The 64610-nt window shown below is 51.8% G+C and overlaps 14 protein-coding genes and 1 non-coding gene across 15 annotated transcripts; 10 read left to right on the top strand and 5 right to left on the bottom strand.

Moving 5' to 3' along the window:
• The first annotated feature begins 6292 nt into the window (after positions 1-6292).
• Positions 6293-9203, top strand: LOC34618506 (cysteine desulfurase IscS). The gene is made up of 6 exons (XM_026336772.1): positions 6293-6381; positions 6682-7002; positions 7442-8085; positions 8308-8559; positions 8752-8850; positions 9052-9203. The coding sequence occupies exons 1-6, from the start codon at positions 6293-6295 to the stop codon at positions 9201-9203; spliced, it is 1557 nt and encodes a 518-aa protein (XP_026192557.1).
• Positions 9204-18523: 9320 nt separating this feature from the next.
• Positions 18524-21582, top strand: LOC34618505 (asparagine--tRNA ligase). The gene is made up of 5 exons (XM_026336763.1): positions 18524-19558; positions 19782-20021; positions 20231-20449; positions 20614-20963; positions 21396-21582. The coding sequence occupies exons 1-5, from the start codon at positions 18524-18526 to the stop codon at positions 21580-21582; spliced, it is 2031 nt and encodes a 676-aa protein (XP_026192548.1).
• A 1521-nt stretch (positions 21583-23103) lies between these two features.
• Positions 23104-24199, top strand: LOC34618504 (coiled-coil domain-containing protein 103). Its single transcript, XM_026336755.1, has 2 exons — positions 23104-23474; positions 23611-24199. The coding sequence occupies exons 1-2, from the start codon at positions 23104-23106 to the stop codon at positions 24197-24199; spliced, it is 960 nt and encodes a 319-aa protein (XP_026192540.1).
• A 928-nt stretch (positions 24200-25127) lies between these two features.
• On the bottom strand, positions 25128-27321 carry LOC34618503 (ribose-5-phosphate isomerase A). Its single transcript, XM_022731829.1, has 6 exons — positions 27289-27321; positions 26712-26873; positions 26438-26538; positions 26137-26215; positions 25552-25905; positions 25128-25223 (listed from the first exon to the last, which is right to left on the bottom strand). Exons 1-6 carry the CDS (start codon positions 27319-27321, stop codon positions 25128-25130), a joined length of 825 nt encoding a protein of 274 aa, XP_022591988.1.
• A 650-nt stretch (positions 27322-27971) lies between these two features.
• Positions 27972-31473, top strand: LOC34618502. The gene is made up of 10 exons (XM_026336745.1): positions 27972-28058; positions 28126-28425; positions 28615-29060; positions 29250-29575; positions 29794-29839; positions 29939-30005; positions 30509-30598; positions 30908-30973; positions 31215-31289; positions 31420-31473. Exons 1-10 carry the CDS (start codon positions 27972-27974, stop codon positions 31471-31473), a joined length of 1557 nt encoding a protein of 518 aa, XP_026192530.1.
• A 372-nt stretch (positions 31474-31845) lies between these two features.
• Positions 31846-33603, bottom strand: LOC34618501 (the record flags this gene model as incomplete). The annotated part of the gene is made up of 3 exons (XM_026336736.1): positions 31846-32049; positions 32790-33050; positions 33367-33603. Coding segments are annotated over 3 exons (702 nt in total), but the record flags the coding sequence as incomplete, so codon positions are not given.
• A 241-nt stretch (positions 33604-33844) lies between these two features.
• On the bottom strand, positions 33845-34506 carry LOC113147159. The gene is made up of 2 exons (XM_026336726.1): positions 34344-34506; positions 33845-34095 (listed from the first exon to the last, which is right to left on the bottom strand). The coding sequence occupies exons 1-2, from the start codon at positions 34504-34506 to the stop codon at positions 33845-33847; spliced, it is 414 nt and encodes a 137-aa protein (XP_026192511.1).
• Positions 34507-35773: 1267 nt separating this feature from the next.
• Positions 35774-36609, top strand: LOC34618499 (uncharacterized protein At4g14342). The gene is made up of 4 exons (XM_026333927.1): positions 35774-35865; positions 36027-36086; positions 36246-36309; positions 36406-36609. Exons 1-4 carry the CDS (start codon positions 35774-35776, stop codon positions 36607-36609), a joined length of 420 nt encoding a protein of 139 aa, XP_026189712.1.
• Positions 36610-36643: 34 nt separating this feature from the next.
• Positions 36644-39268, bottom strand: LOC113147157 (mediator of RNA polymerase II transcription subunit 15-like). The gene is made up of 3 exons (XM_026336715.1): positions 37967-39268; positions 37680-37848; positions 36644-36753 (listed from the first exon to the last, which is right to left on the bottom strand). Exons 1-3 carry the CDS (start codon positions 39266-39268, stop codon positions 36644-36646), a joined length of 1581 nt encoding a protein of 526 aa, XP_026192500.1.
• Positions 39269-40609: 1341 nt separating this feature from the next.
• LOC34618497 (40S ribosomal protein S7) lies at positions 40610-41974 on the top strand. Its single transcript, XM_026336312.1, has 3 exons — positions 40610-40699; positions 41441-41568; positions 41812-41974. The coding sequence occupies exons 1-3, from the start codon at positions 40610-40612 to the stop codon at positions 41972-41974; spliced, it is 381 nt and encodes a 126-aa protein (XP_026192097.1).
• A 729-nt stretch (positions 41975-42703) lies between these two features.
• Positions 42704-42776, top strand: Trnak-cuu. Its single transcript has one exon. It is a non-coding gene; the product is annotated as a tRNA-Lys (tRNA).
• A 570-nt stretch (positions 42777-43346) lies between these two features.
• On the top strand, positions 43347-44606 carry LOC34618496. The gene is made up of 3 exons (XM_026336707.1): positions 43347-43362; positions 43807-44342; positions 44520-44606. The coding sequence occupies exons 1-3, from the start codon at positions 43347-43349 to the stop codon at positions 44604-44606; spliced, it is 639 nt and encodes a 212-aa protein (XP_026192492.1).
• Positions 44607-50880: 6274 nt separating this feature from the next.
• On the top strand, positions 50881-55304 carry LOC34618494. The gene is made up of 8 exons (XM_026336697.1): positions 50881-51701; positions 51808-51962; positions 52157-52370; positions 52675-53019; positions 53631-53801; positions 53978-54283; positions 54781-54854; positions 55012-55304. The coding sequence occupies exons 1-8, from the start codon at positions 50881-50883 to the stop codon at positions 55302-55304; spliced, it is 2379 nt and encodes a 792-aa protein (XP_026192482.1).
• A 493-nt stretch (positions 55305-55797) lies between these two features.
• Positions 55798-59204, bottom strand: LOC34618493 (tRNA-dihydrouridine(20) synthase [NAD(P)+]-like). Its single transcript, XM_026336677.1, has 11 exons — positions 58463-59204; positions 58265-58345; positions 57963-58090; positions 57731-57777; positions 57411-57540; positions 57156-57218; positions 56993-57040; positions 56689-56766; positions 56297-56443; positions 56107-56169; positions 55798-55950 (listed from the first exon to the last, which is right to left on the bottom strand). The coding sequence occupies exons 1-11, from the start codon at positions 59202-59204 to the stop codon at positions 55798-55800; spliced, it is 1680 nt and encodes a 559-aa protein (XP_026192462.1).
• A 2484-nt stretch (positions 59205-61688) lies between these two features.
• Positions 61689-63180, top strand: LOC34618492. The gene is made up of 2 exons (XM_026336667.1): positions 61689-62975; positions 63118-63180. Exons 1-2 carry the CDS (start codon positions 61689-61691, stop codon positions 63178-63180), a joined length of 1350 nt encoding a protein of 449 aa, XP_026192452.1.
• The last annotated feature ends 1430 nt before the right edge of the window (positions 63181-64610 follow it).

Genomic DNA, 64610 nt, shown 5'->3' with positions numbered 1-64610 from the left:
TGTTTTATCATAAATCCTCAGCACGAGAAAGACATTCAAGCAGAGCGCGTGGACTAATGTGAAAATAGAGTCGCAAAGTAGTACCGAATAGTAGTGTAAGTGCGCTGCCTGTTCATTTGCATGAGGGTGATTCGCAGTGGTCATACTCAGGTCCGTGTCCTGGAGGGTCATAAAGGCACGCCAGAGCGCACAAACAAGCCCCGACCCTGTTCATAACGGTAGTCCTGGAGAATTTACATAGCTTCCAAATATGAGATTAGAAGAATTGAGCAACTTTTAAAGCCGTGCAGAAATAAAGCAAAGGATGAAATGGGCCTACTTGCTGAGTCAGCCAAAGACACAATTTGGATGTTATTTTCGTTCTCGGCCCCCACAATTCAGCAAAGACGCCCAGACTCAGATCAATCCAAATCCTGTCAGAAACCAAAAGGGTTTGCGGAAGGCCGGAATTAGGATAACTACGCGGCCTCGGCTGCTGGCAAGCTGGGCATGACAGACTGTTTATTGTTATCACGGGGCGGCTTACTAGACACCAGAAAGACCGTGAAATGTTTTCCCTCATAGCGTGAATCTCACTACACTGGTTCCCTGTGCTTTGCCAAAATAGTAGCCCCCAGTTTTTTGTAAATTACAGCAGGACATCCCTGATGTGATATGTCTCACCCCTTTTCCCTTTTGGATCAAGCAATCGTAGCGGATGTGTCAATGTCCATGGTGTCAGACGTGCATATTCGGTAGGGATCGTGAACCATTACAGAGAAGAGCGGACGCAGTACACAACATAAGGTTACTGGGGCAGTGCGAGAGCGAATCGGTTACCAGGTTGATGATGCCTTCAAGATACTGCACTGCAAAGTCGTAGTGCAGCCGGCATCCAAGCAAACCAGGGAACAAGTCTCAAAGTATCAAAACTAGGCGATTTCTTGTAAGGTGCGCTAAGCGCTACTGGTCAGTTTGAACTGCGAAGTGACGCTCGAATGATGGCGCCGACACTTTTCACTCCCACCACACCGCATAGGGTTACTGTTCCCGCATTGCATACTGCAGCTCGTCTTCGGTGAACCGATGAAAAAGAAAAAAAGAAGCAACAAAACAGTGCTTTGGAGAATCCAAAGCCTGGCTGCGGAATATATCAAGCACGGCTTAGTCATAGGCGTCGGCTGTTTGGAAAATATGGTACTTAAAATCGTGGTTGTAAAGTGTATGGCCGACAAGCTTCCTTGCTGCGGGAAACCCCCTCCTTTCCATGTCACGAGCTACGTTTCATTATGATCGATCAATCGAAGAAGCAGCGATTCAAACAAATTCACGACTGAGATTTCGATGATAAGATGGAAGCCCATGAAACCTCAGTGTCCATACTGCGGCACAGAGGTAAGCGTCACGGCTTTATCGCCTCAACTTTGCCAGATCGCTCTTTGCTCCTTTAGCCATAGCACAGAATACCAGAGGCACAGCTGCTCTAATCAATATTACAACTTGCGTGCCTTCGCATGCCCCTGCTTGTCCGTCAACAGCTATAGCGCTCACCGTAGGTGCTTTAGGTCATCTCGAACGTTCGGGTAAAATACTATGATTGCGTCTATAGAACGTGTCATACCCCTTTCCTTGAAAGGCTTACAAAAATTGAGGTCAACGTTGTTGCACATCAGGTGGGGCATTCACAAGTTCAAGCGGCATACAGGCGTACTCGAGTTTGGAGTGCTCCAGTGCAACGCCCTTGTGTGCCTCTCCCCAGAGGAACTGCAGATATTGACGAAAATGTGTGTGAAGTCAACTGTCGCGTAGGCTATTAATCCGTGGGAGGCGCCAAAACCAAAATGAGGGATCGCAATTCACTGCTCTCCGCAGTTCTTCTTCAGAGGCTGAAGGTGTGCGCGCTTGCGTTACTTTCCACCCTTCGTCAGAGAACATAGCATTAAATCCAACAGCAGTGATCGATTCGTACACTTTTCCTTTTTGGAAAATTATTGGCCTGCGGCTAGGCTCCTCTTCATGGTGTGGGAGTATCGATACCGCAGAAGACCTTGGTGTAGACCCGGGGGGTAAGCTCAATACAAGACGGTAGATGACCAAATGTCCAGCCTTCTAGCACATCATCATTATTCTGGACATCCACAAGCCCCTTGCTATTTGATCATTCCTGCTGTTCTTTGGTAAAATACCAAAAAACGATTTCCCAGATTCACATTAACTAGGCGGGCTGCACGCTAAGAACCATCTTCTTTTACCGGGCTGCTAGGCCGCGCCTATGAAGATGCTGCCTGGTAGCGCTGAGGCACGGATGTACGCCGCTCACCCTAAATGAGATGAGCATTGTTCAGGAGCTTAGAAGGCGCCCATGCCTAGCGCTTACTGGCGCACTCAATTCCACAGCACGCAGCTGTGGCCTCATGGGCGCCTTCCGTTGGCTCATGCATAGCATACTAGGATTACATCATGATCCATGGGTTCACCCTAGAGGTCATGGACCATGTTAACAAGAATCGATTTCGAGTTTAATTGCTGTATATGTGCCGAACCCTTGACAATCCTTGTGTCCTTCCTCCGGTCCGCAAACTTTAGGCATAGGGAATGAGCTTACGAGCGAACAGGCAGACTGCACTTCTACGCCGTTTCCTAGGATAGCAGCTTCACTTCATATTTGCATCAAGTAACGCTAGCAACCTTTGGCCTTTGAAATTGTATCGGTGCAGAATTGACTATGGTGAGCCTCCAGCTGCTTCTCTATCCTCGGAAAGCCCCTTGTGCAACATGCATCGGGGACTTCTGTTTCCCTTTGTTGCCTTCCTTGCGAGCTGGATACAGCTCCGATTCATCCTAACGCTTCTAGTACTGCCTCTGCAATTACCTAAATACTCTCTATGCTTGCTACGGTTTGGGCAGCCTCCTTTGGGAATATGGCATAATCTCTATTCTTATCCCCCAAGCAGCCTGCTTCCACTGGGCCGGCCCCGTCAGTTCAAGGTCGTGGGGCTTTAGCATATTCTTACAGTTCGAAGATGAAAGATCCATGTTTCCACAACAAGCAGCAGGTGAATTGAAAGGATTTTGCTTGCCGCTGCTAAGGAGCACGTGTTCCCACTGGCACATTTATCACCCTTAGACTGCAAGTTCACGCCATGTGGCTCAGCCCCGAGATGCATAGGTTTTGAATGCCGACATGATTCTTTTTTCATGCCAGAGACGCATTAGTCGCGCTCAGTCGCTCCGAATACAGCAAGTACCCCAAATTAGATGCCCTACCGGCCGGTTGTTTAATCGTCTGGTGTCTTCTCATCCAGTGATCACCTGGAGTGACACGCCAGGGAGACGTAAGATAAACAGCTGATACAGACAGCTGTTCAGCTAAGCTGGGGATTTTGCGAAGTTCAGCTTTCTGCTTCTCGATTTGCCAAGGTCTTGATAGTTTCTCCTGCTCGAACTTTTCCAGCTCTCAAGGCTTATTCTAAAATCGATTTCGGTATAAACCGAGTATACACGGTTGCGCAATAGAATGTAAGAAGGTGACAATCTCCACATTAAGGGAGCCACCGGTGGAGCGCTTCTCCTTCCAATAAACATGCTGCTCGGAAACGCTCGGTTCTTTCCTTTTGGGGAATACAAATTGAGGTAGATCGCTCTCCGGCTCATGAAATTATGCGACTACTTGCTTACGCTTATGGCCATCACACGTTTACACAAATCCTCATAATGTATCCATCAGCGATTTGTCGGCTGAGAAATCACGCCTTTTTTCTAACTGTGGAGCTCATGAGGTAAGATGGCCTTGCAAGCTTGCCTCTGCCGCCCCTAGTGGCATTGCGATGCCTGTAGCTTTCAATGCTAAAGCATATTTCTATTGAATAATTGCTCGAGAAAATTAAAGCTCTGAAGCACAAAACGACGAACGACACGAGTGTGCGAAAATCGTTTGTCCCATTGCATCCAGCGCCAGCGGTTTTACAGGGTCACAGTTGCACCGAACTGTGCGGTGCAGCAAATGGGACCTTCCACTTAAGGTCTAGATAAGAAGGCATTGAACCAAAAACCAAAAAAAAATTACAACTTACCCAGTATTTCTCCGAAGGCACTCCCTTTTCCCTGCCGTCGCCATTCGAGTTCTGATGTGAGTAGAGAGACAGCAAGGGGACACGTTGTCCACTACGCAGTCCGATAATTCAAAACTTTGTGCACATTACATTTGACTCGTACACATATAGCCTCCATCTTTATTTAGATGAGCTTACGCGCCTCTGCAATGAGTGAAGTGTACTGACCGGCACTCCAGGCACTCAATTCTGAAGTAGTTGTCAATATTTCTAGTGCTTCTAGAAAGTGCCTATGTGTAGCTGAACCCGCTACATCCAAATCAGGCAGAACTGCAAAGATATTTCTGTGTTGGCAGCTCTCAAGATTGGCCTTTTGAAGGTTGCAGCGTGCACGAGCAGCTGTTCAACAAGCGCGTTATCCAGGGACTGCTTGTAGAAGGCCAGTGGAGCATCCTGAAATGACAAATCGCTTAAAGGTTTGTGTACAACTAAACGCAAAGCCCACTGCTGTAGCTGGAGGGTATTGGCCAAATCAGAAACTATTAATATATGACTGTTAAGCAGTTTCCCATAGCCCTAGCATGCAGCCCCATGGGGAGCAACAGATGGAAGTTACGTGGTCCAAAGCTTTCATACAACGGCGAATAAGCTCACACCGCACATAAATATGTTGTAGGGGACAACGTCTTATGGTTGAGAAATGCAAATGCATGCAAACAGATATAGGAACTCTTGACCTACTACTGAATACAGCTGTCGCAAGATGCTCACTAAGCAAAGGAGGAGCATCTCAGAAACGCAGCGACCCCAAGAAGGGCGTGTCGCAGTGTAAGAAACACGAGAGAATGGAGCCCCATAAAAAACCCACCAAGGGCTGATTCGGACTTAGTCGTGGTTCAATTCAACGTTCAATTCTTATTGTTTTTTCATTGGACGCGAATTCAATTCATTACCCCAAAACGGCTCTGGAATAGACTTCGCTAGTCGATTCGTTACTGCAGTTCTTATCTCATCTGGGCGGCGCAAACCGCGGACTTTTATTGGGGGACCGCTGTATTCCAAACCGAATACAATGCCTACTGAAAGGTTTTGGAATGACCCCTCAGAAGGTTCCCCTTCCCTCCCGTTTCCATAATCGCTAGGAACCTTAAAGCGAGGGCAGAGCGACACCCAGGGTGCGCGTTGCTGCTTTATCAGAGAAGTCCAAGCTTTCACATCTAGTCATATCTGGTACCTAGCGGACGTGTAACGGCCTATGCTACACTGCGGCACTTTCTGCTATACTTGTTGTGCACAATAAAAAATTTTGTTGATAGCCAACTATTTGGTGTGACTTTTAGTATTCTCATTTCTTGCAGAGGCGCAGTGGCTCAGTACGATAAGAGGCAATGTTGTTTGTGTGTGCTTGCTGCTTTGTGCAAGTAGCTGTGAATGCTTGGAGTGGGCAGAGGAAGCAGCAACGCGTACGCTATGTATTCTCTTCATTCATCCCGGAGCCCTGACGGGAGAAGGCTGGAAGAGAACAAGTTCTTTTTCGCCCAGGTTTTGCATTGGGTCTGGGGCTGAGCGGCTCTCCAAGGAGACAATAAATGAACGGATACGCATAGCGCAGAATCTCACTGCATGAAGCTCATCCTGTTTATTAAATAAAGAAGATTGTATAGAGAAGCCATCTAGTCAATGCCTTTGAATTTAAATTGCATTAGTCCGTTAAAAGCCGCCATAGTGGTGTTTGGCAAGGTATAATTCCAGCCGCACTACAAACTTGCCTGTTTAAAAAATCCAGCAACTATTTAGGAAACCAGAACTCTTGATAAGAAGCGAAAAATTCTACTTTAGAGCAGGGACGAAGCTCTATGGCATCAAAGGAAGCCCATGGTACAGTGCAGCGTACATCGCTTCGCTCGTGTCACACATGCATGTGTGACATCCGAATGTCCAACTGGCACTTTTCCTCGTATGTTAAAAGTTGATTGCACAGAACTACTGCGGATCTTTCATATACGTGTACTTCTGAACAGGCATGTGGTGAGATGCAGACAGCCCTGTCAAGTTTGTGGGCCCCTCCTGTGCGTGACTTCCTGTATATACAACGCCTGCAACCCAGGGGCCCTTATGACCTTGTTATTGGCGGCTTCCGCATACCTTGTATTTATTAAAAAGGTACAACAGCACTGGATATGCTAGTTTGGGCGTTCTGAACTATTTTTGTTGCTTATGCGGGAGCAAACTCCTGTGCACACTATATTGTCACTCCACGCATGCCCACTTACTGGGTAGCTCAGCAGGCGTCAGGTGCATATGCCGAGGCAACAGGAGCAAACGCGCTCACCTATAGAGTCCTCTGTAGGTATATACGGCAAGGGGCTCTACGAAGCAGGCTGCGAAGACCGTGGTGAGCCCCCGCAGCTGCTGTCTTGCGGAAACCTGTGCCCCCGGTTTCTTGATATCGCAGGGCCCACACAGAAGGAAAGATGTTCGTTTGGGCATTACACAGAAGCAGCTGCCTCCCGTTGCAGCGAGAGGTGTTTCATTTTCACCGGCCACTGCTTTTACTGCAGAAGCAGCAGCACCAACTACCAAAGTCGCACCGCCAGCAACAGCAGCGACTATGGCTCAAATCCAGGTGCATTTCGTATCAGCCTTTTAGCACCATTTCTTCCGGCTCATCCCGTACTTCTTATGTAGCAGCGGGAACTGAGGAGCCAACAGAGTCAGCTGCAGCAACTGCAACAGCAATGGCCTCAGCAGCGGCTGTCTCACGCTCAGAGGCGCCATCAGCTGCAGCACAGCACGGTCTGGGCCCCAGAGTATCTGCACGTCCATTTTACTTTGATTACCAAGCGACAACGCCCCTGGACCCGCGAGTGTTGGATGCGATGATGGCATTCAACGTGGACTGCTTTGGTAACCCCCACTCCGGGTCTCATGCGGCAGGCTGGGAGGCAAAAAGAGCAGTGGAGCAAGCCAGGTAAGACAACGGATGGCGTTCACAAGATTAGGCCTGAATGATACCTGTCCCACTACTTGCGCTTATATTTGGCTGCCTCATGCTCTGGCCATTTTTTGCCCTCCTCTCCCTTGCCGTTGTGTGTGCTTCTGGAATGCTGCCACATGATTTCCTCCTGTTTCCGGCTGCGTGCTGTTTTTATTATGCTGCGGTCTCTTTATCTGCTTGTACGACTTCACGCATACTCAATGGCTGGCTGCCAGTGCTGTTGTTGCCGGTTGCTAACTCGTGGAGTGTGTTTTCTAATGGATTGCTGTTGTTGGCCCTGAGAAAACATATGCTGATGCTTTGTGTGGTGGTGCCAGAAGAAGTTCTAACTTTGAATGGCATTGCATAATTCAGCTGATACTGTCTTCATCGCTTTTGATTCGCTGCTTCCGCTGTTGCTGTGAACTTGCAGAGAGGTGGTGGCTTCGGCCTTAGGGCTGCCAGCTGCACGGAGTCGGGAGGTTGTATTTACTTCAGGGGCCACCGAGAGCAACAATCTGGCCATAAAAGGGTTGCTTCGATTCCATGAGCAGCTCAATCTCAGCAAACACCAGCAGCAACAAAAGCAGGTTTCAAAGGTGCGGAAAAACCACATTATTACGACCCAGATCGAGCACAAATGCGTATTGCAGTGCTGCCGTTTGCTTCATCTGGAGTGGCGGCAAACGGGCGGTGAGCGGGGGGCGGAGGTGACCTTCCTTCCAGTCTCCCCCGAAGGTTTAGTGTCTCCGGCTGCTATTGCTTCAGCCATACGGCCCGAAACTCTCTTGGTGTCGGTAATGCATGTAAATAACGAAATAGGCGTGATTCAGGACCTGGAGGGGATTGGAGCAGTTTGCAAAGAGCGGGGGGTTTTCTTTCACACGGACGCCGCTCAGGGATTTGGAAAGGTGCCATTGGACGTGGAGCGCATGCATATTGACTTACTTTCGCTCTCTGCTCATAAGATTTATGGCCCTAAAGGAGTTGGGGCACTCTTTGTGAGAGCCAGGAACCCCAGAGTCAGACTCACTCCAATCATTGACGGGGGAGGACAGGAGAGGGGACTCAGAAGCGGTAATTATTGCCAACACAATCAGCGACGTAGAGACAGAGGGACAAAGAATATCAGAAAAGTAGCGCCTAGATCATGACAAATAAAAGCGGATGTACAGCCTCGAATCAGAGGCTGACAGGCATTCTAGCAAAGAGATGGAGATTCACAAAGCACGACTGGTGCCCTCGCAGAGCAGCGGATAATGAGGAGTCCTATCATGTCTTCGTGTAAATGTGTTTCAGGAACCCTTGCAACTCCGTTGGTTGTTGGACTGGGGAAGGCGGCAGCCCTGTCTATGGAGTGCATGGAAAGCGACAGGCGGCATATTGAACGCATGGCAAACCTCCTACTACAGCAGCTGCGGCACCGTCTACTGCATATTACTGTCAACGGCAGCCTCAGTCACAGATATAGTGGGAATCTCAACATATCTTTCTCTTTCGTAGAAGGGGAAAGCCTTCTTATGAGCATCGGCGACGTCGCCATGAGTTCGGGTAAGTCCTGTACTCTACATCATGAACCCAAACCCTTGAGTGTAACTCTTATACGCTGTTTTAATGAGATCAATGCCAGTTTCTTTTACGTGAATAGACATGTCTGCCAGGAAGGAAAAGGCATTGGAACAAAAGTGCAGGCGTGCGGTTTATGTGGATTGGGATTCACGGTCTTGGGTTTGTGTTGCGCAGGAAGTGCATGCACGAGCGAGTCGCTTGAGCCCTCCTACGTTCTGCGATCTCTGGGCGTTGGGGAGGAGACAGCGCATACCTCAATCCGCATAGGGCTAGGTGAATTTCAGGTCTATAGGGTACCTTGGAGAGACCCCACACTACGCGTTCACCCCGTGAAACGGCCACCAGGAAGGCATTAGGCCATGGCCTGGGTACAGGATCTGATTGCTTGTGCTTTTACGCATTGCGTTGGCTCCTGCCCACTTTATTGTGTTTTTCTCATCATTACGGTGTGTGCTGCCACCTTTTTTACTGCAGGGCGGTTCACGCGTGAGGAAGAGGTGCGCCATTGCGCTGACCGTTTGATTGCTGAGGTAACCCGCCTTCGCGAAATGTCTCCTCTTTACGATGCAGCGATGAACTCTCTGGAAGATGATGGAGGGAGCACTCCCAAGCTCGTCTGGACATGAGGGTTTTCTCGGGTTTCCATTCTTCTGCTTGAGGGTCCTTGTGGGGGCCCTTTTTTACTGACAGAGGGAATCGCACGATTTTGGAGTCCTTTAAAAGGGCCCCCGGGGTCTTTCGTAGACGCGATTCTTTGAGTACAGGGTTCTGTAAACGAGGTCTTAACGGAGTTATGAGGCTTGGGCCGAGACCCGGGTAGCAATGCATTTGGCCCTTAATTTCCTGTCCTCCGTGTTTAGTGGAACAGTACTCCGTTTTCCAGCCTGGGGCTGCAAGAAGAGGTGCGTATAATGTATATGAGGCACGCACATGTACATATATGAGATGCGCGGATGTGTGCATATGGAATGTACTGATATTTGTGCGCATGGTTGTACACTGCAGCATATTGCAACTGCACTTGTTATGTGGTTGTATGCTACCGATTGATTTTTGCCTGTAACAACGCACAGCGCCCTACTGCTGATGGCCACAGTGGGCATGCTGTTGGAGTCACAGGGCAGAGCGAAAGGGATATCCGGCCTAACGCTCCACTTAGGGTATTTGTAGAGAGACACTTCACTCCAAGGTCTATACAAACTCTAAAGATAGTTAGTAGGTATTTTTCACATGCACTCCTTCCTTCCTTTGCCAGTGCCCCCTAGATTTTCTAATGTCAGAGGAGAGGGACGCGGAGGACGCGCGTAGCTGCAGCCTTTACGCACTCCGAGCATTTGCGGCTAGCTGTGCCTACCATCTAGCAGGCACGCACACAGCAATGCGCCTTCTTGTATGAGCTAACAGTGCTGCAATTAACAAGATTTACTGTAAGACGAAACAGGCTACTCCTTACAAATTTGTAATTACTATAGCTGGTGATGTAGAAATTGCCGTAGTGTAGTTTAGACCGCTATATATCCCCAGCTCTATTTCGAAATGCACGCCCTCAGGTTCCGTACCCATCACTAGGGCAGGTTTGCTGAGAGCCGCGAAAGAGCTCACTTCCCTGCCGCCATTCCCCAGGTAGGCAGAATTGTGAAAACAGCGTCGCTGCAGAAAGGTGCTCCCAAAGCTGAAAATCTACAGGAGTACAGGCGCACACACACTACCCAACGGCAAGCGGCGGCCGAAACCACTACAAACATGGCGGTGTGATAAATTGCTGTCGTTGGGACGCTGACTGTGTAAGTCTCTTACTAGAAGAAAATAGAAGGCAATTGCATAGTGAAAAGGAAGCCATTGTACACACTAGCTGAGCAGTGCAACCGCTCTTTACAATGCAATATCTGCATGCCAGTGCCGCCGATGCGCGCAGCTTAGTCGACTTGCAAGCCCCGAATAGCGCAAAAGGAAGAAAAGCATAAACAACAGACCTGTGTGTACCTGCGCATACATCTGAGTGTAGTGAATCCATGAAAACACAAAAACCGGGTTTTTCCAGGCAGCATCCACAAATGACAGTGAGTCTTCCGGCAGAGCACACGTTATGAAAGGACAAAAGCAAAGAAATGCGAGGAAGGCCCTCCACTGCGATTGGTCATATGGTCCAAACAAAGCCAAGAGCTCTTCTGCAGCCAGCGAAGCCGCTACCTACTCCGTCGTCAGCCAGTGGTTGACTTTTCCCACCCAGTCTCTCTAGAGACTCCTGTCAAATATGTTCAGGAGTCCACCTGACCTAGAATCTAGTACTTACGTCGCTTCCCTTGAATCCTTCGCCTCCACCCTGGTCGCATGCCTACGCGAAAAATCCGCCAAGCGATCTCAATATTTATGAATCTTATATGGGAAGCGAGTAATGATGCTTTTGTGAGATCTCCAAGTTTAAGAGAAAATCATTGAATATGAGAGGCCGGTGCTTTGTGAGGAAATTGCCACTGGTCCTAGCTACCTCGCCGCAATCCGTCGTTTGCTTGCCTTCAGATGCATCTCGTATAGCCTACCCATCCACCAAAAAGAAGCCTATAAGCTCGAAACGCACAGATCGCCGCTGCTGATCATAATTACGTGCATCATGTGCATTTCCCTCGGTCCTTTCTCATACATTTGCGTGAACTAGCCAGGTATCCTCTCCACTCCTCCACAGCTTGCTGACACCGGATCACTTGTCGGATCCCCAGACGATAGAGCAGTCCAAAATGTAGACCGCATAAGAACAGGGGCACCGGCTAAGCGAGTGCACTGCTGTTTTCAAACTCACTTAGCACAAGCGAGGACTCAAGCCAAGCAGTCGGACTTTTGTGTGCATAGAGTCGCAAATACTGAAGAAGAGTGGAGTTGTAACGCCTTATCTGTCCATCTGCCTCAGGGTGGCCTGTAGTGGTCACCGCAATGGTTTATCTGTGAGCGGGTCATTGAGACACGCCAGAACGCGCTGATCTCCGATCCTTGTCCATAGTGATACTCCAGGGGGATCTGTAGAGCCTACGAGAAAGAGTTAAAAATAAGTGCGACCTCTGGACCCGTGACATAGCTGAGCCTAGTGATGAAGCGGGCATAGATGCTGACTTTGTGGCCGGCTCAACTACACGTGAACGCTTTCTACTACACTAGGCAAATACATCATGATCATAATTACCTCAACTGTTCGCCTGTCCTATCTTTTAGCAAGTAGCGTCAGCTTGATACAATGAAGTGCAGTCTTACAGTTGTGTGCGCATCACATGTTTTGTGAGAATTGCTTCGAGTGTCTGACTGCGTAGAGGGTTTAGCAGCGTGAACCATTGCAGACCCTCTCCCGTCATGTCGTGAACTCTGAGGAGCATGGGCACTAAAGTCAGATAGTATCTTTGAAACGTACTTTATAGCGTTCTCGTGTGTAATATTTGGGGGTCAGAGTTAAGCATCTACGTAAGACAGTCTTAGGTGAAGTGTCATGATTGGTAGCATCGCAAGAAGCGATGCAGTTGTTTCCCGCTCATCGGCTAACTGTGGATCACACGGATGTCAAGTTTCCTTACCACAATTGTCCGGTTCTGATCAATTCATTTGGTAGTTCGACCATTTGTCGTTTTCCCGCCGCAGCAGTTTGATTAAATTACCTTTCACCCTGGAAGAAGACGGTTCTGCAACGCCTTTTGGAACAGCGGAAACCGGCCTCCGAGTCGTTGTAAACGCAGTAGCATCAGAGCTGGTCAACCGCCATGATTCGCTAGTTGCTACAACGTTTATAAAAGCGTCAAAGAAATTGTGTAGGGCTAGAATATAGGATGGTCGTAAGGATGGGGAAATACCCAAAGGTTTCGTCAGTCACTTGAAGATGTACCTCGCATTGTAACCCCAGATGAGGAAAAACGAGTGCTCCAAGCTGCGTGTTTTTAAAAAAAATGCACATTTATGGTGGCTCTGCTTGTGTAGAGGAACACTTCTGCCTGCAAGGATTATTGCACTCCAAGCATCTAAACAAACCCTTTCTTATCGGTTCTGCCGAGATCGGCTCCAGAAAGCGTTGGGAGTACAGAGAACGCTGAATCACGGGGACCTGTGAGTAAATTCGCAAATATGGACTCACGAACCTATGATCTTGAAAAGCCAGAGTGTAGAGTAACAGATGTTGGATCGTGGGTTTACGTCAGGTGTAACCAGCTATGTCGCTTCAGGTGGTCACCGGATGCGCCGAGGCGTAGAGATTAAACAACCTGCTGGTAAAACTTGCACTTTCGGCCTATTCGAGGCTGTGGTTGCGAGTAAGCGCACTTCCTGCGTGTTATAATAAAAGGACGAGCCAAATCAGGATTTGGACATACATGTGTTGGAAAAGCGTCACTTGGAATTAACCTGCAGTCTATGGTTGAAAACATAAAAGCCAGGGGCGCGCTCTCCTTAGCAGCTCCGCGCAAATTACTGACAACGCACCGGCTTCTGTTGTGGGCAGCTAGATATTACAACTAGGAACTGCAAGCGTATGCGAAAGCCCAAGGCTATAGACTGACCGCACAGGGCCTCGCAAAAGTAGGCTGTCCAAAGATCAAGATAGGCAAATGAGGGAAGCGCGAAGCTCCTCAAGCAGGCTGTAGAGCAAAAGGGGCTTACCGAGGCTAGAAAAACAAGCTCTAGGCTCACCATGTATCGATGCTTCATTGATACAAGTTCATGGGCCAAGAAGTGCTGGCGTTATTTGACACTGGATATGAACTATATGCAGTACAACTGAAAATCCGAAGAGAAGGGGTACAAGCGCAATCAGCCTGTCCACTCGTAAGCTCACTCCCCATGCCTAAAGTTTGCTGACTGGGGGCAGGACGCGAGGAATGTCAAGACTACGACACATTTCAAGCAATTAAACTCGGAATCGATTCTTGTCAGCATGGTCCGTGACTTCTAGGTTGAAGCCATATACCAGGGCGTAATCCTCGGTATGTTATAAATGAGCCAACGGAAGGCGCCCATGCGGCCACAGCTGCGTGCTCTGGAATTTCGTTTGCCAGTAAGCGCTAGGAATAAGTGCCTTCTGAGCTCCTGAACAACGCTCATCGCATATAGGGTGAGCGGCGTACAGTCAGTTGCTCAGCACTACGAGGCAGAGTCTTCCTTCGGGCGGCGTAGCAACCCAGTAGAAGACGGTTCTTAGTGTGTAGCCCGCCTTAGTTGCTCTGGACCTGATTTTTCATTAGGACTGTCCTTTTGATATTTCGCCGAAGAACGGCAGGGATGGGCAAGTATCAAGGGGCTTGTGGATGTCCAGAATAATGACGAGGTGCCTGAAGGCTGGACACCTGCTGGTTATCCACCGCCCTGTTTTGTGTTGATCACCAGGTCTACCCCGAGGTGTTTGGCTGTATCAATGCCTCTACATCAAGAAAAGGAGACTGAGCCGCAGGCAAATGATTTTCTGATAACGGAAGAGCTCAGAAACTGACCAGCACATCTGAGTGGTACCCGGTGTTTGTATCTAGAAAAAGGACGAATAAAGCATGTGCGGTAACCTTGAAGCTCCTGGAAGCCTACTGTGGAGCAAAAGTTTTTGATTCCTTATTTTGGCGAATTGCTTGACAAACCAAGCTAACCGCCAGTCTACTCCACATTTGAGTTTACATGCGCTATTGTCAATACCACCCGACTCACGCAGATGACAGGTACCAGACAATGTTCCAGAACAAAACAAATCCGAGCATCCATGCATGCTGCCTAAGCTTCACGTCCCGGCTGAGCTGCAACGCCAGTTTATCGACATTTTTGTGGACATTTTATCATGGAGCAGTGAATGGATGTCAACATGGACGACAGCGTAGTATTTAGCTAAAACGTTCAAGAGCATGTACTGCTCATGGTGTGCGCTCCAGCTATTTCAGGATGAACAGTAGTATGTGAAGGCACGCAGCTGTTCAGTTTTCACACTCTCAACTGCGCTTTCACATTTCCTGTTTCGGCTAGAGGAATTGAGGACGATCAGGCAAAAATTGGGGCTATAAAGTCGTGGGGTCTACCTTTATGCACTCCCAAGGAAAATGCAAAGCTCGTTGGACTTTCCTTCTTTCACTGGAACTTCATTACTAAATTTGCTTGAATTTCTGCTTCTTTAACAAGCTGTTTAAGAAAACGGAGCCTGTGGAAAAGGCAGGGGAGGCTGATAGCACAACAAGAAGGCTTTTTGGCCGCCGTAAAGCCCTTCCGGAACTTGCACTGCCCAATTGTGAGTACCAGCTTTTCTTAACGGCCTAGTGACGAAGCAGCAAGTATCATTTTCCCTGAGCAAACTGGAAGTTCTTTAAAAGGCCAATTTATTGCCTGTCATTCTCATCGCTGCACCGAAAAACAAGCAGAAGAATGCAGTGCGCGAACAGCAACCCTCTGGTGTGTGGTGTGGTGTAACAAGAGTCGGCACAATCGTACGAGCATTACTTCACTGTACGCACCGACCAGTAGTACTTACTATACCTTTCAAAGGGCTTTAGGGATTTCAATTATTTAGAGTTGTTCGTTGGCTTGGGCGCCTGCTGCACTACCACTTTATAGTGCAGCATATTAGGGCATCACCAACTTTCTCGTCGGCGCGTTCTCGCAATGCCCTGCCTATTCACCATTACCCAGCACATCCACTCTTGTCTTTTATGATTGACGCTTTCTATTTGAAATGTGCGAGGCTTTGGCTTTGAACATTCACGCATCCCCCACTACTACAATACGGAATGGCAAGTGGACGGACTACTATTGTGCTGAGGATGGCCTGGTGTGGGTAAACATAATTCAAACGTCATCTGTATTTACTAGCTCGCACCGCAGGAAAATTCGTGCGAAGTAGCTAATCATGTCATATCGAGCCATGGCAGGATTTACACTGCGGTGGAAAGCATCTCACGGTCTTTATAGTATCCTGGGTTGCGTCCCACGGCAGCGAAGTTTGCTCTATGCCCAGATTCAGTAGCCAATGCCATCCAGTTCTCCTGAATCTGGCCATTCACAAAACTTTCCGCTTTTTAATAGTACTTGGACTGATCTAACAATGCGATGTATTGGTGGACTGTAGAAGAGTCAGGGTCAAACTACCATCTATTTCGATGTCGACAGGCTTTGCAAATCTGACCACTTCTTCGCTTGTTCTAGCTCTGTCGTGGGTCTAGAGCTTGCTACTTCATGCCCCTAAGCTTTATATATACCAAAAAACTATCGTTACCCATAGGGATCCGAAATCAGTGCGTCTCGGCGTCCCTATATGGCCCGCCCACATGGACCCTAATGTGACCACTGCGAAACACCCCGGCAGGTGGAGAGACAAGACGTACCAACACCGTTGTTCTTCAGTACTTGAGAATCTATGAGCATAGAAGCCTAATTGATTGGCTCGAGTTTCTTCTTCCTTGAGCTGAGTGAATTTATAGTACAGCAGTACTCTTGTCTACCCGTTGCTACCCCCCATCCCTGGTCTATACTTAATATTGTTCCTCCGATTCAGGCCCTCGGCTGGATGCCCGCTGTGAATAACTGTCCGAAGCGGCGGAGCGCTTGAACAAGAGCCGGCCAGTGCACGCGAATGTATGGGCAAAGCTCACAAGCGACGAGCACGTATTTGTGATAAGCGGCGAAGGGCTGTTGGCTACGAGATCAGAGGTGTGATTCCGGTGGATGGGCAGGCTTCACGATGTGCACTCACAAGTGACTAGGCGAACAAGGCTGCGACGAGGTGGCAAGGGTCACTGGCAATTGCCTCAAGAATCAATAATCCGTATTCTATCAGTTTCCCCCAAGCATTAGATTCCACAGAACTGACACTACTGGCTTCTCATTGAGGAGTCGAATAATTATTCGCGAACTCTTCCAGGCTGACAGGTGGCCCGAGTAAAGAATGTAGAGGTAGCAGCGGAAGTGCTGGATCCTAGCACTGTTGGGCGCCGAGGAGACAATAGGCGGGAGTCCTTAGTGAGATTGGGTGAGGAAAGCCAACCCTCGTGGTTGACGAAGCAGTTTCGGGCTTCGTTAACTGCGGAAAATGTGCGGACTTGTTTTAAATGACAACACTAGTCGCCGCTGACTGTCTTTGCATTTTTTTTCTGTCCTTTTCTAGCGCGTACTCTATCTGAGCTACCTACCATCGTCTATGGATATTACCTGGAGAGTTCCCGGGTTGTAGTTGATCTCTACGCTAAGGTGTGTGCACAGGTACACACGGATTATTGCATCTCCATTCTTCTTTATTTATATTTCGGGGCCTGGATTTCGGCTGTGTCACACACACCGGCTGTATTGGCATGCAGGAATCGCAGTGTGAAGAATGGAGGCACTGCTGAACGAGTATAAATCTTCATTCCCATAACACATTTTAGCTGTTTCCTTCATACATTTTAGTTTCGTGCTTTTTCTCTTAGCAGGAGGCTCACACAATTTAGCATCACCAGAACAACAAGTCGCTCCACTGCCGTGGTTGTGGCGATTTGGTCCTTTGCTCGTCGTTGGCTAATGTATGCGGAATTTCCCTTTGACTGCCCTTAACAGGCTGATTCCTTCTTTTGTCTTCTCCACTCAACAATTTTTGTTTGCGTTTACGCCTGCCCGGGAGTGGCGCTAGGCCACTGGCCTTCAGCTGCCTTGTGCACAGTGGGACTGGACGGACACCTATGGAGTGCAAAGGAGAGCCCTGTGAACAGAGGGTAAGGTATGGCAGGCTAGGCTACACTTTGGCACCTCCTGCTGCACTTGTCATATCACCCAATCAACTGAAGGAATTGACTGACCGATTTGGCTCTTTGCAAGTCTTAATGCAAAGTAGCGCCAACGCACTGCAATAAGGATCGTTGTGAGCGCACCGGCTAAAAGCTATGACAAAGTAGAGGTGAATGCTCACATTGTGTTGTGTCGCAGCGCCTTGAGTGTGGAGTCTGGTATGTTTTGACAGAAATTTTAGATGGAGCGGGACACTGGATGGCATATCACGGGTGGGACGTCTCTCCTGAAACTGGCGACTGCACAGCTGTGAGTCACCCGTGCTAAACAGACACAATCAAGTCAAAGAGACGAGATTAACCGAATACGATACGTAAGAATAGTGGCGAATGCAACTGTTCCAGCAATGTGTCTGCATCTAGCAAAAAGGGCACGCTTATTTGAAGCTTGCCTGAAAGCGTAGATTTCTTTACCTTATTGCTCTAACCGCATCTGCGTATAGGTGAACCTACAGGAATTGCGGTCTTCAATATACCTAAAGTAGGAATTGGAAGCCGAGGGTCATGGAAGTGACTCCCTATGCACAAGGGCCCCTTTCGGTGGGCCCTTTAGGGGACTCTAGAGTCCCCTAGCTAGGGGGCCCCCGTCCGGGGGAGGGCGGTTAACGACTAAGGAAGATACTTTACTATCGCATTCGAAGACGCGATCTCAAAATTATCCTGTAGCAGATTGTCTATTGTTTCCTCGTCGTCCTGCTGCAGCGAGACAATGTAGAAAAGGACCCGTATTACGGGCCCTCAGATCACCAGCCTCTATACATTAAGCATCGCTGCTTCTCATGCAGCAACTCAAATGGAGAAATGAAAACTAGACTTTTGGCTTGGGTCTAAGATGTGCTATTTTCTCACAGACTGACTGCGGCACGATCGGGCACACGAGTCATAGGGTACATGCACCACATTGCTACCGCACATGGCTGTTGCCGCTGAGGCAACAGCAGCAAAAAGGGCCAGGGCAGCAACGCACTGCTGCGGCCATGGCTCCGGCTCGTCTCGGCGATCTGCATCACTGCCTGGACTCTAACCCATTAAACTCCCTAGATAGCAACAGCTTCCGCAGTAGCAGTGCGAAGATCGTGGACTCATCAGCACAACAAACAAGTACGAACACAGCCTAAGGAGCCAAGGTGGCAGATTACCTGATGTCTTGATGCGGCAGCAGCAAAAGCAAAAAGGCATCTCTTGAATGCTGCATGGCGGTAGCTCCTCTAGCGTTTTCTTCCCTTTGCTTCCAAAGGGCAAGTATCTCGTTAGGAATGCAGTACGTGCTGGTGCTTCTGCTTCTGCTGCAAGAATGCAGTAGAAGCGCTGCGTACTGCTTGGTTTCTCCTTCACGGGGGTCTGTATTTCCCACCACACGTGCCCGCTGCCACCCTAAAAAGGGATTTCTCCGGCCTTTTGTTGCTGCTTTTACTCCAACCTATGATGCGACTTGTGGTAAGGCGGCCACATCGACAGCAGCAGCCGCCGCGGCAGCAGCGCATGGTACTGTTGGTGACGTGCCTCTCTGGCCTGAAGGACGCCTCCGCGTTAGCCACATACATGCAGTAGCAGAGAGGGCGAAGTGCCAGGAGGAGGAGGAGCAGCAGCAGCCACAAGGGCAGCCACAGCGGCGGAAAGTTGAGAAGCTGCTTCTTGCGAGAGTCTGTGTTTGTGGGTGGGTAGCTTCTCTCCGTGAGGGAGCGGGGGGTGAGCTCCTCTTCCTTGATGTCTCCGACGGATCCTCTGCGCAACCGCTGCAGTGCGTTGTTGCGGCGGACGCAGCCGCTGAAACTGCTTTTGAATGTATGTCAGAAGACGGAAAAGGGTCAGCATTTGTCAAAGGGCGGAGACTCAGGAGAGGAGACTCCTTGTGTCTTCGGGGAGATATTTACCTTGTCAGAGGGAGGAGCCACACGGCCGAGCTGCGAGTCCTTCCCAACGACAGTGCCAATGTCAAAAGCACATGTTTCGACACGGCGATCAGTCCACCTGTGCAGACTTGGGGACTCTATGCATGCGAGCGAAGGCGGGGCTGTGGTGGAGCTCCAGTAGAAGCTCCGAAGAGATCAGCGGAAGCAGTAACAGCAGCCTTCGGTGATGCAAAAAGATACCCCCTCCCAGTGCGTGGAGCATCTTTTGATTTCCTCCGGAACAAAGGCATCTGCCTGAGGTCCCGGCACTCCGAGTTTGCCGCCATCTCTCGCATTCGAGCCGAGACGGAGAAGTATCTTCTTTCATTCCTAGACGTGAGGCCAGGCCCTAGACCCCAAACGTTGCAGCGTGGCTTAGCTCAGGAAGAGCTTGATAGCAAGGAGATATCTTGGTTATGCTCATCCATCGATGAAGCACGCTTTGTGTAGACCCATTGGCGGAACTGGCCTGTCATTGCTGTAACTGGTTCTTGCTGCTCGTGCATAACTCGCCCAAGACTCCCGTATGTGGCTTTCTTTGCTGCTGCTCTCGCTGTAGTCCCTGGGGTTTCTGCAGGTCCGCACTCCCATACTGACAGGCCTAGACTGCGAAGGCGCAGGGGAGACCTTCAGTGTGTCTGCTCCACGAGACGGCAACAAAAGCAGCGGCGAGGGTAGACTCCTACTAGGAAAGCCTATGTTCCTCAGCGTATCGGGCCAACTGCCACTGGAGGCGTTGGCATGGGGTCTGGGAGACGTCTACGCACTATCCCCAGCCTTCAGGGCGGAGAACTCTAACGTACGCTGTGGTACCACTGCTACTGCGTTGTTGCTGATTTTCTGCCGTTTTGCCCCAACACAGCGGGCTTTTGCTTATTGGTTCACGGTAGAGCGCTATTGCTGCTGAGCATCGTTCGAGGATTTGCCATTTCTTGGTGTCTCCGGAATGCTTTCTCTCCGGCGTATGCGCACATCCTTACTGCCGCGAAGGTACTGTGCCTGATGCAGACCCAGCGCCATCTGTGTGAGTTTTGGATGCTAGAGGCGGAGGCCTCCTTCATCAGTCGCCAGGAACTGCTGAACCTCGCGGAGAGGCTGGTCCGGCACACCCTTACGCACGTGCTGAATGCTTGTACCCCTGACCTCAATATTCTTGCTGCACACCAAGGCAACACTGGCAAAAAAGTGCAGCATACCGCTGGCCACTTGGATGTCATACGAAGCGTTGTGAGGCGTGTACCCCCACCATCAGCGATATCAGCAGCGCTCAGGAGCACCAGCTAGGGCTAGAGGGCGACGTAAGCACGAGTAGTAGCACCGGAGGAGTAGAGCCGTGAACTGATGCTGCTGCATGCTTGCTTTTTCCACTTTGCTGTGCCGGGGCTTTTCAGGCATCGGAGCCCTTCGAAATAATCAGTTACGCTGAGGCCTTGCGGCGGCTTAAAGAGGAAGGGCTGTCGCCTGTGTGGGGCGATGACTTGGGAGCAGATGAGGAAAAGTTGCTTCTTCAACACACAGCACGCAGCAGTAAGAGTGGCCATGGCAGAGGGCTGATAATAGTGGACCATCCTCGCAGCCTCAAGCCATTCTACATGCGCGTCAACCATTACGGAGAAGAAGCTCCTAACGGAGAAAGTGGTGGCAACAGCAACACCGTGGCATCTATGGATGTTCTACTGCCCAACGTCGGGGAGGTTCTAGGTGGATCCATGAGAGAAGAGCGAATTCACGTCCTTGATGAGTACATCTGAATTCTGTCTGTGACTTTTCCCCATGTTTCGCTCCCTGTGACCTCTCTTTTGACCATTTTTCCTCCCTGACTGACTCAATGCCTTTGACTACCTCCATTTTATTCTTTCTTTCACACTTCTCTTGCTCACGTTCATGCTGATCCCCTGTCTGTAAATAACACTGCATCTTTTCTCCATGCTTCTTCGCTGCCGCACGCACCGCCCGCTCTCTTTGCTTCTCTCTCAACAAAATGAGACATGCGTTCGCAACTATTGTTTGCGTGCTCTTACGGAAAAAATCGTATAATCGTATGCTTGTGTGTTTGTTTCCCCCTTGCAAACATGATTGCACGCTGTTGTGCGTCCACGTGTACACTTCTGAGCCCTTCAGCGAGAATATTATCGGGGCATTGTTTCTCGTTATACTGTTGTTGCTGCTGCAGGTCTATGCGCCAGAAGGGACTTTCCCCAGATAGTTACAGCTTCTACCGAGAGCTGCGGCTCTTTGGGTCGTCACCGCGGGGCGGCTTTGGACTCGGGATAGAGCGCCTTCTTCTCTTTCTCACCGGCCTCTCCAACGTCAGGGATCTAATCCCCTTCCCAAGGGCCCCTCGATACGCCCCCCTCTGATCATTAGGCATAATTTATACAGCAATCACGACGGCTGTGGAAGCCAGAAGGAATCGTTTTGCCCTTCAGTTTCGCACGGCAAGTTCGCAGTTGGGACATTTGCGTTGCAATTGCAACCATAATAGGCTACTAATGCCAGGATTGATAATCTCTTGGCCATTGTTTACAAGGAGGATGGGTTCATGCTTCCATTGAGCTCTGGGTCGCCAGGCCATGTACCGCCTGACTTCCTGGCTGTTAGCCGTAATTAGCGTAATTAGGGGAGAAGCGCAACTAGCGATCCCTACGGGGCAGAGGGACGAATTCTTAGGCCCTTGCTGCGTTATTTGAGAGAGTTTTGGTGCCTGCTCGAGCAGCAGCTCCCAAAACAAATTGCAACAAAGACCGCATGCAGCTCCAGGGAGATTGGCCTTGCAGGAATGGTCTTACCACCCAGAGGAGCTGAACCCCGTTTGTATCAACGGCATTAAAGGTACTGGAGATTAGGCTGTAGAAGGACTTTTTGTCTAGGTACACCTAATACCCGTAAACATCCTGATTCATTTCATTGTATACCTATGCGGTCCAGTGTGTACTTGTAAAAGCGGACTCGACATGAAAAGCTGAGGCCCCGTCTGCCTACATACAACTGTGTGGGCGAACAAAAAGTGCATCAGGCGAATGGTCGACACCGGGATCTCTGACTAGAAGGTGATAATTGCCATCGGTGTTGGACTACCGGCATGGCGTGCGGTCTCACTCAGGTGTCTTTCGCCAAGCATTGATACCTTGCATCCCCAAGTCACATTTAACAAGGCAGATAGAGTCAAGAGAGAAATAAGAGGAAAGAAGGAGATGTCGATGCTGCAAGAGCGTCACGAGGTGCCTAGTGTGGTCCAAAGGCCCCTTTGCACGGGTCCAGAGGAAAGATTCTATGTCCATTGCTGCTATGGAGACCGCTTCTCTGCTTTATTCCCTCACCCAACCATGTCCTTATCCTTACTTAAAGGTGTAAAGACCTATGTTGGCGTGCAGAGCCTTCTCAGGATATCGGACGTGTGGGTTTTTGCCGATCCGGCGTCGCTGCTCCCCTCCCCTCGTAAAGAGTGCTACTCACCATCCACGAACTCAGAGGATTTCCATGCATATAATAAGCTTTTACGCCTTCTCCTCAATATTTCAAGGAGCTCAAGGGAAAGAAAGGTGAAGTTGCTGTGTACAGTGCAGCTTGCCCACGTGGAAAAGTGACCCTGAGTTTTCCAAGTAGTTCTACTTAGCCACAAACTCTGAAGTCTTTTTGTAGCGGCGTACTGCTGATTGATATAGTGTACACCGATGCGAACCTGAGGGCCTTTTTAGCCAGCGCACAGCAAGATAGGAGGACTCTCTGTCGGCCTCCTCAATTCTCCACAGGAATAAGCCACTTGTGCTTGGTGCACGATGCCCATCTCCCTTAAGACAACATATGGTAAAAGAGATTAGCAAGACGACAGGAAGTGAAACCAAGAAGGGCTGTATGGCTGCTGTCTTTCCTGGATCCCAATGCCGCTGGAACCACGACTAGAGGGCTTATATCGCCGCCAGGTAGGTGCTGCCGTTGCTGCTGACGAGCGCCGGCAGCTGGAAGACACGACAAAGAAGCGAGCAATCGTGTCTGCAGCAAACTACGAGGAGTTCAGGGCCCTAGTTGGCACTTGCCACCTTAAGCCCATGGCAAGGGAGGAAATGCAAAACCAACCTCAGAGGCAGTTCAATCGCCACGCTGGAGCAGCGTGCGGTTTCGACCTTTCTAGTGGAACTGTTGGCGTTAATAGCAGCAACAACAATGCTCCAATAAATCTTCAGCTGCGTAACCAGGCACAATTGAGGAGAGAATGGGAGGCAAGAGACGCTGACCCCGAGGATCAGTGCAGGTATGCCTTCACTTCTCCTGTTGCACATGTGAGGCTTAAAAGCAGTGAGACTCTATCAGAATGCGCAATACACCAGCATCTCTTCGCGACTTAGGTGAAACTACAATCCGCGTAGTCTGGTGCATTGTGCGAACAGATGGCTGCTGCAGCAGCCACAGGAAAGCCTCCAACAAATCTTCAGCATGGATATCGAGCCTCAGCTTCTGCTGCACCTATTGAGAGCCCTGGCATCACACATCTCTAGTCTTGCTGCTTTACGGTGCAGCAGTTGCTGCTGCTGCTGCCAGACACGCTCTGCCTCGTTGGTAGCGACAGCCAAGGCTGTTCCTACTGACGAATCCGCATTCTGCTGCCGCATTGCTTACAGGGTCTTCCTAACAGCTGGATTTCTCTCCTTCTTAGCACAGCTGCGTGCAACGGCAAAAGCGGCTCGGCTACTGCTGAAGAACGAGCTGGAGCAGGTTGCCTTATTGTTCCGAGATGCATTTGCAGCACTGCACTCTCCCGTAGGACCTGACCAAATTGAGACTCACTGTGAAAGCCCAGGGGAAACCAGGGCCGCACATGACTGCTGCTGCAATCTACAGAAGAGGCTAGCAGACACATCCGTGCCAGGGGCAGCAAAAGGTGATTGCCCAGGGGCAGAAGTAAAGGCCTGTTGCCGTAGCAAGCATGCCATGGTGATGCTGTTACACGCATTGGGAGCTCCCAAGTTAGAAGCGTAATGCTGGAGATTCTCTCCACAGTTCTGAGAGGAGAAAGTTACAGTTTACTCCCACTTTGCTAAGCAGTATTCCATTTATTCCCCAGCAAAGCATTTACCACTACTTGCGCATCGGGTAAGCCCCGGAAAAAGAAATTGTTCGAAGCAAACGCAAACAAGCCCCGCCAAGGGACAATCCCCAGGAAAACAGATAGCATGCATGTAATTCCGTCATACCACACAAGTGAATGCACGCATGGACTTATAGCCGCACAAAGAGACGCATCAACATGGATATACAGGGGGAAACACATGCAGACAGACTTACAAAGCTATGTACGCGATGCCAAGCAACTCTGGAATGTTCCGTTAACCATTCTACAGCGAATCTCACAAAAACTAGTGCGGGCCGCAGCCGCTGGGGTGGCGTGGCGAGGGTGACTTCGGGGGCATCTACGCCGCTTCTTCACGCACCAAGCAAGGAAAAATAGCATACAGCCCTGCATGCGTTGTTTATCCATAAGCATACAGTATACGCTTTGTCTGGGGCCTTTGAAATTCCTTTGGAAACCAAAGAGCCCCTTGCTTACTCTTCGATACACGCAGCACTGGCTGCGCTTCAGTAGACACACAACCTTTAAAAATCCATTCCACGGCCCGGAGGCGCTGGTCCCTTTATGAGAGACTTTAGGGCAAAGACAGTGGCTCCGGTACTAGAAGGGCAAGAGAACGCACTGACACCACGTGTTCTCACTCCTGCAATCATTGTGTTTCACTTTTTACAATATCGCACGATCGAGCCACAGCTAGCGCTGTCCTTGGTACGAGTCCGTAGCTCCTTGCGACCCTACAGGTATCCACAGCTAGCCTTCGCCCTAGAATGAATACACAGCTAATAATGTTTGCACCGTTCATCTACAACCAGGTGCGTCCCTAATATTTTTGACACCTCAGACAGAGAGCCTGGTTACGGCCCCAGAGAGATGTCCAATGATGCAGACTTTGCTGATGCCGAGGAAGATGCCCGTTTCGACGACCCCCACCACCTACAGTGCAACACAACTAGACAGATGCTCATATATGGGCCCACAGAGATGCGTGTCAGTGTCCCAATATAATTGCATCTCTGCGTCGGTGCGCATGCAGGCAAATATGCACAGATTTGCTGGGAAAGCTATTGTTTCCAGGCAAAAGCGACAGAGCCTGTGCAGCTGCAGCAGCGGTCGTGGCAGTGACGCTAGAACCAGAAGGGGGCTGTGAGCACACGGCACAATGTGTCAAACCCTAAATCCAAATGCAGCCTTCCATCACTCTACTGCAGCAGCAACAGTAGCGGCACCTTTATTGTTGCTTGGCATGGTGCCAGTGGCTTACCTTGATGAGTCTGTCGTGCAATCGCTGAGGATCGGGAATTGGACTCTTAAAGAAGAGGTCTAGGCAGTAGTTGCCGTTGTCCGAGACGAACAACTCTGTGCTGCCCTTCTTCTGCCTGTACACTGCAGATACGCCCTTTGCCGCTGCAGCTTCCTCAACAGCTCTAACGTCGAGATAGCCCCCCTCAAGGGAAACTGCACCATCCTCCCCTTGTGCCCTCTTCTCCAAGACAGACAGAACCGCGGATAGCACCGCTAGCCGTGTGGTCCTAGCTCCGAATTGCACCACTTCTAAGGGCACGGCCCCAGTGGTTCCGAAGGAAGTGGGGTTCACCAGCTTTCCCTCGTCGGCTACCTGCTCGCGAAGCAGCAGAGAAGTAGTTCACAAGCAGCACATTCGCACCATGGGATGGAGGAGGAGAAGGAGCTTCCTTCTTCCCTTTGGAGCAAGTGAAAACGCGACCAGAAAAAAGAAATCGGAACCTCAGGCTTTTCCGCCCCCTTTGGTAAGACAAGAAAGCCAGAACCCATGGCCTACGAGGTGCCTACAGCCGAGGTACAAGAAGAAAATGCAGCGCTGACGCACACAGACAAAGGACTTGGAGTTAATCTCAACCAGCTTCTCCCGCAGCAGCGCACCCCCGCGGCCCTTTATTAGGACCAGCCTGCGTAAGCAACGGCACCAGAAGACGGAGGTGCAGGCATGGTGCCAGCAGTGGCGGCAGCAGTAACAGCAGCTTTTAGCCACGACCCCGTGGCTAGAGACTTCACGAGTTTCTCCTAAAAATCCTTTTTACTGCCCCCTTCCCCCCTGTGTCTTGAGCACGTCTTATTTCCTAAGCCCTAACCCCTACGCCCCACTCCCCACACGCCTATCACGGCCTCACTGCGAGCCAGTATTGAGCACTTCATCTGCTCCGTCAATAGTAACGTCCAGAGGCAGTTCGATAGAGTCCAATGGAAGCAATTGGATGCCAAGGGGCTCGGCCTGCAGAAAAAAAAGCGTCGCAAAGCGCAGAGCGAACCCCTGTTGTGGAACCAAGAGAGTTTTGTGCCAAAAAACCCTGCATGCCACACTCCACGGGCAGCCTCTCTCTTCTTGCCTTGAGCGGCCCTCCTGAACCCTGCGCATAGACCTTCGCACGTATTGTTGTGCCTCACCAGTCTGCGGGTTTCTTCGCTCGTAGCGGCGCAAGTGATACCCGTCAGGTCGCCCTCTCTGATGCGTTCCCCGATGCGCTGCACCGCAAAGGAAGCCGTCGAGCCTGTTCCGAGGCCGACGCGCATGCCAGAACGAATGCAGGTGTCCACTGCCTCGACAGCCTGGGAGAGCAAGAAGATGCAGCAACAGGAGAACAGAGTCACTGGCTGACGGGAGGCACGCCAGCCGCCGATCGCGAAGATGCAACATGAGCACGGGAAGCCTAAGATCGCATGAAGCGCTGCGATGGTTACGGCATCATGGAAAAACAATAGCACAGTTGAATCCTACATCAGCAGTCGATGAGAGCCACAGGCAGAGGGGCGTTAGCGTGCGACGGCACAAACATGCTTCCCTATGGAGGCTCTTAGGCCTAAGAAAAAACAGGCATGGGCAGCTTCAGTGGTGCTGCAACAATCGGCAGGAAGAGCTACCACCTGTGAATTGGGTGGCAAATTCGTTCAGACGCGAAGCGCAGACAAAGCGGTGAAAAAACAGACCACAATTCTTCTCGCGCATATTCCTGCCCAACCTTACAGCTGCTTTTTTTGCTTCGTCGGTGGGGCTCATTGCCACTTTCGCTTCAATGTGCCTTTCGCTCCCCTACTCCTCTTGGGATACCGTTGTTGAGCTGAAATCAGCACCCGTCCGTAAGCACGGCGCGCTTCGCGAAACCAAACTCTCTATATAGCACGTTTTGGCTAAGTTCAAAAGCAAGGTAGGCAAGCCGTTTTTCCAAACGATCAGACGTACCTGCCCAGAGAAGCAATGGAGCTTCCGTCAAGGGCCCCCGCCTCGCCCACCCCTGCCCCGCCCGCCCAGCCAGGGGCCCCCCAGTATTTGTTGGCTCACTACTGGGGAAAAATATATAGGAAGACACAGCTCAAACTCCGCCATATTTCTGAAAGCTCTAGCACGTGCTTCATAGACTAGCGTCGAGATGCTGCTTACTGCACGAAGTATAAGAAGAACTGTCCTTGTGTACCCGACCCGAACACCCGTTCCCCCCTCTCTCCGGCTCCTCCCCGGTGCTACCTCGCTTGAAGGCGAGATCTTCAGCAGTGGCACGCAAGACTTCGCCTTCTCGACGAAATTAATCCCACGCTTCTGCCTGCAACTTAACACACTTGCCTTGGAATAGCAGGGGCCGGCGCTCGGTCCCTGCACTGTGCATCAATGCGACCTGAGGATATCTCCTCCTCGTGGAACCAGCGGCAGCAATGGAAGCAGCCTTCTTGGCACATCGCAGAGGAGCGGCACGAGTCACAGGGCTGCGGTGTGAGTGCGAAACCTTCGCAGCGGCCTTGGCACGCCACTAGCCAGCGGGGGGGGGGATCGTACCTAAACACCCAGCAGGCAGACTCAGAGCTGCAGCCAGCACGTCCCCCGCCCTGCGCTCTCTGGCTGGGGAATGAGACGCCGAACTGGCAGCGGCAACGGGAGCAGCAGCTGCTGCAGCGGCAATGGCACCAGCAAACCTCCGACGGTGCACCTGTGTGCTCAAGCGGCCCTTCTTCCCACTCACAGGAGCACCACCACCCCTATCAAGAGCAGGGAACTGGCACACAGAATGCGTCTAGTCCGCAGTCTCAGCACCTCCAATCAAGAGCTGCTGGTGCGCAGCACCTGATGCTGCCCCCCTCGGTCCCGTGCAGACCCTCACAGCCCATACGGGCGCGAAAGTGGCAGCAACATCAGCAGCAACATCAGCACCTGCAGCAACATCAGCACCTGCAGCAACATCAGCACCTGCAGCAACATCAGCAATATCAGCACACGCAGCAACATCAGCACACGCAGCAACATCAGCACCTGCAGCAACATCAGCAACATCAGCACACGCAGCAACATCAGCAACATCAGCACCTGCAAGAAGACTCTCTTGATGTACTTGGTCCGCAGGAAGGGCACCCAGTAGCTGCAGCCCCACCCCTGTCCAAATCGAAGCGGGTTTGGGGTCTTTCAAGAACAACAAGAAAAGCAGCAGCAGCAGCAGTGTCTTCACAACCGTCTGCAGGTTGTAACTGGCATCCTCCCGCGTCTCTGGGAGGTGCTAGTCCAGGTAAGCTAGAGAATGGCGCTCATGGCAGCGACAAGAATGACAGCAACTGCAAGAAAGAGGAGCCGCTCTCGTTTAGAGGCATAAAGGCCACGACAGCCGCAGCAGCAGTTGCAGCAGCCGTGGTACAAGCAGCAGCCCAGCACCAACCCTCTGTCATGTTGCAACAAGCCGCAGAGGAGCATCTGCCAGGTCCTGCTGGTCGCTGGCTGCGGCGCAGGCAACAACAGGAAAAGGGCAAACGCATGAAGTGAGCGCACCCCTTGCAAGGCCCCTTTCAGTCTTTGCCTTTCCATGGGCTTTCTTCGTTTCGTCGTGGCTGCACTCTGAGTGTTTTTCTTGCCCATCTGCGCAACTTCCCGACTTCCTTCGCCATCGGCGCCTCCGCTGGTGTTTGGTATACGCCTCGGACTCGAAGGTGCGCAAGTTTCTGCTGCAGAGGGCAGGGAGGCGACTCCCCCTTCGCTTGCCGTCAACAAAATCGCATTCGCTCGGCGGACAGTTCGCAGTCCTCTGTTGCTGCTGCTGCCACCGCTGCTGTTGCCGCTGCAACTGCTGCTCCCAACTTCACTCCAACTCCCGGATGTTGGGGTAGCGCCTGGCTGGGGCTTAGCCACTGCGAGGCAGCGGCAGCAGCAGAAGAAGCGCGTCGAGCCGCTGAATCAGGCAGCATGCAAAGCGACCAAGCACTTGAAACCAAGGCCCCTCTACAGGCTTCCGCATCTTGGGCTCGCGCGCTGCTTTTCTTGGGATTTCCCTTCGATGGCAAGTGACCTGCGCTCTGCGCCTGTTGCTGCTCAGGCTGTGCAGCAGCGAGAGAGCTGCCTGTCCTTTTGGCTCGAAGTGCCGCGTGCGCTTTGCTTGTGTCTGCAAAGCCGAGGCCTCTCATGACGGAACCTGGTGACCCCTTTTCGGGAGTCTCGGGTGGGCTGTGGGGTGGCTTGCTGACTGTCTCAACGCGTATCCGTGTGGCTCTTTCGCAGCGTTTCATCTAGGCCTCATCGCCACGCCTTCGCCGTGCCCCCCCATGTAAGGCACAGGAGAGGACCGATACGGCTCCCCAGCAGCTTTCGCTGCGCTCTGACCCTCCCCGCTTGCGCAGGCTGTCTGTGTACGCCGCTGCTTCAGCATGTCCTTCTTGGTGGAGTCGAATGTGGCAGCCGTGCTGCGGAGCAGCGACATCCCCGTGAAGAAGGCAAGCGCGTCTCCTTCCCTTTCCCCCCTCCCTCCTTCCCCCGTTTTTCGAACGCCAGTCTTTCAGGAATGTGATGACGCATTGGCGGGGTGCGCGGCTCGTAGGGGGACGCCAGTCGGTAAGCACGCAATGCTGCTTCTGCTGCGCGTGCTGATTCAGGTGCAGCATTTGGTGTTGTTCCTAAAATACGCGATTATGGGAGACGATGAAGGAGCCCTAACGGACCGACTCCTCGTTGCAGCCGTGCGTGCATGCATGCCAAATATATCGTAACCGGCGAGTCCGTTAGTCGGACATCATTGCACGCTGCATGCAGAGACTTGTATTCGCATGCTGGCGGCCCTCAAGGCGCTTCTGTCAATAAGCCGAGCGGTTTGGGGATTTCGCCCAAGCGACCTCCCCCCTTCCCCCCCCCAGTCCCTTGCGTGGAGACGTTGAGCGCAAGCGTGCTTCGCGCCTCCAAGCCTATTCCTTCAAAAACGTGGCTTTTTCTGTGCGCGAAGGACCCCACCGGAGAAGTCATGTGTTCTGTTCACTCATCGGTCTCGGAGTCGCTCCACATGTGCCCTGGGAGTACCGTCATCCTCCAGGAGGTGCCTAGGACGACCCCCCTCGAACAACTGCTGCCGCCGCTTCTATCGTGCGAGGGAGCTGGAAAGCTCTTCTGTGACTTATCCCTTGGGATCGTCTTCCTTTTCCCCGGCAGCTCGTATAAAGGCTATCAGCGCTGCTGGGCTGGGCTAGCTGCATGCACGCATGCGTTGTTGCCTGCTCGCGAGGGGCCTGTTTGTATAGGCGTTTGCGCATGTGCGGGGGTATTGCGCATAGATGCAGTGATTCAGAGGCCTCCTTACAAACCTGCCTCTTCACTTGCATGCTTCTGGATACTCTCTTGCGCTTAGGTCACAGTATACTATGCAGCATTCAAGCTGCCTTACGTCCTCATCACGCAACGCAGCCTCGTGCGGGTAATATCATGTCTTGCCCCTGCAGCCACCACTCGCCTTTGACTTATAGCCTCTTGCGTGTACTTTTCTCTTTACCCTCTGCCCGCTACGCTCGGTGTCTCTCCTTTCCTTGTGCAGCCTCTTTGGCCGCCCTTCCGATATATTTCCACCTTGCCTCCGTGGTTCTTTCTTCGTCCATCAGCTAGCTCGCCTCGCGACCGCTAGGCCTGAACGTTGCTGCTGCTGCCGAACTTTCCCGCAGGCTTTTCCTCCGAGCTTTTTGGATGACACTCTGCGCCAGCAAGCGGAGGACGCCCGCGGCGAGTGGGAGTCCAGGGTAGGCCTGCACCGCTTAAGTCACAAAGCAAGTCTCCGACCTTCCGCCTCGTTAGTTGGCTGGTTCGACTAGCCTCACACCGCTGCGCTAAAGCGACGGCTCAAGTTTGTGCTGCGTTTTCGATGTGCAGTGGCGAGGCGTTCACGGCGAGGCCGCTGGAATGCCGGGGGGCCAACGTTCCTAGGCTCGGCTTTCAGCGTCTGCGCACTTCACGCCTTGTTCACCTCTTCGAGGCGGCGTACTCAAGTCTAGCCAGCTACTTGCTTTCCTGGCAAGCTAGATAGTTGAGAAATATTGATGGGGATTTCTTTTTCTCTTGGAAACAGGCTCATCTATGCTTCAGGGCGTACTGGTTGTCTACTCACTACGCACTTTTAGCTTTAAGGGACTGCGTTATTTAGGCGTGGGGCAAGACGGCTTAGGATCTTATTTTTCTCTAGCATAAACAACAGAAGATTGTTACCCAGGCACCTCTAACGTAGCACCGTAAGCTAGCTGGTTAACGACTTTCCAAGCCAACGAGCTAAAGAGCTCTCTGGACATCTAAGCCAGCTGGCTATCTGTAAGGTCTAACGCCAAGAATTGGCCCCGCCTTCTCGTGAATGGCACGCAGCAGCGGCTCCGCAAGGGCCTGGCGGTAATGCACATCTGCCCCGTCGAGCTCCTCCAGAAACACCTGTTGGTGATGAAGGTGCTGATGCTCCTGAGCTTCGGGGAAGGCCGACCGCCTCCACAAAAGAGCCAAAGAGTCAATCGCCACCTACAACACAAAAATCTGCAGCAGGGGGGCACCATGTGACTGGACCACTCTACTGCGGGTAGTGCTCCGCAGCAGCAGGTGACGCTCAATGGAATAACACACGCGTCTTGCCGACGCCTCCATAACTCAAAGACAGCGCGGCTGACTCCAGACCAGAAGGCGGGGCGTTGGAGTCGCTGCGAGCTCAGTGCCTTTCGAGGGTGATCTTCTCCATTTATTCGTCACATCGCCTACAGCGATGGCGCTCTACTGCGGCTCGAGGACCCCTTCCCGACAAAAGTAGCAGAGGCTCTTACCTCAAAGTTGTCTGTATCTGCATCCCACGCCGCAGCAGAAGGGCGGCGCGGTAGCAGCTGCTGCCGCCGGGTTAAGGCCAGCAGAAAAAAGCGGCCAGAAAGGGCCCATCCTTTTGAAAATTTATATGCGCGAGCCAGAAATCCTTCAGCATACACACACATGGTACTGGCCGTCGTTACGCTGGGCTGCTGCTGGTGCCCGTCACTCGAGCTGCTGCTGCTGCTGCTGCTGCTGCGCTTACGTGTGAAGTTTTCGGAGTGGAGTTCTTGCAGAGTGGCGACGAGCCCTTGCGCGTCTTTGCTCACAGGGGGGGGTTCCATCTATTTTAGAATAGCAAAAAGCAGCAGCGATGAATCCATGACGTCCAAGCGGTAACAACAGCACTAGGAGCTGAACTCGTGGCAGCAGCGTGCGTTCGACATACATCAGCAGCATGGCCTCACCTGGAGCAGCTGCGCGAATGCGTGGACGTCAGCAGCAAGACGGGTGCCTCGTACTGGTGACGCCATCGCGAGATAGTCCCTCAGCGCCGCCTCGTGTTGCAGAGACCGCTGTTGAGCGTCTTGTGTCTGACTGCACTCGTGACTGTCGGCTGCCGTGGAGCCGTCTGCAGCATCTCCCTCCAAGCGCTGCTGTTGCAGCAGCAAGTCGCAGTACTGCTGCGGCGGCTGCTGCACCAGCAGGTCCTGCTGCTCCGTGACAAACTGCAGATCCACCAGGAACTGGAGAAACGGCTGCATCAGAAAAGGCGCGCAGCAGATTATGCAGCCTCAACAACACGCGTAGAAGATCTTTGTGCAACGCAGCCTCCTGGTGCTCTACCTTAGCGCAATATTACTGCTGGAGGGTCGTCGCCAAAGGAGGGAGCGTATTCTCAGCACCAGCGGGGAACCCTGTCACTAAAGCCCGGAGACTGTGTTTGCGTGTGTATGTAGAGGCAGTGATCTCGGATCGCGGCGAGCTTGCACAAGAAGCCGTTGCATCATCAGCTTGCGAGGCCAAGTGAGCACCAAGAAGTACCTCTCTAGTCTGCTCGGCAAGGGCACGCGTCTTTGCAGCAGCAGCAGCAGCTGCTGCTGCTGCTGCAGAGGCGCTCCCGCGTGCAACTTCCACGGGAACACGGAGGCCTAACAACGCATGCAGCTGTTGCTGCTCAGAGAGCACATGCCCAGCGGGAGTCTGCAGAGCCGCTTTCTTTCGAGACTGCATGCCCTGGATGTGCTGCAGGAGGCCCCTCTCATGCTGCTGCAGCTGCTGCTGCTGCTCGTTCAGCAGCAGCTGCTGCTGCTCCTGCAGGGCCTCAAACTGATCCCTTGCCGGCTGCTCTTGCTGCCTCGCTAACAGCGCCAGTCGTGGAATCACACGAGTGGCAATAAACGAACGCCTGCAGGGAACCTGACACATCGCAGACGGGGGAGCTTGCAGAGGACTGGCAGGGGCAGAGGAGGAGCACCCCAAGAAAAGTGTTGCGCAGAGCGGAGCCTCTCACCAGACAGCATCACGGATTTTCCTGTCGTGCTTTTGTGCCGCAGCGTTCAGCTCCTGCTCCTGCTCCGGTGACACAAGCATGGCTCGTTGCTGCTGCAGCAGGTCGGGCAGCTGCTGCACGTGGTGCTGCACGCGTCGCCAGGCGAGTTTCGTCCGCTTTTCCAGCAGCCACCTCCCCCGCTTCTTCTGCTTCCTCAGAGGAACTCGCATCTGCTGAAGGGAGAGAGGGAAGCGCTGCTCGAAGAGCCGCTGGGGCTGCTGCTGAGGCAACGGGGTGTACAGACACCTGTTTTTCTGCTGCAACGCGACCCGCAGTTCATACTGCTGCTGCCGCACCCGCTGCAACTGATGCGTTCCAGGAGCGCGTGATCGTGGCTTGCTCGAGGCCATGTGTAGCAGAAAGGCGGTGTTGCTGCTGTCAATCCCGTGGCTGTAGCGTCGCTGGCTGCCGCGTGCAGCGAGCCTCATGGGCGCTTTCCGCTGCAGCGGCATGAACGATTGCAGCGAACTTCGTAAGACGAATTCGTCTCGCACTGATGCGCCTGCTGGCTGCTCTGCTGTTGCTGCATGCGACGCCGCTGTTCGCAGGACTGCAGCAGACTGGCAGCAGAAGGGGCGATCCACTGGCACCGAGGAGCCATCGACAGCAATCCTACACAGCAGCACTGCCATCAGCACTGCCATCAGCAGCTGTTGCAGCAGCTGTTGCAGCATCATTTTCATGGGACTGTCAACACAAACCGGGGAGGTATGGGGGGCAGGTGCTGCACATCAGCAGAAGCGCTGTACCGGCTCTTAGGGGCCTGCCATTGTGCCTCTAGGTGTAGGAGCAGGAGCTGCTGCCCTTTGTGCTCGCTGCGTCGCTGCTGCCAGCGCTGTCGTCGGCTTGTCTCACTGGTGGACAGCTGAAATCTGCGCGTAATAGCGCCTCCTCACAACGCACCAGCAGAAAGCTGTGCGCCTTCAAAGCCCCTCTTGACACCGGAAGGACGCGAGGTGTAGCGTCTGGTGCTGGAAGGTCGTGGCGATGGTGCAGCTGGGGAGCAGCTCGCGCTTCTTCCGCTGCTGCAACACCAGCAGGGGGTTGAACGTTCTTGGAACCTACACAGCAAGGAAGTATGCTACTGCAACGTGTCGCGCTTCAGACCTCTTCTTTCCACTCTTTGGTGCTCCTTCTATCCTCCCTCTGCATTAATGTGTGTTTGTCGCATAGCAGCAAGTGCAGCCGACTGCTGCTAGTGCATGCGCCTACAGCAGGGTGGCTGCATGCATGCATGCATTGCCAGCAGGAGCGGCCACCGTTGTTTGAGTAAGCGGACTCGGCAGCGGGTGCAGTTCAAAATTCAAACTTCGCACTAAAAAACCCACGGCCTCTAGCTCAAGTCGGCTCCCACCTTTTTTCTCGTGCCGCCGTCCTGCTGCAGCTGCTCTCTCTGCCCGTTGCTTCTGCGGCCTTTCCGCCCCTGAGCGCGTTTGCTTTTGTAGTGGTGTCCATTCAAAGGGCTTCTTTCCTTATCTTTCGTTTTTGTACTTCCTTTACTCCGTTGGCCACCCCCCGCCGAAGCTGCTAGAGCTGCTGCGGTGTCAGACAGCGTACAGTCCCCCCTGTAGTCTTTGCATCCTACCACTTGGGCGTGCGCAGCGAAAGGGCAGCGCTCTGTGCTCCTGTGGTGTCTCTCAGCAGACAGGATCAGCAACAGGATCACCACCATCAGCGCATTCAGGAGGATCAGGCCATAGGAATCCATCAAACCAGCGCTCCTCTGGCACACAGATCTCGCAAAAATACGCGCTATTCTAAAGGCCTACGGGCCGTGCACCATACGCTGAATTCGAACTCCCCTTGGCAAATTGTTTTTCCATATCATTTGTTACATCCCCTCGTGTGTAAACTGGCCCCATCGCACCTGCCCGCTGCTCCTCTCTCTTACTAGCGAAAATGTCAAACATGGACCGGTTCACCATTCACTCTCAGCTGCAGCATCTGCAGAGCAAATACCCTGGAACTGGCAATGCAGATACAACGAGACTGTACGTACACTGCCCTGCACGAATCCCAAACGAGCGACGGGCACTGCCTACAGGGGGCATAGTTGTACGGGGATTTTGTACACGTCCTTGTATACATCTAGCCATCGGCTGTTGCTGTATCTTCATGCGTGTCGGTACTTGCGTGGTGCGTTGCTGTGCAGGGAGTGGGGGCTGAACATTCAGCGGGATACTCTGGCGTCTCATGTAGGGCACTATAGCAGGTATGGGGATATCACACACCCTACATTCCGGCGACTCGTGGACTTACGAATTACCCACACAAAGCCTTTGCCCACCTGAGATTTGTCTGTGCGCCTTCACGGGGGTATGGCGCTCAAAATATCACTCAGGGCTGTAGGATCTCTGTTCTGCGTCCGCAGGCTAGCCTACTTTGCGGTTGCGGAAAATGAAAGTATTCGGCGGATACGTTACCGATGCCTTTCCGTAGGTTTCGACTATTAGCTGTGGCAACTGCGAAGGGAGGGATGGCTGGTTCTCAACATTATGGGTAGTGCGCTGCATGCGTGCGTGCTGTTGCAGCAAATGGTCAATCCCACGGGCGTTACTGAGACCCCATCTGGAGCCGCTACCGTTGGCGCCGAGGGGGCCTCAAAGGAATCGGAGATTGAACAGGATGCAGACGCTGCGAAGGATATCGACGGTGGAAAGGATGAAGTTACTAAGACCAAGGAAGAAAAAGAAGAGGACGAAGATGTAGCAATGGATGAGGGAGATGACATTTAAAGGCCTCTACTCCTAAGGCGTGGTTTGAGCAGCGTCACATTAGGCCTCTAGCAACGGGGCATGTTAATGCCGCGCCGTAGGGTGCGCCTGTTTGTGCTGCTGTACCAAGTGCAGCGGTGTTTTGGATTGGCATGTTCCGGGGGGCTTCCCCTCATGCGGTTCCCTACATACATCCTGAGTATAACCCGATGAGACGGCAAGAGAAGTTTTGCCCAGTGTAGCACGCTTACTGCTTAAAGCGAGGCAATCAAAGGATTATGGGTAGCCAGACAGCAGCCGCGCAAAGGGCGTCCCTGATGGAGCGCAGAGCGGCACGTGCAATGAACTGCGAGTCCACTCGTGGAGAGAGCGGTTTTAAAAATGCTAGTGCAACCGAAAAATTCTGCCGCCTCAAATTATTTGCCACTCTACACATCCCGAGCGGCAGCGGCAACTGCGGGGGCAAGGCCGGCAGGAAAACATAGCCCATAAGTCGGTTTACACTGCGGTGCAGTGAAGGAGACGCTGCCAGCGCACTAGCTGTACAGCCTGCTACAAAACTCAAACCTTTACGAATAGATGGCTGGGCATACACGCTGCAGGACAGGTACAAAGGCTCCCAGCTAGCTTGTTGCGGTGATACAGACCCCTAATGAAACAAGCTGGCCTGCCCCTCTATCGGCGAGGCAAACCGCGGCGGAAGATGCCCCTCCCAAAAATCAGTTACTATGGGAGCAGGGAAACAGCCAGCTAACTACTGGTGTACCGGAAGACGTTCTATGAAAGTCGGCAGTTGCTCAAGCCACTGCCGCGACGTACGAGCGGCAGCTCGTGCTGTCCTCGTTTTATGCGCCGTGCTCTTCAGCAGAGAGTGTAGTCGCACAGCCCTTCTTGGATGGCTGAGCGACTTGCGTCGCATAGGTACTAAGACACACGGATAACCGCCTAATCATGCTGCGGCGTCTGCTCTTGTTCCTGACGGTGCAGCTGCGCGAGGAGCTGCTGGGAAGGGGTAGTCGAGCTCCTGGGCGCTTCGTCCTCCTTATGCAGCACCAGCTGCTGTTGCGCCAATCTCGAAAGCAGCTGATCACGTTCAGCGCGAGGCTGCTGCTCCACCAGCTGCAGCTCTCCCTGCAGCTGCCGCTTGTCCTCTGCGCGCTGTTGCACAGGCCCCCGCTGGTCAGTCTCGCTCGCTCGCTCCTCAGCGGGAAGGTTCTCCGAGCTGCGGCGTCGCATCACCCTTACTCCACGGTGTATGTACTGCAACAAAAACGAGAGGCGCAGCGAGCACCCGCTTCATGGGAGAAAGGGAGCACCAACAGACATAACGGCCTAGCAACAGCATACGCAACTGGAGTTTTCGCAGTACTTTGCACACCCGTGTCGCATAGAATGCGTCTTTCTCGAGCACGTTGCCTGCGCTCTTGCTACGCCGGGAGCACGGCGGAACTGTTGTTACTTCTGCTGGTCCTGCTGCTGCTTTTTGTGGCTCTTGAGGATCCCTCCGAAACGCTTCCTCTTCACCGCGTCCATAGACTCTCCTACCCGCTGCATTCCCATGTCTGCTGCTGCTGCCGCCAGCCAGTGGCGTGTCAGACAGCCACGGCTCTTCCGACTGCAGCGCCACACTACTGCCGTATGTACTGCTGCTGCCCTCAGCGTCCGTGTGGAGCTGCTGCACCAGATGGCCAATCCTTACCAGCTCCTCCCTCCAGGCTCGTGGATCGCGCGGCAGACTTGCACTGCCGCCGCTGCTGATTTCGCCGTCGGAAAAAGCCTTGTCTGCCAGCGTATCCGAGAACGCAGCCTCGACAACTGGCCTAGTAGCAACCACGCTGGGCTGGCTCCCGCTGCTCTGCCTCCGCTTCTTCTTGATGTCTCCGCCGATCCCTCGGACAGAAGAAAAAGAGGCCTCTCCTTCACCCGACATGGGGTGCATGTGCCTGTGAAGCTGGTCGCGTCTGGACTCGGCGAGGCTATTCTGCTTTCGCATGCGAAACTGGTGCAGCTGCTGCTGCCGCTGCTGCTGCCGCTGCTGCTGGAGAAGCCGTCGCCTCTCGCTTGCACCGTTGCTGCTGCTACCCAAGCTGTTGCTGCGCCTGGCGGATCTGCGAACCGGAGCTGTCAGCCAATAGGCAGCAGTCAGACCAAAGGCCAAGCCAAAGCCGCGTGCTACACAAACGATGGGCATATGGAAGAAACGCTTCTGCTGCTGCTGCTGCTGCTGCTGCCAATACCCCCACTTAGGCGTTTGCTGCTGTTGCCAGCCCCGCTGCTGATCCTCCCACTGCTCCCACCGCTGCCTCTGCTCCTGCCGCTGCTGATACCACCACTGCTCTCTGTAGGCAGCGCCATGGTGCTGCTGATGACGCTGCCAGTCACTTTGTCTCCCTCTCTGCTCCCACTGCTGCTGATACGAGGCCCCCTGCTCGGACTGGGGCGTCCCTCTTGACCGCTCCTCTGCCAGGAGGTCCTGAAGCCGCTCATAGTTACACTGTAACAACGCGAAGTCTGCTGTTGCCACTGCTGCACGTGCAGCAGGCTGCTGGTCTGGGTGCCGCTGCTTCGCCAGAAGCAGGTACCGCATGCGAACGGTGCGTCTGCAGCGGCAAGTAGGAGGCAAATCAAAGAACCGCAGCAGCTGCTGCAGCTGGTGGTGATGCTGGTGCCCGCCAACCATCAAAACCAGCCAATCCGTCCGGCGTGTTTTCCATTGGCCACGCCTATTGCAGCTGCGGCTGCCCACTGCCTCTGCCTCTGATAGGGCGCGCAGGTGCTGCTCTGTTTTTCCTGCGATGCCTTGGCAGCCGCGGGAGGTGCTGCTTCAGCAACGACGCCTAGCAAGGGGAGTCTTTGCGCGCCAGCAGCACAGTGTACGCACAGCCTAGGCGCTCGGCCTGCGCGAAGCGTGCAAACGGCACAGAACCACCAAATTAGCAGTTCACAAACGCTTGGCACGTCCGGAAGTGCGGCAGCAAGTGCATTCAATGCATGCACAAGGGGCCAGCTGCAGGCAGCAGGAAGAAAACACGCGGCACAAAACGATCAGCCTTAGTCGGAAAGTGAAAACGGCACATGCCTCCGGCAGAAGACCCGCTGGGAGAGGCAAAAGAAGTGCTAAAATTTGCTGCTGAAGCTAGCCACCGCTGGCATTGTACTTCACACCATGCAGCAGCAGCAGCAGCAGCAGCAGCAGCAGCAGCCCCAAGCAGCAGCAAACCCGAACGAGCAGCACAGCCCCTGCAGTGGGGACCTGTGTGGGCTGGGGTGCGTGCGCTGCACTTGGTTGCAGCGTAAAAATGTTTCATCTTTGAGGAGGGAGCACTGAGGAGGGTTATCTGCTTTCGAGTAAGTTGTTTTGGAGTCTCTCTCCCCCCCTACACCGCATTCGGGACCGTTGACGTGCAGGCAGACCTTCTGCGGGGTATGTATGGGGCGGCCGGCGATGTTGCTGCCGTCTGGTTTCATCCGTTTAAGGGATTCCTCGGCTCAGTTGCTGTAACATGGATCTATCTGATTGGTTTGTTGCCTGTATTTCCCTCGGGGGGCACCATGGCAGCTGCGTTCTTAGCAGCGGCAGCAGCGATAGCGGGGACGGCTCAGTCCTGGCGGGTTTGCAACTCGTGCTGGCGCAGCCACTGCATCGTCTGCCGGCTCTATCGGCACAAACAGTGCCAATTACGGTGGACTTTTGTAAGAATAGTGGCGTGTGGCCAGCCCGTGTGCGTCCTCCTCCTACGTAGCGCCCCACCCGTCAGTGGGAGGAGTCGTGAGTTCGTCGAGGGCGTTTTTCGCGTGTTTTGTTTTCGAATGTTATTGGTGTGGCTCCACAGCGACGGCTGCGTCTCGAACAGGGGCTGCGTCTCCCGTTTCTAGGGGCTGGGCTGCCCTCAAGGGAGCCTTGCCCCCGACCGCATATGGCCAGAGGTCGAGCCACCACTGTGCATGCCGACTGGGAAGGCGCTGCATGCACCGCTTCGTGCTTCTTGCGTGCTGTGTATTCAGATTACAGTCAAGGAAAATGACGACTCGACAGCGGATCGTTAAAGCTGATGGCAGCCAACCCACCGACGTCGAAATGGAGGTCGAGCGATGCCTCGCCGAAATCGAGGTACGCCCCCTGTGTTGTACGTGCCCTTCTATGCATCCTTCCGCACCGCTCTCTTGCCTTGCTGCATGCAACACCGTCCTCCACCATCTGCACAACTGGCACCCTGGCTAGTCCCTGCTACCATCCTCGCAGCGCCTAGCTCTTGGCTCCATCACTTCACGTGCGTTTGCTTTCAGTCTAGCGCTCAGTCTGAGCTGCGTGCCGAAGTGGCCGAGCTGACGGTGTGTGCTGTAAAGCCAGTAGATGTACCCGCCTCCGGGAAGGCAGCATTGGTCATCTTCGTGCCCTACCGGGTCTACGCAAATGTCGTTCGTCGCATTCACGCCAGGCTGATCCAAGAACTCGAGAAAAAGCTCAAGAGACACGTCGTTATCATTGCCCAGGTTCGCCTTTTCATTGGTGGCTTCGGCTGGCTTTTGTTCTCATGGCGGCGCTTTTCGTTGCCCATATTCCAAAGCTCTATCCAAATTGCAGTGTGGATGCTCCCCTTTACTGAGGAGGCTCTATCAGCTCCGTTCTTTTGGCCGTGCCCGGTCTGCTCCTCTCGCAGTGCTGCATACATATAAAAATACATATATATCTGTGCCTTTCTGGAAGAGGCTGTAAATTCGGTCTGGCGGTGCTCAGTTCCTCGTTGGCTCCACACGTGGTACCTTGAGGGTGTGGTTTCGAGGCGGAAGAATAGCAACGCGGGGAGTGTTATCCCACGTGGTGTTGGCCTGAGAGAATGCTTGCGCGCAGAGGAGCATTGTGGGCTTGGACTACAAGCGCAAGAATTTGAAGATACGCCCGCGCTCACGCACGCTCACCAGCGTGCAGGATGCCATGCTGGACGACATCGTAGCCCCCTCCGAGGTCGTTGGCCGCAGGTTGGTTTCCTCGATGATCTTCGAACGTCCAGTCTCTTAATTTGTGCACCCGCGCAGGATGTTCGAGACGGCGTTTTTTCTAGTTTTGCTGGCCTCTTTGTGGCGGGTGCGGTCTTTCATAGGGGCGTAGTTCGTTGCTGTCCTCTGAGTGGGTGGCGTTGCGGCGAATCGGGAGGGAGCTCCGTTTGCGGCCTCCTTATTGCTCTCGAAAGCTTCGCGGTGTACTTGCATGCGTGCGCACAGGTGGCGTGTGAGGGCCGACGGGTCGAAGCTCATGAAGGTTCACCTCGACCCGAAGGACAAGGCGAAGGATAACCTCGAGGAGAAACTTTGGACGTTCGCTGCTGTGTACAAGCGCCTGACCAATAAGGACGCCGCTTTCCTCTTCCCTGACCACGTCTACTAAGTGCATAATCTTTTGATTCGGGCTTTGTTGGCAGCTTGAGTGGGTTGCGGCTAGCGCTGAGCAGTTAGCAGCTAGCAGCAGCGCCTCCTTGAGGGGCCGCAAAGGCCGAAACAGGTGGCGTTACAACGCGTATAACACTGCTCGCTACACATTCCTGTCGCCGTTCGTGGAATTTTAGCGCGTCTATTGTAGAGCCATTGGCTTTTAGGTAGTTCTTGGGAAGTAGTCGGCCTCACCGTAGGTGGTGCAGCTTCGGGCGATGATAGTCAAGCGATAGCCATCCAGCGGGGGAGACAGTTGTTTCGCCAGCGCATACGGAGAGGGGCGCACTAGAGCGCGTAGACGGGGTGACGACAGTGGAACGGCCCGTGTAGGCCGCTCGTCTGCGGTTCCTCGCGAGGTGGGCTGCTGTAACATTACTCCGAAACGGCTCAGCAGATGCTGCATAACGCCGAAACTGCCCAACTACCTCAGTACGGGACGGGCTCCTGTATCGAACCCTCTGCCTCGAGGATCCTCGCCGAGCGCTCTTCCGTATGCGCTATGTGCACTTGTGCGGGCATTTCACAAACAGTGTGCGGGGCCTGTGGGGCGACTACGTAGCGAGTACTTTAGCGTTTGATCTCCTGATAGCTGCGTCATTGTAACAGGAAGAGTCCCGCGTGCTTAAAGTTGGCTCTTCCTCACCGTGTGACCGTATCGCCCTATAATGCTAAACTTCTGCCGTGTGCCGATGTAGCTCAGTCGGTAGAGCGCGAGGCTCTTAACCTCGTGGTCGCGGGTTCGAGCCCCGTCGTCGGCTTCTTGCGTTTGCTTCTTCTGCCTGTGGTTGCCTTTACCTGCTTTTTCTCATTTTTTCGGCTTTCTGTATGAATTCTTTTGAAGGGCGTTGTGGAAGTCTTGCTTGCATGGCGTGCATTCTCCAGTCCCAACACCATCGGGCCCCACGCGCCCTCAAGGCTTCTTCCTCCCTCTCTTCTGGCTCTCTCTATAGAAAGGCAAACTGCTGCTCCTTCCTAGCCTTTTTACAGTCAAGCGCCAAGCTCTTCTTAGGGGTAGTGGCATGTCGCTGCCCAGGCTTCCCTCGCTGAAGTGCGGAGCAGACTTGTTCCCCTGGGCTTAGTGTCTGCCGCGCACTGCTCTTCGTGGTGCTGTCCCACTGGTAGTCAATCAAGTGAGTCTAGGCAGCGCAGCAGTGCAGTGTTCGTAGCGCATCACGCTGCTGACTGCAGGAGGCGCTGGGAAGTAGTCCTGGTAGCAGGCTACAGGGAACAACTTTAGCTAGGCGCATGCGACATACACCGGCAAGGGGCGCGCGTGGGAACGGCGGAAAAGGGCCAAAGAGAGAGGCAATCAAGGCGCTTTAGAAGCCATGGGGGACCGCGCAGGTAAGTGGTATTTCCCATTTCCATCACATGCGCGCTCTTCCTCCCTAGGCCTGCTCCGCAAACTGAGCATCCTCTAAAACTCCATAGAGACACCTATTCATTGAAACTATGTCTGTTGTGGTGTATCCTGATGACTCATATATCCGTTTTGCCTCATGAAGTGTTGGAGTCGCCAAAAGGTAATGAGGCCATGTAGACCAAAACCTGTGGCCGCCTTATGCGGTCCCAGAACAAAGGCTTCTCTTCTGCAATCTTGAGCGGGAAAGTTTTCGGTACCTTAGGCCGTAAAATGGAGCCTTTACAGCCCTGCATGCAAAAACCTATGTTTCCGCTCCTTTAACTTCGGGGTGCGGCCACAGGAACCGTTGCTTAGCATGGAGAGACCGATATTCTTGTACGATAACACACGTGTTCCTATTACTTCTGCTGTCTCTGTATTCTCAGAAATCGTGTCTCGTAGCCCCATAGCGCGGCCTCCACTCCGCCCTTTTGAAGTCTTCGTGACTCGCAGAGTCCCCCTCGTTGTGTATTTTAAGCGCTGCCAAAATCTCCTCCGTGGTCCATACGGTGCAGTGCGGATTCGAGGAGCTGGCAGCTGCGTAGAAACGGCGATATACTTAGCCCAAGACGTCGTGGCTGCATTTGGGGGGCAAGTGAGCTACAACTGTACGGTGACAAAGCCACAACAACAAGCGGCACCCCTGCGTGAACAGGCAGCTGCTACAGCACCACCGCCAGGAGCGCCTACAACACAACTGGAGGAAGCTTCAGGAGCGACTTTTGAGCAGAAGGCGGCGGCTGTGTTCGCTGCTGCTGCAGCAAGGTTGGCTGCCATTGAAGGGGGCGATGCGGCCCTTGTGGCAATTTCAGCAGAGACAACTACTGTTCAAGCTTATGATGAAGTCTTGTCTCTAGAGAACGTTTTAGCGGGTCCGAAAGATGGAGCGCTTGAAGCAGCAGGCATTCAGCTTGACCTGAACGTACGCGGCCCCATACAGGTGTATTGCAACAAGTATTTGCGGTATTCGGCCCTGTGTAATCTTTGTGCGCTTGCTGTTTTAACTGTTTCGATATTCATGACTCGTATCCACATTATATCCTGCGTAGTCGTCACATGCGAGGAACGCAAATCGAGGTTTTGATGCTTCTGTCTGCAGTCGTTTGTTCAACAGCGCAACATAAGCGCCATTGTAATTGAACTCCGACGGTTGTCCCCCCCTCTCGCGGGCTGCAAAAGCTATTGAACACTTCCCACTGCTTCAGCATTATTTGGTAGTTGGAATTCTGTTCAGACATTTATGAAACACCGCATCAGTGGTTCTGCGAAAATTGCTTTGTATGAAGGCTGTGGGGAATTGGGCGGGGGGGAGCGGGAGTGCTTCGCGGCCTCACTGTCTGATCCTCCTCCCCTGTAAGCTTTTAAGCCCCAATGCAGGCTGTGTACTAACAATACGGCGAGATATTCTGGTGTTGAACTCACGATGATGCTTTATTGTGCATGTGGCACCCTATACGGTTCAGATGCAGAACCCTCTTACAGAGGTATTTGTCTGACAGTCCGAAATAAACCCCTTGAAGAGCCCAGTAAAAGGGGACACACAGCAGTTGCAAAGAGGGCCCGATAGGGGCAGCAAGCGGCTACACCGTAGCCAAACACCAGACGCCTGGGCAGACTCACCCAATCCAGGACAGATTTAGACACCGCATTTCCTGTAGTGAACGCCCTTTGGCTATTCACAACGATTATTAACTGTTAATACTGTATGCCTCGAGCATACCCACCAGTAGCCTGTGGAAGGCTTCACTGGTGCGCACATACTGTGTATAGCATCAGAAAGCATCGGCAGTCATGCTACACTGATAGTTTCTATGACAGCCCCAAACTATTACGCCAGGTCACGTGTTTCTGCCGCCTGGAGAGTACATTCCTCAAATAATCATGGCTCTTGGCCCTCACTGAAGAAGGTTGCACATCATCTAGCTGATGCCATGGCTTCTCCGGGTAGCTAATCCATGGAGCCGTTAAGTTCCATGCTTCCTATGGGGCCTCCAGAAACAGACTGCTACGTGTCGCCCATTGCTGCCCCTTCACTCCGCTGGAATCTATCTGAGGGGTGCAGCAACTCCTGCATTGTCAAGAACATCGGGGTACCACCATTAGCCGCATGGGGAAGGGGATCCCCGCCCTCCCGCCGCCTACTGGAATTCCTCAGAGGGTGTAAATACCCGCGGAAAAGATGTTGCTCCCCCTCGGCGTGTGGTGTGCCGTGCGGCTGTTGCAATCCTGCAGGCGTATCGGTGGCATTCGACAAAAGACCTGGAAGATCTCTCCTCACGTTTTGAGGCGTGCCGCCTTCAGGTTCTAGGGCCCGTAGCACTACCACAGGGGTACCACTTGCGCCCACCGCCCCTTGCCTTGAAAAACTAGGCTCTTCCACTATCCCTCCATCACAGCATTGGCATGCATTTGGAGCCGATGGAGCAGCATCGCCACCCCGCTCAACAGGAGTTCCCACGTTTGTATCCCCTGCTTCGCCCGGGATCAGTTCGTTCCAAGCAGCTGTGTTTTGCAATCTCGATGAATCATGACTTGAGAGCTTCTCCTTCAAGGGCTCAAGGGTTGTGCTGTCCTTACACTTGCCGCGGCGTTTCATGGCAAGGGCCCGAAACTTCTCGATATCCCCCCTCATTGTGCCTGGTTGCTGCTCCTGATCTTTACAGATCCTATTGGGCAGCGATGGGGTTCCAAAAAACCGCTTTGAGCCGGTGTACATGTACTCCCCTTTGCCCAAGCTGTCACGGACCGCTGTCCCCTCCTTCATCCAATTACCGTCTACTTCTCTGAAAAGAACATGTGGTGATCTTTGGAAGTGTCTCTCCACCCCGAAGGGCAGTGTCGTCCGTCTCTGCACACCTATGTCATCGACAGCCCTACGTTGTGGGGCAATGCTTGGTCCTGCATTCACCCTAGGGCTCAGCATAGGTGTGCCATTACACCCAATGGCCCCCGAACGTCCCCAGAAAACAGAAGGTGGGAATCTTCCTGGGGCTGATGGCACTGCAAACGGGTCGAGAGCTGCTGGGCGCTGCATTGGAGATCCTTCTCCATCTTCATAGCCCCTGTTTCTCAGTGGTTGCGAAACGCCGTATTTTATCTCGCGGGATCCAACTGGCGTGGTACGGCCTTCTTTCTCACTGTCTGAAGACGGGGGAGCCTGGACTACTACTGGTAGGCCAGGCTCAAGGGGTACCGTCAGCACTTTTGTACTGCGCTTACACAAGGGCACCCGCCGGCCGTGATCTCCCCTATCGCTCCGCATGAGCGTTGTGTCGAGCGGCTCTTCCAACTTTTGGGTCTGCTGCTGTCTCTCAAGGACCGCCAAACTCGGCTGTCCACTTAGGGCCCTGTTTGCCAGTGGATCTACTGCTCGTTCGTAGATTGATTCGCTGGGGTGAATGCCCTGGCTGTTGTAAAGCGTGGATGCCACAGTGCTGCTAATGCTGCTGTCTACGGAAGCACGCTTTCGGCTGGGTGGAGGGCGGCCCACAAGGCTTGCGAGCGCTGCACAAACCTCCTCCCCCACTTTTCCTCCGTCTGTGATATCTACCACCATCACTCCGTTGCTGTTGCTCTGCAATGGCTCAGCCTGAGGTGCCATCCCAGCCGAAACGCTACTGATACCAGCTGGAGTTCCAGGTGCTCCTTTCATTTGCCGGCTTCCTGAGGAACAGAACCGAGACAGTGACTCTTTCGCCCAGCTGAGTGGTGCTTCCCCTGGGCTGAGACCATAGCTCTGGTCCTAAGACCTCGTGGGTGCAGACTGGCTAGTTGCTCTGGCCCTACCATAAGGGATTCCGGCAATTACACGCTTACCGTTCCCTCCAGCATTTGAAGCCCCATTCGCTTGTCGAGCCCGCTGAGCACGTTCCTCGTTGGCTTTAGTCGTCTGTTCCCTCAAGTATGTTAGGAGACCCTTACGTGCCACGTCCATCTGAGCTTTGTAATGTTGTGCACTTGGCGTAGATATTGCAGCGATTTCGCGTACTGAGTCCTCCGTCAGCGGTGCTGCGGTTCTAACCAAAAATAGCGGCTTCACCGTAAGGCTGGGTACCTCCGTTCCTTCATATGTTGGAGGCTTGCCCTCAACGGTACTTGGCGCGTCCACGGAAGTCTGTGGGCACGATAGACGCCCAGATGTACTCATGTCGGATTTTTCAGATGCTTTAGCAGCCTGCAAGGCCCTCTGTGCATCGGTGCGTCTTTTGGTCCGCTCTAATGGCGAGACCCGGAGTGGTGAGGAGCCATCTTGATCATAGTGAGCGCGATGTGAGCTTCCAGATGCTTCATTGAGCGCATCTGTAAACCGTATTTGATTTCCAATTTTTTCTGCTATGTCAGCTGCTGATTTGCATGGCTGACTTTCTTCCTTCATTCTGACTTGCGTGGGAAACCTTTCTTCGTCACGACCGTCATGAATTAGACCATCGCTAGGCTCGCTTTCCTGTTTCAAGAAAATTGTAGCTAAAGAAAGCAATATATGTTCCAATAGAGCCTCTGAGGAGACTTCTACAGTGTTGTGTCGGCCAGCTTCTCTCGTAGTAGGCTTCTTGTCACTCCTGTGCCAACGTCGGTGAGCATTATATAATTCTGTGGAGGACTGCTTGTCGGTGCAGTTTGGATACCTGGTGGATGAACAACACAATAGTCAGCTATGTCCATACGACTATTACATGCAACACAAAAATGCAAAGAATAGTACAGGTCCATTAGACCCATGCCAGTCATTTGCCACACTGGCTCGTGAAATGGAAATAAACAAACATAAAGCGGAAAAAGCAGTAACCACAGAGACCACCCGACAAATATCAAGAGGGAGCCTCACAAGAACTTCGCCAGCAGCTCTCCTTCGTCGTCCTGAGGCACTATTCCTTCTGCAGACGTAGCCAGTGCTTTCACATTTCGAGCCGTTCCGCCTCTAACAACTGTAGTGTTCCCTTGTGGTGTGGCTTGCTCCGGCAACTGCGTTTGAGGTGTGCTCTCTTTGGATTGCCACGGGCCGAACACATAAAGCAGAAGGGACAAGGCCACAAACAGCACATCTGCAAGCAGCAGCATGTGATACATGCCAGTGAGCTCCGGTGGCGCTGGTAATTGCTGCTGCAGAATCAACAGCTGTAGCAAGGAGTCGATCACCAACAGCAACACCAGTTCTACCACCTGCGAAACAACCAGAACGCAAGGCATGCCTGCCTCGTGTACGTATATGCATCCAAGAGCCATAAGAAAGAAAAGAACATGGAAGAAGAGCAAGGAGGAACTGAAAACGACGGTCTGGTTTCAAGGTGTGCAGCAATACAATTAAACGTCAGCGGCAATGTACTTGGGACACGTTCGCTGCATATTGAGTACTCCCACAGTCAGGCCTCCTTTGAACTTACAGGTAAGAGAAAAAATAGCAGAGATAGCTTGCTTGTATCTGCCAGGGCCAGGGAGAGCCCAAACTTTGCTGGATCAGAGAAACCGCTGGAGCTGAATCACCATACACACAGGCACAGCCACTGCCAAAAATCACACCGAATATCTTTGCTCACACCAGAAGACAACTATTATGTAAATAGCCAAGTATGCATGTCTGCACTCCAGGAAAACGACGAGTTGGGTCCACGAACCGTAGTTGCAGACCTAGGTATTTAGGACAGGCCCCATGTGTTTCTTTGACAGATGTATGAGGCTAGGAAGAACCTGTGCCGACGTACACAAATAATGCTTTTTGACAAACAATTCCAGTAAGCACATATCCGAGAATCAATCCTTGAGGTAGGGAGTTTGTGGCTCTTCGGCAGAAGAACTTCGGAATAAGCTCGGCTAGGAGCCACATCACCATGACGGCCAGCGTTGGCCAGTGCTCTCCTAATAATTCATCCTTTATCAAAGCCGAACGAGCAACACAATGAGTTGATAGCCACAGGAATAATCCCCTCCAAGATTTAGCCAATGAGCTTGAGACCTCCATGGTCCTTTTTTAGGAATTAGGGGTACGCGGATAGACGACAGGGAGAAGAGTGGCGCAGGAGTATATACAGACAGAGGGTATCCGCTGCTCAATGCACCGCCCAAGGTTGTTCACAGTCTTGACCCAGTGTTTGGAACAAAACCTACACAAAGCACACGCGAAACGTAGCCACAGAGATGTCGCTTTCTGCGGGTGAATCCATTGAGAAGGATCTGCCATCGTCGAACTGCGGAGAGAGGGCGATTTCATTCATACCTGCCTGCTGAGAGTGCTAAAAAACTAACAAGCAAAACATTTGCTTCTCATGGTATTCCAGCCTCGCGTTCATTACATGGTGTCATGGCTACTCAGAAAAAAATGCAGTGTCCCCTTATGCCCGAGGATGTTTGCTTCGCCCTTCTGTGTGAGCTGCTTAAGGAAGAATCACATTACTTACCCTGAATTTATCTATCGCAATATCCTGGTAATTGCACAGCTCATGTTGCATGAAGATGCTCACCGGAGGCGGTAGGTCACCGCTCGCTTGGTTACCAGAGGAGCAAAAACTGGGGGCAAGGTTCAAAGATCTACACCCCTAGTTATTCTCATTTAGATGATAATAGGAAACCAGTGTAAAGCTTTTAACATGGACAATGAAGTGTCGATGTGAGGAACACAGCCACGAGGAGCGGTGAGACAAGGTCCAATGGTTTGCTTGGATAAAAACACATGGGCCAATTGGCCAGCATGTGCATGTCTCTTCTACGTAGGAAGTCGGGAAGCAGTTAGCATTAGCTAATAAAATAACATGTAGAGGGAGTCCGAAGTACGCGGCAACGACGAATGCATTGAAAGATCACCCTGCTTCCCTCGCTGGTTGAGGATGCCCCGGGGGACGCTGCACCTCCCGCGATGCACGGGCTGCATGCAGTCGAACCGAGGCAAGGCGCCGTCTAAAACTGCTTTATTGTAAACGTTCATCAAGGATACGCTCTCACTTGCTTATGAGGCACGTGACACTTCGTGACTGGGCATTCGCAATCTTTCATTTGCACCATTCCACGCTGAGCCCCGCAAGACCCTTGCACACGGCCTACCTTCTACAATTTTCCGGAGTCTATACCTACGCAGCGAGCAGCTTTTTCTTGAATGATAGACAGAAGCACAGGAGAAACAGTCTTTTAGTGAGCTGTGCACTATCTAGCCCTATACACACCCACATATACACACGCAACAAACGGGGGGAGGGAAGGCCCATCAACCATCTTATTACCCACACATATCCGTGTCCTCTGTAGCCTAATCGCCCGGCCACTGCACTATAATCAGCTTAGCTTGCGGCAGAATGACAATGAGTGGCTGTATAAGATGGTTCTCCAGCAATTTTGCCACTGTGTCTCACTCAACGGCAAGCAGCCTTCCTGTTTGTCTGAAGAGGCCTAATTTTTTCGTGCTTTGTGCTTTTTCACTCGTAATACTACAACAAGGGACCTTCCTTAGGCTGGAAGGCCCTATTTCTCACGCTATGGCGTCTACTAATCCAAATTCTCAGTCGATAATGGTTACAGCATCCGAGGCTATGGCACACACACTCAGAATGCTCCAACCTTCTGCTCAAGAACGCCGCATGCTAGAGGCTTCTGAAAAGAAGGGATGGAAAGATCAGGACCAGACTTTGCATGTTTGCTCCCAATCAAAGTACCTATGTCAAGTTCATATTTTGCACAGCCCCGTCCACAGTCAGCCACGTCAGATGAACGGGCAGCAAGCAAAGCGAACGCCCAGGCCTGTATTTGGTCCAAGCTTCGCCTTAAGATCCCAGCGACTATCATATCTTTCTTCCAATAGACAAAGGCGATTAGTTAGCGTAACGGATCCTCAGGAGGGCGGCAGAAGGAAAGTAAAGCCAATTGCTACGACACCCCTCTTAGCCAGTGATCTCCCCCAAGCAGTTCCTGGGTTCACCATGGTTCCGCAAGTGAGTGAGCGTAGTGAGGTGTTCTTACCATTCCGAGTGCGAGCGGTGGTCACCGACTTTTCTCATCCCCTCGAGACCCAACTTTCAAACCTCAGCGATCAGCTCTGGAATATCAAAGAAACTGAGTTGGAGCAGGCGCAATCCACTGCGTCACAACCTTCCTCAATCAATGCCCCCAGCCCGTCCAAGTTAGAGAACGATACTGCAGGCATATATGATATCCAGAAAGTGCAAAAGGCTCTGCGCTTCACCCATGTGCGGCGGTTCTTTAAAAGTGACGTTGTGCCGGCAGCACTATGGTGGCTACAGCGCAGAGTTATGGTTAACCACCTGCGTGGTCCTCTCGTCATCAAAATCAACGGCGATGAGTAAGAGTGCAGCTATAATACGCGCTGAGAATCTATGGCTGTCCTGTGGCATGCAAGCTGAGAGCTTGCTTCATAGGGCAACCAATGTCGACCTTGTTTTGTGCAGGCAAACCAATGGTGCAATGGGTCGGTGCGGTCTGTGTTCTATACCACCTTTTCGCGTAGAAAACCGGAAAGGACATCAGCCGTTAGGAATCCTGGAAAACACGGATATCCTTTTGCTATTTCGCACCGCCAAGAACGCGCATGAGGAGACAAATCGTAAGCCTCTCTGCATGACTCAGTTCACTATTGGTACTACAATAAAGTGACCATTCACAACAGTAAAGATTCGATGTTCACAGGCGGATAAAGTGGGACTGCACCGGCCAACACCATGGGTGCTGTGCAACACAAAGGCCAAATCTGTAGCCGTGATACAGAGCCTTGTCTTGAGAATTGTTTGTGTTGAGCAGATGTTTGCCAAGTTGACGAATCATTCCGTCCAATTGCTGCTTGCATTTCGGTCCCGTATACCGAAGCGGAGGCTGTTTATGATGAAAGAAACAATGCATTTCCGCATATTGTTGAGCGCTTACTTACATATATAATTGGTGCATTTGCCGTTAACGTCCAAACGCTACCATATTTCTTGACATGGGACCCATCTTGGAGAAAAAAGGCGTTGAGGTATGCTTAGAGCAGCTGCTCACATCCGATTTGAACCTGGTTGAGATAAAAAGCCTTTGCGGGTTCGCAAAACTAGAAGAATATGAGCTTTATTGATACTAGCCCCTCAAATCCTAGTTAGCCTTGTACCTATAGTATCTTCCATACTAAAGACTACGCACTATATACAGCTTCCAGGGCAAGAAATGAACTCGACCCATGGGAAGACACAGTGTTCTTTTTCCTATTTTTTGTCAAAGCTGAGTCGCCTATGCATTAAGGCAAAGGTAAGCCTTACTGTTGCATGTGAATGATCCCATATCAGGCGCATTCGCAGTAAGGCAGACACCAAGTCAGCGCCTCCAATTCACTCCGTCACACGCATATCCACGGTAGATGAGGACACGCAGCCAATACGAACCATCCATGAGAAGATAAACGAAATGAACACGCTGGCTCATTCTCCAGGAACAGGCGTTAAACAGCTTATGAATCATCACTTCTTCCTGACGACCCCTGGGATCACAAATACCGTTCGGCGTGACTACGGTTGTCGGAACGTTGTTGGCTTGGAGCTTGCCTTGGACTACTTCGGCCCTATCTGTGAGATATACACACAGAGTGCTACGATCATTCGTGCTGTATACGCAGCAGTTCACAGGAGCAGGAAGCGCCAGCTAGCTTGCTCTAAGGAATAGGCCTAAAAACCAGCTCAGCCACGACGCATCTGCAATCCCCCAATGAGACACTTTGGGTCGCCATAAAAGATGCTAGGTACTCACTGTTTAGCATTCCCCAAATTTTCCTTCCTAGCTGCATGGAGACATTTCGGCGCGTACGCTTATTTAAATCAATATTGCCCCCAGTTTATGAGCCCATCCGTACCGGCGTGTCAGCGCAAGGCTTGAAAGCACTCTACCAGCGAACAGGTTAGCACGAGAGCCCGCAATTCTTCAAGCCATATACCAAATTCATGTAGTAAGCAAACAGTGCAATACACCGTCTTCTGTGCTTGACTCTCAGAAAACTACTACGTGGATTTATTGCTAGCCGCAATTGAAGATACTGGCTGGTATGTAATTGAAAGCTTATGGACAAGAAAGCCAATCAGGTAAAGAGAATCCCCAGTTGGCAATTCAAGCGGCTGCTGTGACAAGGTGTCATTACTGAGTCTTTTGGAGGCTTTGAGGTTGTCACTTGTTGCTTTTTGAGCACAAACCATGTAAGTCTGCAACTCCAGAGAGAACCTCCAAAGGGGAATCTATCTGTTGATCTTGGCAGGAAGCATACTGATGCTCAAGACGACAAGCAGTGCACGCTTCCACCTTGGGTATCTGGCCGTTTTGCCTCACTTCGGGATCACGATATGGGAGAGAGCAACCCCGAAGCAAGTGTGATTGGAAAAAGCTCAGGTCATCCTATGGTTTTCCAGAATGACTTTGATTATGCTCAGTGAGACTCTGGCACTCTATGTCTAACATCTACTGATGTTTCTAGTTCATATTAAACAGCTGGAGTCTATCCCGGCTACAGTTGACCGCTGTGCATGTTGGCCGATCAACAGGGTCTGATTGCCTAGTGAGGTATGGATATTATTAGGTGCGTTACCGGGGCAGGTGCGTGAAAAGACAAGTAGGGCTGATTTCGTCATCGGCTGGTGGGCAAGACGCATGTCATAGGCTTTTATGCATATCGGATGATGATCGAATAGAAGCACCAATGATGTTGCCGACGGCAAAGCCTACTAAGTGGGTTGCCGTTCATATACTTAGCAGAGTCCCAGATGGGACTGAGAAGACCACTGTGTGCATGCGAGGAGAAAAAAGACAACAAAAACAAGTTATTGGCCTGGCAGAACCGTTCGAGTGCCCGGACGTCGATGTTGTCTGTTATGGAAGGCCATGCAGGAATGGAGGTGTTCCAAAGCATGGAATGTAAGGCGCACATCACAATCTTAACCCAATAAATTGTTAGCTGATTCAACCATCCGACTCCCTGAGCAATTGAGCAGCTTTTTTCTACTTTCTCCAGTAGAAAGCGCTTTTGATTTGGACCCATACTTGCTGGTGTGATGCTGTGTACTTGCCGTTCACTGGGCAATATCCTGTGTGAAGCTGCATTTGCAAACCGGGCACCTTTGGACGGAACTGTGAACACTGGGACACAGAACGGAACCGACTGAGATATCCCAACCGTTTCTCCTACGGTGTCAATTCAAGTATAACCGTGCTTAAGGGGGATTTCTTTGCCATTCCTGCTTTGATACAAGGCCCAGAGCACCTGTACTTCAAGCCCATTTCGTAAGCTTTAGTGGATCTTACACATACTCCGGTTCAGAGAATGCTCTTGGCGGTACTGTTTTAAAGATTCCTTGAAGTAACTCCATAATCTTAAAGGACTATTTGCTCATCACTACACTACTTTCTTGCAGGACGCTACCTGCAGGCGTTGCGATTGACGCGCGCACCGGTTCAATATTTGGGACTCCAGCTGAAACAACTCAAGGTAGCATTAACATTGAAAATTAAGCTCAACAAGAAACAAGATGCATACTTTTAATGATGCCAAAAACTTGCTTTGTTTCAGGCGCATGTTACCACGTGGATCCACAGCAGTGTAGATGCAGGGCGGTGCTTTAGCTGGCATTGACTTTGTGTTGCAGGATGCATACCATTGGCCATAGAAGTACAAATGAAGGAGCCGCCACATGCATCAGAAAGAACGCTTATCCGAATAAGAGTTGTCGACAATCTTTTGCAAGGAAAAAGGCAGTTGCCCGTACCGGATGACGGCGATCACCTCCTTAAACCAGACCCTAGCACCGCATCCCCAAGCCCGTTGCACGTGCAAGAAGATGGAGAGAGCAAGCCCAGCAAGGGTCCCAAAGAGTGGGTTGCCCTATATATGCGACAACCCTTGGACTGTGAGCATTATGTGAGAGGGGATATGCGGTAATCCGCTGCACACGGGCAAAGCTGCCGGGGGATAGGAGGGATTCAGCCGACGAATTTCTGATAAATTCCTCTCCACCAAATATTTCTGGAGACTTATGCTAACATAGCTATCACTGGGAGCCCTAGGGTGCCCCGAAACCAAGCGTTCCCCAAAAGGGCACTCCTTCAGTGGCTGTCTCATATCAATGTCTTCATTCTAGTGTACATGTACTCCTTTCAGCTGGTCATGACAGCCATGTGCATAGAAGACCCAATGTTAAAAGTACTCTATCCTCTAAAAAAGAAATAAAACGGTCTGAAATGAAAAATGGCAGCGCCAGCCCAGCCACTGGCTGCTGCCGGGTTAAAACGAGTTAAGGATACGCTCAAATGACTGACAGCGTCGCAATGCCTTGTCAAACCGCCCTCTCATCCATTGACTTTTGCGATGAGGACTCAGTGCATAAAAACAACAGGCGCCTCAAACAAAAGCCGAAACTTGAGGCACCTTTGGCTCATGACAGATCAACGTATTTGTAGTAATTAAGCGTATTGGCGTGTGGGACATGATCAAAACCATCGTAGAAATCATCTAAACCAAATACACTACAAATCTTTGCAGTCGAATTTGCGGCTACCAGCCGTAGTTTGAGGTCCCGATCGCTTTCCTGTCAAGAAAAATCAATGAGAAATCGCAATCTCCGCTTTGCCGTAACAATGCAGGAAAGTGCAGGAGGCAGCCCGAAAAAGTAGTGCGTAGACTTTAAGCGGTTATAAAACAGCGGATGAAAGCACCAGCAATCTACTGTCCGAAATGCTCATACCCGTGCAGTCATTTCTTGAAGAGTAAACTTCATCGATTGGTACGGGGCTCCGCATAACACTGCCTGCAAACAACACAAGGGTGAATGGAATAACAATCCACACAACAATGTCACGATGTTCGACTATGCACGATTAGCATGAATAACGGTGAGGCTCACAATATGCGCTACACGAAAACAGCAAGCATACACGCTTAATGTAGTCTTGAAAAATGGTCGCACGCGTTACAGCGCATTCGGGTGTCCTCTCATGTCTCAAGCGCGGGTTGCGAGAGAATAGAGCTGGGTTCCACATGGCCCCTCTAGCGAACATTAGACTGTGAATATCGTAGGTATCCTGCAGCAAAAGACGGGCAACTGCTGTGTGCAACAAGACATGGTACATTGATCAGTGAAACAATAGCAGCAACCGTTTTATGATCCACGAAGTAGAAAATGCAACGTCCCACGTGAGTTTCGCATATGATTGTCGGATGTCGATATAGTCTGGTTCTGGGTTCGTGACACGTGAACGTGGTGTCCCTCCTGGCACCTGCGGACAACTGCATTAACTTTGAGCGGATTCCACGTTCGCAAGCCTACTTGGAAGAGAACTGCATCTTCAGGAGAGAGGAAGTCACCGTTTGCTATCAGTGGGATCTTCAGGGCACTCCGTAGTGTCTGTGTAGGCACAAGAAGCAGTGCGAAATGCCACAATCCGGTCCGGATTGCCGAAGTAATTCATACCCAATGTGGTCAGTATACAGAAATAAACCCGGTTAAGGAGGCGTGGCAAGCGCAGTGACAGATCTTTCCATCAAGTTAAGCTTCCAATAATATATCCGTCAGGCTGGTCCGCCACCAAAGTTATGCAGGCGCAATAGACTAGGCTCGGTTCCAGACGTACCGGAAAGACTTGCCAATTCGCCCTGTGGGCAGGCCTTTCGTGGCGTTTCTGAACAAGCAACAGAGTCTTCGATCATAAGATTCTATTGTGAGCAAGTTATTTGAGCCTTTTACGGTTAAAGGCAAAGAACAGAAGTAAGGGGAGTGCACGTCTGTCACCGTACTCTTGCATGAACTGTAATGGCTGCTATTCCGGCACTTTCACATTTGCGCGCGAAGTCCACAGTCTGAGGAAGTACAAGAGAAGCAGGAAGATAGCTCAGAGCCTAGATACTTCGGCTGCTGCGACGAGTAACGATGCCTCTCGTAACCACGCATCTCTAGCCCCTACTTGCTTATATCAACCAACAAATGCAACGAGGGTATTACTGGCCTTAAAAATAGCGTGCAGAGATTGGTTTCGGGCGCAATGCACGCACCTCTTCTATGCTGTCAAGAAGGCGAATCTTACAAGTCACTGGGCATGGAAGATTCCGAGTAAGGGTCTTCAGAATATCCATCGCCAAGTCTGGGGTTTGTAGTAATGCCGCTCCCATGCCACCTTTGACTCTGCGAGGCGGACGAGAGAGTAATTAAAACTGCATTATTAGTTCTAGTGGGAAAATGTTGTGTCACAAGCGAAGCGGCAACAAATGAGGACTGCTTTTGGCTGTTTGACGGTCCGATTAGCGTCACACCGCATGTGCACCTTAGACCTGTACAGCGGGAACAGTGAATATGTTGGCTTCCTCAGACTTACGAAAAGCTCTTCGGGCAGCCCATATTAATGTCTACCGCCGCGATGTCCTGACCAACACAATCCAGACAACCTATTCAAAAAGGTATGGCCATGCCCAAATGCCCTAATGGCCTCCAGCGTGAGAAATGCGCAATGCCTTGAAGCGGTCGGCTATCCTCTTTTCACATTGCGCAAGACGTGCCATGTGCACCAGCAGAAATTCAAGAGTCAACAGTTGCCATGAGAAACAAACCTGTAGGGCTGTTGTGGCAGCCTGAAGTGCGCGGGTGGGATCCGCAGTCCCTAACTGCAGCACTACTTTGCCCGCTTCAAGCTCGCAAGTTGAGAAGATGCATCGCCGATCATTCTTGCATATATACTCTGCAGCATCCGCACAACATATATACAGCCTTTTGAACTTCAGCAAAAGTGTATCACATGTGAGATGACCTCCTAATTCCATTGCTCTCCTCGTTGGCTAGAACTTGCACTTTATTGGTTAGCTTCACTACCTGTGTAGAGAAAGCCTCGAGCGTTAGGGCTCACTGCACCTACCAATAGTGCTGAAATCCTTGTTTTCATACCGCTTCGTATCTAGGAGCTTCCAATCAATAATTTCTTCGGTAAAAACGAGGTCTAGAAGGCGCACAGTCACGAATGTTTCAATATTTACGTGGAAAAGGGGCCTCCAGAGGAACTCGCTTGTTCCTCATGGTCCAGATGTTTGTCAAGCAGCAAAAGTCTGAGCCTCACCTGCGCCGTACTTGAGACATTCCAGGCGGAACGGCAACGTGCTTATTCGCACCATAGGGGCGAGAATCCACGCAGACTGATACATCGTGCTTGGATCTTTCGGAGGAACTTTTCCCACTACGTTAGGAGGTTTATCCTCTTTTGAAGCCCACCCACCGACGGCCCTGGCCAAGTCGCCATATCGCATGTCAGCCGCCGCTGGTGCATTCATGTCATGTGGCTTCGCTTCCACTGCAGTTTTTGATCTTTCATCCGTAGGATCATCGCACGCCAGCTCCTCTTCAGTTTTGGAGCACTTCCGTCGCTTACTCTGTGTAGAAGAGCTCCTGTAGGCTCCGCTTGGCAACGTACACGCTAGTGGCTCACCTGCTCTAGGTTGACAAACGGTCTCCGCCGACATCTCGGCCGCTTGGACTGCCTCTGGTGTCCCTGCAGGCCGCTTTACCGGGTGCTGCTCATGCTCGCGCCCTGATGTAGAATCTGGTAACCCTCCCACAGACTCATAAATCGCTTCTCGGTATCTTGTTGCATCCTCATTAATGGATCCAGAGTCTTTCTTAGCATTGTGGCTTGACTCAAGCGAACTGGCATTTTCAGTCGACCTTGGCGAGCAGGGGTGGTGTTCAGGCGCTCCGTGTCGCCCCTTAGTGGAATCAAGAGAAAGAGGCATACACCCGTCCATCTGAGTATCATGCCGCGAAGTGCCCTCGCTGACAGTGCAACTAGATCCTTGGGTTTCCATTGCAGAAAAAGTCAATAACGTTCCCAGTTGCCTGTTCGGCGGGCCTCAGCCGCTGTCCGAACACTGAAAAGCAAAGAGCTCACTCATTCCAACTTTCAGAAGCTGTCCTCCGCGGATTACCAAAAAGCACTAAAATTCCATTAAGCACGTATGGCGATGCTCGATGGGCATCAGGGCGTTCCCGGGTGTCCAGATTTGCGGCACGGCCTCGTCCTTCCGCATAACGGCTTAATTTGTGAGATCAAATTATTCAAGGTATGGGAATTCTGCCTTTACCACTGGATGAGATAGCCCGTTTCGGCAGGCACACAATGGGCGGATGGGGCCCCACGGTGGCAGCGCCAAGGAGCCCGAGCAGAGGGCAATGATATCGGCCAGTCCTTCAGATGATTTGCTGAGTTAGAAAATGGGTAAACTACAGGCTCTGTATATAGAGCGGTGATATTAAAGGTGCACTGCCTCGATGATGTCCAAAGGCTCAGTATCGGTGCTGTTGGACCCACGGGTAAATAAGGTATTTTTTTTCATTTGAAACACTTACGAACACTGTATTTCAAAGTGCCCTAACCAGAAACGACAGCTATATGTCAAAAGCACAATTGAGAGACACATGCTAACTCTGCATTCCGGTGCTCGGTCTTCGGAGAGGACCTGTACTGCACCGTGCATGCGCCTTGATCTAATCTGCAGCTCAGAGGGGGCATATGCGCCCCAATGTGCAGTGCATCAACAGAATCATCTACGGTTCGCTTGCCTAACTTAATATACACTGTCGCCAGGAGGGGAAAATGAACTGGAAATGTTTACCGGGAAGCAGCGTTGAGTAGCTTTCTGTTGAAAAAGATGTCAACACGAGCTGGACTGCCGTCTCCCCTTTAGTCGTTGTGTGGAGCCATTTGTATCCACGAAATGGCGGAGATTCAATTCACCCGGGTGAAAGGACTGTAACTAGACTCGGCTAGCTTATCAGCTCTCTTACACGCATCCACAATGTGTGCTCCACAGTGCCTGCATTGTGCAACCAATCTGCATGCCCAATTCACAGCTCTAGCTCTGCAAGTAACTCTCAGGAACCTGGGGTCACACATGCGCATAAGGGCTAATAAGCAGAAGACGCTGTTACGCACGGTTTTGCTTCCTTGGGAACTGTCATTTAGTAAGCGGTGGGCAATTGACTGCCACCATGTACACGTTACCAGATCTTCAGAAGTCAGGAACAAGTACGAACTCCGCTTGTACAGCTGCAAAAAAATCTTTGTCAGCGTGTAATTTGCCTTTTAAAGCCTCGTTAGCCCAGCAACAAGATGATAAAGGGTTGAGGTAGCTGTGATTTAGAACCACCAGCCATAGCATTCAAGCAGTGAAAGGTCTACGCTGGAACGCGCGTATCAAAGTCTAGGCGCCGCGCCGCAACATGTGTAAACACAAGATCTGCTACTTCTGTAGTGGGCAAAGCTACCTATGGGCAATTCTTGCCTCACCTATTATATTCATACGCACAGACAAACCAAGAAGTCAATTCTTTTTCTAATTGTGTAATATCTTGTTTCTTGCAGAGGAGCTTTACTTTCATACAGTAAGGCACGGTGCTGTGTACACGTGCGCCTCAATGACATATGCAGCCAGCTTTGAATGCTCGGAACACATAAATGATGCAACGACGCCCACCCTGGCTCTCCCTCTCACGTGGTCTTGGGTCCCTAAGGGGAGCATACAGGTGAAGGAGGGACCTCTCTTGAAAAGCACTAGATAATTTTATTGAACCTCGTTGAGTCTGCAGTTAAGCACTTGCCCGCGAAGGCCGTATACGGAAGGGTACAACAGTTTTCAGTTAGCCAGCGCATCAAAACAAGTAAATGCTAGGTGTGCTTGAAGTCAAATAAACGACTAATAATGCTCACTCCTTACCACTGAAGAAGCTATCATGCTGCATGCTACAGCAAGAAAAAATACCGCAGCTAGTCCCGAGGCACAGGTAAACTGTAGAATCAGCAAAATAGCATATCAATTGGGGCGTCACACCAAGGAATCACTCTGTGCCTACACTTCTGCAGTAGCGTTCCTGCTTTACTAGCCGTCAACCTGCTGGCAGGATAAGAGAGGCGGAGACCTCAAGCAAATGCACACTGGTACGAATCGTTTTCTCATTGCCAGGCGTTTGGTAGAACGGACGCCATTTTCATCTCAGTGACACCAAACGCCCTTGTCTTCTAACATATGTTGTCCCTATCTGGAAGATATCTCATCAGTAGTAACGAACTTCTATTTAAAATCCCCTTACTTACCGACTTTCCGCTCTCGATCGTCTTCCCGTCCTCGTTCCAACTCAGAGTAGCTGTCGGGGCTTTGCTGGGCCGACGACAATCCAATTGTGTCTGCCGGCAGTTTGTCACCTATTCCTTTGCCCAGTACATATTTAATGAGTAACAGTCTTTGTATTGCTTGTTATGGGTCTTAAATTATGAAGCTTAGACCTGCCACAAAATGGAACCTGGCAATGGCCCGAGCGAACAAGGGACCCTCCCTTCACACACTGAATCCACACATCATGCAACGACTGAGAGGGAATTATTGATTCAGTCAAACAATTCTTCAGATCCCATAGCTTCTCAGCAGCGGCATCCTTCTGCTAGCAATCTGCGCCCCTCAGCCATACTCGAACTGGTCGAGGGTGAAGCACCGCCACATGAGGGACACGAAGACGAATCCACAAACGATGCACCAAACACACGAAAGCTCGAAGAATGTCATGCAATCTCTACAAGTGCATCCTCTCTACCAGTCTCACGAGCTCCCCAGGCCTGTACAGATGACCGAAGTTACCCCATCCCACAGTGCCTGGAGGATCTTTCCAGACTTAAGCAGCTCAGCCTGAGGCCCAATACATTTGAACTACTTTCCGAGGCATTCCGTGCATCCTTGTGTGTCATTCGCTGTCTTCGGGCTGTCATTCGTCTGCACGGAATGTATGCGTGCTGCGGCAATATGGAGCAGCTGCGAAACCGCGATACTCTCGGAAGTTCTGATGCCGAAGCCCTTTCACTTGCTGCAAGCATCATGGAGAAGCAGATGGAATTCATTGCTGACGAAACCGCATATGATTCTCTGATGAAGTGGCCAAATACTGCTTCTGAGACTCATGGCTGCGTGAGTGTGCCAAGCGTCCAACCCGGCACGCATTGTACGGAAGGGGAATTGACGACTGACGCACTACCAGACACAACATCCAGTCCAGTTATAGGAATGGATGCAGCGAAATCCATGCATGGGGTTACAACTACGCGAAATGGACAGATAAAAGCAGTAGCAGCCACTCCTGAAATCTCCGAGTTGCCCCCTTCTACGGGCCCTACGAGTAACGGGGTACTAGAGTACGAACTCTCTGTGTGCAAGGCACTTTTGTTACTACAGCAGCTAAAGCCAAACAGCTACTCGACTGTTGAAGAGTCGCCAACTCCACCGTCGCTGTCTCCACAATCAGCTCTTTCCCCACGCGCAGCGCACCGTACTATGGTACCTGCACCCCACAGTGCCTCTTTCAACACAAAAAAACTTATGGGTTTATCAGCATACAGGAGCGGTGTACCCCCAGATGCAATTGTGGATGTCTTGTTGCGCGTACGGCTTCTACAAGGAAGTCAACAGCTGCTGCGGGCAGACTTCGCGCGCCTTCTCCATCAACAACGCAAGCATCAGCAACAGCTGAAGAGTGCTGTACAAACGACGGTGATGAAGTTGGGTCCGGCAGCTTCCCCTATGAATCCTAAAGCAGTTATTGAAGTGATTAAACTTTGAAGGAGCCAACTACCTGCGTTGCGAGGAGACTATTCCGGCAATGTATTGCGAATTAGCATAGTGTGGGGTCCCCAAGTAACCCCTATACAGTGTGTGTATATGTGTATGCCTTGCAGAGGCAGAGAGAGACGCTCTCTTGGGACGCATGCAGAAGCTTTCTACTGCCGTGAACCGCAAGTAGGGCGTTCCGGCTCATCACTGGAAAGCGGCCTAATTGTGCGTGTTTCCCCGAAGGGCAATGAGCAATGCTTCACCCAGTCCTTCTTGTACATGGCAACGAGATTGCTATAGGGCGGCCCGATTAATGCATCACGATTCAATCCAGCGTGATATCGTGCTCGAGATAACCAGAGCTGCCCTGGGGGAGTGCAGGAACACAAATTCTAGTGAGACCCTCAAGTCCAGTATTAAATTCCGCCACACTTTTTCGTTTTTTGTGACATTAGATATAGGGCGATCGGCTATACGTATTCATATGAATGAATTCAGATTTTCATTCAAGCCATCCCGAAATTTGTCCCCGGCAAACGCCTGCACTTCCTGAACACACCCATGTAGAAAAAACACGAACGTCCTACCCTAATGGGTACAGCATCCACTGCTGGCGACCTTTGACACCTGCGCTGAGAGCAGCACAATATGCATACGCTACAAGTTAATTGCGAACAGCTGCGCATGAACTCAAATAATCAGCTAGGCAATTAAATCCAAACATTCCATGCAAAAAAAAAATTACGCAAACTGCTAATGTGACCAAGGAATCTTGGCTTCAGAACATTTTTAATGTCAACAAAGCATGAGCTGGCTGCTTGCTGAACAGGCAAAACAAGTTGCGCAGTCATCTGGCACATTTTAAACATAATAGTCCGCATTCAGAAATAAATCCACCCTACCGCATCAGGATATTCACCTAGATCTTGCAATCCCGGGGTAGCCATTCATAAAGCGAGAAACGGAATCCTTAACAGCTTTGCAGGAGGCGAATTCCCTCTGTAGCGTTCAAGGATGACGTAAGGAGACTGTCGCCATCATGTGTCACTACCCACTAAATCCATCTTTGTCCTCAGCTCTCACGCAGCCAGTTTACGCTGGCCTACCACAGCATCCGCCTGTAGGCCACCGCGCGATACAAGCAAATCCTGTAGTCTTGACAGATTCACTTTCTCCTGTAACCACCAAACCTGCGAAACGGACTGCTGCATATAAGTATTTAGTGTGCTTTATCCATCAATGCGCATCTCGCGTCTTCACGTTGGCCTAAACCCCACCTGCGCGCTGTGAAAGGAAGTACTGCATTCAGAAGCATAAAAGATTTAGCACACCAGTGCTAAACACTGGTCCAGCTAAGCAGTTCACCTTCCTTAAAGTATCGACTTCAGTATTCAAGCCACACGCAACCACTGCAATTAATTATTGAAGGACAGCAAGTCCACCCCACTTGAATTCTCGCCGTGGGGCCCAGACTTGAGGTGAGCGGTAGTTATCACGAGACACCCCGGTGCGCAGCACAACTCAGCTGCCGGGCAGCCGATAGCGAAACATCGTCACCTGCCAGACTGACAGGAAAGCGTGCTGAGACTCCACACTCCGTCAAGTGACAGTGGAGAAAAC

This window comes from Cyclospora cayetanensis, unplaced genomic scaffold, assembly GCF_002999335.1.
Source record: "Cyclospora cayetanensis isolate NF1_C8 unplaced genomic scaffold, CcayRef3 CcayRef3_contig_1, whole genome shotgun sequence".
Classification (NCBI taxonomy): domain Eukaryota; phylum Apicomplexa; class Conoidasida; order Eucoccidiorida; family Eimeriidae; genus Cyclospora; species Cyclospora cayetanensis.
This window is presented reverse-complemented; position numbering and strand designations above follow the sequence as displayed.

Excerpts from the sequence above, each read along its gene's own strand:
- LOC34618503 (XM_022731829.1), bottom strand. The coding sequence starts at position 27,321 with ATGAGCCCCACCGACGAAGCAAAAAAAGCAGCT. Across the intron at positions 26,874-27,288 it reads ACGAAGCAAAAAAAGCAGCT|GCTGTCGAGGCAGTGGACAC; the intron begins GTAAGGTTGGGC and ends TTGCTCTCCCAG. Across the intron at positions 26,539-26,711 it reads GCGAAGAAACCCGCAGACTG|GCCGAGCCCCTTGGCATCCA; the intron begins GTGAGGCACAAC and ends TTTTTTCTGCAG.
- LOC34618494 (XM_026336697.1), top strand. The coding sequence starts at position 50,881 with ATGGCGTCTACTAATCCAAATTCTCAGTCGATAATGGTTACAGCATCC. Across the intron at positions 53,020-53,630 it reads GCAGTTCACAGGAGCAGGAA|GAAGCATACTGATGCTCAAG; the intron begins GCGCCAGCTAGC and ends TGATCTTGGCAG. Across the intron at positions 54,855-55,011 it reads TCCAGCTGAAACAACTCAAG|GATGCATACCATTGGCCATA; the intron begins GTAGCATTAACA and ends TTTGTGTTGCAG.
- LOC34618496 (XM_026336707.1), top strand. Across the intron at positions 44,343-44,519 it reads GCATTCAGCTTGACCTGAAC|TCGTTTGTTCAACAGCGCAA; the intron begins GTACGCGGCCCC and ends TTCTGTCTGCAG.
- LOC34618499 (XM_026333927.1), top strand. The coding sequence starts at position 35,774 with ATGTCAAACATGGACCGGTTCACCATTCACTCTCAGCTGCAGCATCTG. Across the intron at positions 35,866-36,026 it reads AATGCAGATACAACGAGACT|GGAGTGGGGGCTGAACATTC; the intron begins GTACGTACACTG and ends GTTGCTGTGCAG. Across the intron at positions 36,310-36,405 it reads TACGTTACCGATGCCTTTCC|CAAATGGTCAATCCCACGGG; the intron begins GTAGGTTTCGAC and ends GTGCTGTTGCAG.
- LOC113147157 (XM_026336715.1), bottom strand. The coding sequence starts at position 39,268 with ATGGTTGGCGGGCACCAGCATCACCACCAGCTGCAGCAGCTGCTGCGG. Across the intron at positions 37,849-37,966 it reads ACGCATTCTATGCGACACGG|TACATACACCGTGGAGTAAG; the intron begins GTGTGCAAAGTA and ends TTTTTGTTGCAG. Across the intron at positions 36,754-37,679 it reads GCAGCAGCCTCGCGCTGAAC|CCCCCCGGAACATGCCAATC; the intron begins GTGATCAGCTGC and ends CATGAGGGGAAG.
- LOC113147159 (XM_026336726.1), bottom strand. The coding sequence starts at position 34,506 with ATGGCAGTGCTGCTGTGTAGGATTGCTGTCGATGGCTCCTCGGTGCCA. Across the intron at positions 34,096-34,343 it reads AGACGAATTCGTCTTACGAA|CAGCAGCCCCAGCGGCTCTT; the intron begins GTTCGCTGCAAT and ends CCGTTGCCTCAG.
- LOC34618506 (XM_026336772.1), top strand. The coding sequence starts at position 6,293 with ATGCCCACTTACTGGGTAGCTCAGCAGGCGTCAGGTGCATATGCCGAG. Across the intron at positions 7,003-7,441 it reads AGAGCAGTGGAGCAAGCCAG|AGAGGTGGTGGCTTCGGCCT; the intron begins GTAAGACAACGG and ends GTGAACTTGCAG. Across the intron at positions 8,560-8,751 it reads CGACGTCGCCATGAGTTCGG|GAAGTGCATGCACGAGCGAG; the intron begins GTAAGTCCTGTA and ends TGTGTTGCGCAG.
- LOC34618497 (XM_026336312.1), top strand. The coding sequence starts at position 40,610 with ATGACGACTCGACAGCGGATCGTTAAAGCTGATGGCAGCCAACCCACC. Across the intron at positions 40,700-41,440 it reads GATGCCTCGCCGAAATCGAG|AGGAGCATTGTGGGCTTGGA; the intron begins GTACGCCCCCTG and ends GCTTGCGCGCAG. Across the intron at positions 41,569-41,811 it reads TCCGAGGTCGTTGGCCGCAG|GTGGCGTGTGAGGGCCGACG; the intron begins GTTGGTTTCCTC and ends GCGTGCGCACAG.
- LOC34618492 (XM_026336667.1), top strand. The coding sequence starts at position 61,689 with ATGGAACCTGGCAATGGCCCGAGCGAACAAGGGACCCTCCCTTCACAC. Across the intron at positions 62,976-63,117 it reads CCCCTATGAATCCTAAAGCA|GCAGAGAGAGACGCTCTCTT; the intron begins GTTATTGAAGTG and ends TGCCTTGCAGAG.
- LOC34618504 (XM_026336755.1), top strand. The coding sequence starts at position 23,104 with ATGCCGCTGGAACCACGACTAGAGGGCTTATATCGCCGCCAGGTAGGT. Across the intron at positions 23,475-23,610 it reads GACCCCGAGGATCAGTGCAG|ATGGCTGCTGCAGCAGCCAC; the intron begins GTATGCCTTCAC and ends TTGTGCGAACAG.
- LOC34618505 (XM_026336763.1), top strand. The coding sequence starts at position 18,524 with ATGGCGGTAGCTCCTCTAGCGTTTTCTTCCCTTTGCTTCCAAAGGGCA. Across the intron at positions 20,022-20,230 it reads TCAGGGCGGAGAACTCTAAC|ACCCAGCGCCATCTGTGTGA; the intron begins GTACGCTGTGGT and ends TGCCTGATGCAG. Across the intron at positions 20,450-20,613 it reads TGGATGTCATACGAAGCGTT|GCATCGGAGCCCTTCGAAAT; the intron begins GTGAGGCGTGTA and ends GGGGCTTTTCAG.
- LOC34618493 (XM_026336677.1), bottom strand. The coding sequence starts at position 59,204 with ATGGAAACCCAAGGATCTAGTTGCACTGTCAGCGAGGGCACTTCGCGG. Across the intron at positions 57,219-57,410 it reads TTCTTGACAGCATAGAAGAG|ACTGTGGACTTCGCGCGCAA; the intron begins GTGCGTGCATTG and ends GTACTTCCTCAG. Across the intron at positions 56,170-56,296 it reads TTCAAGACTACATTAAGCGT|GCAGTGTTATGCGGAGCCCC; the intron begins GTATGCTTGCTG and ends TGTTGTTTGCAG.
- LOC34618502 (XM_026336745.1), top strand. The coding sequence starts at position 27,972 with ATGGAAGCAGCCTTCTTGGCACATCGCAGAGGAGCGGCACGAGTCACA. Across the intron at positions 29,061-29,249 it reads GAAAAGGGCAAACGCATGAA|AGGGCAGGGAGGCGACTCCC; the intron begins GTGAGCGCACCC and ends TTTCTGCTGCAG. Across the intron at positions 30,006-30,508 it reads GCGACATCCCCGTGAAGAAG|GACCCCACCGGAGAAGTCAT; the intron begins GCAAGCGCGTCT and ends CTGTGCGCGAAG.